The sequence below is a fragment of the Misgurnus anguillicaudatus genome, chromosome 17, assembly GCF_027580225.2.
Source record: "Misgurnus anguillicaudatus chromosome 17, ASM2758022v2, whole genome shotgun sequence".
Taxonomy (NCBI): Eukaryota; Metazoa; Chordata; class Actinopteri; order Cypriniformes; family Cobitidae; genus Misgurnus; species Misgurnus anguillicaudatus.
The window spans coordinates 29,066,701-29,123,439 of record NC_073353.2 but is presented as its reverse complement, the minus strand read 5'-3'; the positions used below and the strand labels follow the sequence as shown (position 1 = coordinate 29,123,439).

Sequence of the window (56,739 nt, the reverse complement as noted above, 5' to 3'; positions counted from 1 at the left end):
TGCAAATATGGTCTGTTCATTTGAATTAAATACATAAAATAATCACTTAAAAGAATTTAAGTGATAATGAACAGTACTCTGTGTTATTATGAAGAGGAAATGAGGAGCTCAGATGCAAATGCCTCCTCCTTCAAAACTGAGAATGATATTTACTGAATGTTCTCAATTATATGTTCATTAAACACATAGCTTGAAAAAGGGGTGGGAATAATCTATATGTAATATAGATTATTATTTATTATCATCCTTTCATCACTGACTATTTTTCTTCAGTGAGCCTGAATTTTGATTGTTTATATCTTCTGTTTTTATGCATGAAGTATATATATTTTGTGAGAATTATGAAAATTCTATAGCATAAAATATTTTAATAACATAAAAACCGTATAAATTTTTTTTTACCGTGATACATATTGTTATCATGAAAATGAATCCTATCGTGAAATTAAATTTTGGTCATATCGCCCACCCCAGCTTCAAATCTGCTTAAGAGATTAGTCCTTTAAAAAAAAAAAAAAAATCCAGATAATTTACTCACCACCATGTCATCCAAAATTATGATGTCTTTCTTTGTTCAGTCGAGAAGAAATTATGTTTTTTGATTTTTCTCATCTTAATGGACTTTAATGGACCCCAACACTTAATGCAGTTTAAAATTGCAGTTTCAAAGGACTTTAAGCGATCTCAAACGAGGCATAAGGGTTTCTAGCGAAACGATTTTCATTTTTGGCAAGAAAAATAAAAAAGATGCACTTTTAAACCACAACTTCTCACCTTCCTCCGGTCCTATGACGCGCCAGCGCATCCTCGCATAATACGTCATCACATCAAGAGGTCACGAATGACGTATGCGAAACTACGCCCAGTGTTGGACCGTTCTAATGTTGTTGTATGTCGAATGATACTAATTAATGTCTTTGTGTCAGTTTATTGTTTAAAATGGTCCGCAAATGTGCGCTTCATATATGTAACACGTGACCTTTCCACGTCATTACGCAATTACGTGAGGTCGCGCGGGAGTGTCACTGGACCGGAGGAAGATGAGAAGTTGTGGTTTAAAATTGCGTATTTTTATTTTTCTTGCCAAAAATGACAATTGTTTCGCTAGATAATACCCTTATGCATTGTTTGGGATCGTTTAGTCCTTTGAAACTGCAATTTTAAACTGCATTAAAACTGATAAGTGTTGGGGTCCATTAAAATGAAAAAAATTCTGGAATGTTTTCCTCAAAAAACATAATTTCTTCTCGACTGAACAAAAAAAGACATCAACATTTTGGATGACATGGTGGTAAGTAAATTATCTGGATTTTTTTTAAGAAAATTGACTAATCCTTTAAACCCGGCCTCATGCCATTAAGAAATGTTTCTGCTTTGTTGGCAGAATCCAATAAGCCATTTACATTTTTTAGCAAAGTCCTCTAAGTGCACAGAAGATGAATTGGATTAATGATGGCATGCGAAACGATTATGGATCACATTCAAACTTGTGTCCCTTGTGAGAACTTGGACCTTGATACAACCAAATGTGGGAGTGACATGGATCACAGCGCCTCCTAATGTGTGGTTCAGTTTCTTACTTTTTACTTGAAAAGTGTTGAAAAGAGTATTTTTTGCCAACACAGCTTAGAAGTACTTAAAGGGTTTTCCAGCGAAACATTCAAATTTGTTAAATACCAATGAAATGACTTAAGTGATATTTGTGAAAATAAGGCTTTTCAATTACTGACTTATACACTGACTAATAAAAACATCTGGGTTATGTTTAACCCATAATGAGTAAATATTTAACAAAACATACTGCGTGGTTAAAAATGACCCAATGTTGGGTTGTTGTTATGCAGCCATGAGTTATAATATCCCAACAGTTAGATTAAACAACCCAGCAGCGCGTTTTGTTCAATATTTACCGAACATGGCTTAAAAATAACCCATTCATTTTTGAGTATAACCTTTTCACTGCATTTAAAGTGAAATTACTGAACATAAACATGAGTTTACCAGATTTACAAGAAAACAGCACTTAAAGCATTTTACATCTGAACTCCTTGTTTGTCTACATTTCTGCGTTTAGTTTTTTAGTTCATCTGTTAGACAAATTGATTTATTTTAAACATCAAGAAAACATCATTTAAATACACTTACCTTACAAACTTAGTACTTTCTTATGCGTTACTGCAAAAAAGTGTGTCTTGGTCCTATTTGTCCTCCAGTAGCTAACCAAAAAGATACACTGAGAGTCTCTGAGGTCATGATTCCACCCCATTATGAATACAGAAATCTTATAAGGATCCCACCCACTCAAGATGTCAACAACTTTAATGAATACTCAAGGTCATACGTTAGTCTGCCACGGGATTGGTCAGATACTGTGCTAACCCTATTGTATCTTTTGCTGTATCATTCACATTTATGCATTTTGGCTTTTTTGGATTTGACACTTGTACAAATCGAAATGCATTTAATCTGTTAGCATGGAATCAAACACGTAATTTGCATTGCTAATATAATCCTTTACCAATTAAGCTACAGGAACACTTACATTCACAACAATATTAGCTAGAAGACGTCAAAATGCAATTATTGTGGAACTAAATTGTAAATGTGGTATTTAATTAAAAGTTGCTTTGTACTGAATGGTATTTTTATTTGAATAGTTTTGACTTTAAGTTAAGACGACATGTTGGTGAAAATAAGCGTGAGTCATTGAGCATCACACAGGGAACTGTACTGTAGCTATTTCTACTGCCCTTCAGTTTGACCTTGATGTTGAATAACTACACAAGAGGGAACAATGGTTTACATTGAGACCAGGCATTTGAAACTCACAGATTCAATTTCAAAAGAAATAAACAGAAATCACCTTGCGAAGTGCTCAGTTTGCGTCATTATTGCAATACCAGCACGATGGATGAATGCTGAGTCACCTTTTGAAAAAGCTAAATGCATAAAACTCAAGAGGTATGTGTGGGCTGAAAGCTAGAAAAGTTACACAGACTCGGACACAGTTTCTATCGAAACACAACAGCAAAAAGGACAAAAACGCAACTTTGTGAAGAAAAACTCCCACTTTAAATGTCATGAAATGCCTGTTTTTATTATCATTTTTGTATGACAGAACAAACACCCAAGCTATTGCCAAATCTGTAACATTTTCAAAACTAAGTTTAAAAATAAAAGCATATTTCATATATACATAACAAACAATTGAAGGCTTCGGAAATACATTACTAAGCTAATTTAATAACAAAAAATTGTGCTCTTTCTGGTAAATAGCGTAACAGTCCTCCATAAAGACTGAAAACTACGTTACAGTGTTATGGTCCTAAGTGATGAAATATCAGAAGTGCATGAAACTGAAAATCATGCCTAATGAAGCTTTAACCAGGTTAAGATGTCAGTCTTTTGAACATACAGTTAGTTTTGTTAAAGGAATCAAAACCCACTTATCCCCAAACAAATTGAAAATTAAAGCACAAAAAAAGGATAAATAAATGATCTAGCTGAATATATGATGTGACCCAGTTATACTACATTATTAAGTTATGCTTCTGTTATTTTGGAAAATGTTGAGGCACATAGTGGAACAAGATTTGAAACGTCACATGAAACACACCAGGACAACAATACAAACTCAAATTGTACAGTCAAGCATTTAGTCTCATTCAAGTTCCAGTATCTCACTCAAATACTGAGCAATGATCTTGCAGTGCTCATAGACGTTTATTTAAACATGAGCCTGTAAATGTCAAGCACCACTAAAGGCAACACAACTTAATCATAAAATCAGCACACACGCTGACTGGGACACAACATGCCTCTCAAGCTACAAAAAAAAAAAAAAAAAAATGAATACACTAAAGTAGACTCATGTTCTCAGTCACTAAGACACTCAGAGAATGAGTCATTTTACCAATGAAGTCATGCAATGAACCCCTTCCCTTGTCAGATGGTGGACGTTTCGTCCCTCTGAACAGGGCCGAGCTCTGTCTTAAGGCGTCCTCTGGTGGCGTCCGACTGCATGCCATGGTGCACCCCCCTCCCCCCGGAGGGCCCTTGTAACAGTAAAGTAAAAGTTATGGCACAATGACAGGATCCCGAAGCTCACTGCTTGACAGAAGACGTGTATTCGGGACGGCGGGTCTGGATGATTTTCGGACGAGCACGTCTGCCTTCCTCCACGTCCTTCTCGTTTTCAGAGCTGTCCTGGTCGTTCTCGCAAACGTGTACGACCACACTGGGCGTAGTGGGGGTCCCTGGTTGGAGTTCATACTTTTCGCCTGCAGCAGATCAAAAATTCAATCATAAACTTATTATGATTTAAAAGTTGAAGGGGTTTTCTTTGTGATAGGCCGCTATATTGCCAATATTTTATAATTTCAGTCAGCCAATAAATGTTTCCGTTCCTTAAATAATTTTTTCCTAATGAAAAGACACTCACATGTAAAGCCAAACTGTCTGACAGGCAGTAAAACAAGCAAACATTATTTACTTTTTAATGTGACGTTACAATATCGGTATTGGCATCGCCCACTTTAATTTATTTGAATAACTGCCAATTAGTATTGTGTGTTATGTGTGCTTTACCTGGCCCAAGTCTGGCGATGGCACACAGAAGCTCGTAGTTTATGACAGGTGTTGAGTCCTTGGCCTGCTCCCAACCCACAGGAGGTGATGGAGGAGGTGATAGGAGAAACTGCTTGTCTGGTTTAGGAGGTTCCAGGCGTGGACTGCCAATGTGCACAGACTAGAAACATGACAAGGAAAAAATACATCAAGAAGTTTATTCATTGATGCTTATGGATAGAAAATCTGATTAAAAGATTCATTTATTTTACTCAAAATAAATGAAGCTTAGTATCCTCAGAAAAAAATCTAACTCCACATAGCTGCATATTAAACAAACCATGGTGTGACGAGTTATAATTATTTTGATTACTTGTGGTGCCACACCTGGTTAGAACACTAAATGAATTAATAAGATATAATTTTTAGTTTATCTATTATTACCGTGACTCAAAGTGGCCACTTAAATGACTTACAGTAAAAAATGACACAGTCAGCTACTTTCTGAATGAAAAAATAACATTAAATATTATATCATTCATCAAGTAATATAAAGCGGGGTGATATGTTAACAAAAAAACTTTTTAATAGCGTAATAATTTACATTTGTTTACTCATCTAACAGACGCATTACGAGTTAGAGAGAGCATTGAACATTTTGTCAACAGGTCTGTGTATATACACTATAAAAATATTTGCTGCCTGAAAGTCACAATGAAACGGATGTCTTATTTTATCAGAGTAAAACGGCTTCTGAAATTCCAAATAAAGTACGGGACTTTAATCCATCCATCGAGAATTGATTGGATCATTACTAGAAGTTGGGTCATGTTGCTATTTGCTAATCACTGCAATCTTTTCGCAGGGCACCCAACCCACCTGTCATACCCATAGACTGTAAAAAAGATGGACGACACCCGTTCGCTCTCTTCCATTGGTGAAAAGTGAAGTCGCCAGTGTCCCGACCGAGGGGCAACCTTCCGATTTCTCTGATGAAGCCAATACAGAAGTGACTTAAACTGCAATTCATCGACTGGGCGCTAGAGACAGGCTCCAAAAGGCAGTCAATTCCCATAGACCCCCATGTTAAAATGGCCAACTTTACAGTAGAAAATAATATGTTTACAGCCTGGTACAAAAAGTGTTTTGCCCTTCATGACAAATGAGAGGGGGAGCATTTTAATTCACGTCCCGCCTATTTACCCAGTTTTGGATATCCGAGAGTGATGCCCGATGACACTCGGCCAATATGCCGACGGCAAAAATGATCTTCATAAACCTATGGGTGACGTCACGGACACTACGTTCATCTTTTTTTACAGTCTATGGTCCCGACACGGCGCTGACATCTTGGGTCTTGAGTCTGCGCAGTAGCGATTTCGGGACCAGTCCTGCGCAGTAGTGAGCAGGAAGTAAACAGGCGAAATCAAGGCTTCGCCCTCGCAGAATGCGCATATCACAGCTGTCAATCATGACGTGACAGCACCGTTTTTATAGGATTAACTAACTAACTCAAACAAACTTATTTTAAAAACAAACACTTGAATTTATATCAGCGTGATAAAAACTACAGAAAATGACAGAAACCAGCTTTGGAAAAAAGATAATTGAAGTGTAATTAAATTGTTTAGTTGGTCCCGTTGAATAACATAGGGGAGTCAGGGTTTATGACCTATACTAGGACCAGTCACTGGGGGGCGCAGAAGACATTTTGGCTTCACTTTTCAGGGCTTGTGCGGCACGCTTGGTCATACCCGAGGGGCAACCTATCGATCTCTCTGATGAAGCCATTACGGAAGTGATTTAAACTTAAGCTTCTAAAATGATCTTCAGAAACCTATGGATGACGTCACGGACACTACGTCCATCTTTTTTTACAGTCTATGGTCATACCCCATGAACGGAAGACAGATCATTTCGAGGAGGGGGGGGGGTTGCGTTTTTGAATAAAGATTTTGTGGGCATAAATTTGAAAAAATATGTAAAATAAATAATTTGTAAAAAATACTACACAAAAAAACCCTTAAATTTCAATTACGTTGTGCCGTAAGCCTCCAGGTTCACAGATAAGGATTAAGGCTAGTCCTAGACCAAAACCCATGTTTGAGCTGTCTCAAATAAGAATAACTTACTGACTAATCTTAAAATATGCCACTGATTTGTCTCAAGATACACACCAGTAAAGTCTTTTTCTAGGGGATGTTTATATACAATGCTTAAATATCTTAAGTTAACCATGTCCTAATCCTAGCTTTACCTAAGCATTATCTGTGAAACCGGGCCTAGATGTTTGAGTAGACCTTGGCGGTATATTGAGTTTTGGTAATATATAGGTATTTTATCCCAGCGGGATACGGGATGAGACAATAGCAAGTATATTGGAATGGTCTAATATGACCCTCGTTTGGAACAGATGCCAGAAATTTACACTGAGGTGGGACGAAAGCTTTCCAACCAGATCGCCTGTTGTGTGGCTTTATTTCAAAACAGGGAGGAAAACCTTATCTTTGAATTTTATTTCTATCATACACTGTTTTAATAGAGATGATCGTGACATCTCACATGTGGCCTTGACTTGCATGTAAACATTAATTTCTACTATGTAGAGAACACAAAGATAGTAATCATACATCGTCGTTCATCACAAAATATCCGATATATATGAATTTGGGTCAATATCGCCCAATCATGTTAATTGCTGTAATGTATAAAATTAAGTTGAAACTTCGCAACTTATTTTGATGAGTTTAAGTATTTAAAATGTGAATAGTTCAAATGATTTGAAGATTTGTAAAGACAAATAGATTGTAATAAAAAAATGAATGCAGTATTTGTATGCACAGTTTTATTAGATGACATACCTGGGCAAAACAAAGTCGCACTTCCCTCCCGTTGAAGTCACTTTTGTGAAGTTTAGCTCTGGCCTCCGCTGCTGCCAGAGCATTGCTAAAGTTAATCCTCACCCGTCGGAAACTCTTGAAGAACTGAAAGGTGACGTTTTGGTCAAAGGCACGGAACAGTTCCTCAAAACTGGTCTGCAAAAGACAAAAACATCTAAGGTTAATACATGTAGCCATGTATGTCTCCATGGAAAAAATTATACATTAAGCAGGTGACTCAAGCACACCAAGCAATGGAGCACACTAAATGGCACACTGTTCAAAAGATGCCCCCATACAGGAAACCTTTTTAACCACACTTAAGCTAAACCACATTTAAGCTAAAACCCACCAGGCTACCAGCAACCTGTGCCATTAAAAAATTGCTGTGCTGAATCCACTTAGCTTGCTATCCGGGATACGGGCAGATTGATATTCAGTAAACGTTTCTATAATAATCCGCACTGACGCACAAAGTGCTAATCTAATACACATCCTAAAAATGACCACGTCTGTCGCTGCACGGCAAGATTTCGGTTTCCAAGGTAACAGAGACTTGCTGCATGCTGCGAGCACGCAGACGGACATGACAAAGAGATTCTTGATGGACCATCTCAAGCCACACAGTTAAAATAAAAAGTATGAATCACAAATCTGGAGCTATTCCTGTTGCATAAGCACGTAAGAGGTTACATCAGATTCGAATATCAGTACCGTCCAACCATATTCATTATTTTGCCCACCCAAATTTATTTTTAACGCTACCCAGAATATGCATCAACCAACCTACTGAGTAGTTTTCTGGATGAGCAAATACACAAGTGGGTCATTTGGTTACACCACAAACCACATAAAAAACCTAAGGTCACATGCAAATGTTCGCCACACATCTTCATCAGGTGTCTGGTATGTTATTAGCATCTATACTGGTCATTTTTTCCGACCAACATTGAATCAAGGCACTATGTCAACAACGCCTTACCCTTTCCTCGGGTCTGTTAAACACATCCGAATCCTCTAAGGATGCGATAAGGCAGAAAGGGTTGCACTTCATGGTTTTCAGATGCATGACTGATACCCGTTGGCGGATCCTCCTGAGGTCTTGAGAGGTCAAAGAATGTAAAGGGCAGGAGGGGCTGAGACGCGTCCGATTTGCCTTCCCCAGTGTGAGGGCACAGATGATGCCTGCTTAAGAAAACAATTTTCGATTTTCTTCCTTCCTTTCTGTCAAAGCCGAGACTGCATTTGACGCAAGACACCGCCAGCAAAGATCTTTAAGCGTTGGGAGCCAAACAGGTCGATGCACAAATGTAACCCTCGAATGTAAAGCATCCACGTGAAGCTGCTTTGCAGAAATTGAATCTTTGGGAAAAGGCCAGACTGCTGAACGCACCACTCAAGCGTCTTTAAAGCTTCAAATGACTGCAACTCTTTCACCCTATGCCGTTTTATATCCAGTAGCACAACAACAGGCCCTGCCCACCATCTGGGAGGGGGAGCTTTGCTAGAAGGCTCCACCCCGCCTTTTCATTCGGCACAGAAACGGCCGCCTCTGCTGACTAATCATACACACAGACACACACACACACCCTGAGAGTGCAAGTCTTGGAAAATATGTGCCATTGCTTTCCACGCAGCCCAGATCAGGCTCGGCCAATCTCTGCTTAATTCTGACACGCCATGTGAAGCAGTAAAACAATGATCTGTATCATAGTATGTCTCTTTCATGCTGCCCCTCCCATCGTAATGGAAAATCTAAATCAGCTGAGCTTGGCAGAAGGACAGCTGTGTTATCAAGCGCACCCTGCAGCATACTTTCCATGGGTGCTAATTCCCTTAGTTTTCTCCTCTCTGACTCCAAAGGCAGTGGATTTGTCAGTGTATTATTCAAGAGGAGCATTTGTGATATGATTGCAGACCATTCCTGTTTTTGATTTGTACATTTTTGTTTTCAGGATAATAATGTTCCATATTGCTGGGTTATGCAGTTCTTGAAAATACATTTAAATGTTTGATTATACATTTGTGTCTGTGAAATACAGGCTAAAGGCTCGGAGATCAGGAGCATCAAAGTTTGATTTCAATCAATGATTTCGGTGACTTCTTTTATTGAGGGCGCTCGAGGCGAAGTTTGTCACAACATGTATGTAGCCCGTCATGTGTGTGGTTCGTAATTTCAAAATATATGTTTTGCGCGTCGAGTGATCCTATGTGCATCATGTGTCTAGTTGAAATAAATGCCTGCTGCAGGCACATCTAAAGGGTTTATGATAAAAAAGAAGCTTGCGTTTGCCAGATACTCGCATAATCTCATGCGTAATCAGAGTTTACTGTTACAGCAGGCACTTATTTTGTAGTGATGTCCAGTTCGTGAACGAATCGTTCTTTTGAACTGGTTCTTTTCAGTGAACGACTTGAATCAGTACACCTAATCAGACTGAATCGTTTAAAAAGTTTGTGTCTTGAGACAGCAATGATCCACAAGTTACTCACTTTCAGATGTGCTCGACAGTCATTCCGATTCTAATTAAGAGAGAGTAATCCGTATCTTAACTCGTAGAAGCTTTCCCCAACAGTATCACTGACTGAACCGAGACATGGTGAATTTTGTTGATACTGAGCATGTGCAACAAACATACTGTTATTCCAGAGTCACCGATAAAATGAATACCTGAATCAAGAACGGTTTCTTTCGGACGCGTCCGACTTGATGAGCCGTTAATACTGCACATGTGTTACTGAAAAGCACGATACAGCGACTCTCGAGTCAGGAACAGGTTGCTGCATTTATGGAGTCACCAGTTCACTGATTTGAGAACAGTTTCTATCGGACGCGTCCAAAGAACTAATCAAAGAACTGTGGATACTGAGCTAGCGTGAGCCAAACAGTACGGACATCAGTGAGTTGCTGTGCTAATACTATAGCCTACATGAACTAAGATGATTGACAGACATAAAGTAAGTTTATTTAATTTTACCATAAAACTTACGCGAAATATGCATGGAACAGCTAATTATATTAAACACCATTTGACTAAAATGTATTTGTTAGGTGTGTGTGTGTGCAGATTATATTTTAAGTTGTTATGAGCTTGATCATGATTTCTGTTTAAAGTTTTTAAATGTGCTTTAGTTGGAATTTTTTATATTTTTTATGTATTTTACCCTCCTGGATGATAGAATTAGATGCGAATGACGTCATTACGTAAAGTACGTTAAGGAACTGGTGAATCGTTTTTTTTTAACCAGTTCTTTGAAACGAACTGTCCGAAAGAACTGATTCACAAAAAAGAGTCGGACTTCCCATCACTATTATTTTGACAAAACACGTGATGCACATGGTTCACATGACACTCTGAACACATATTTTGAATTTGCGCCCCTCGGATGAGCAGTCACGAGCCGTCACTGACATTATGTAGGATGATTTAATGTAGAAAACAAAAAATTGCTGTTTTTTACAGTGCATTTAAAGAGACCCCAAAATGTCACTTTTTACTCACCCATGTTGTTACAAACCTTTTTGGGTGAACTATCCCTTTAAGCTATTTATTCATATAGACGGTTTCAACAGTAACAACACAAACAATCAGCTTTCGTGGAACTAACTTAACTTCCGGTAAACTCTGCAAAGAATAACAATAGAGTTCTTTTAGAGTAGTTATTTCTGGTAACAAGCAAAATAAACAACAAGTAGATTACTTTAGTTCAAATCAAAGCTTAAGGGTATCAAAAACTACACTGAGCTACGATATTGTGTAAAATGTGTGCTACATTGTAAAAAATTTGCTGTAATTATGCAGCTGGTTGCCAGTAACTTACTGTAGAAGATAAAGACTGAAAATGTTTCATGTTCATTTAACTTTGCCGGTAAATAACATAAATGTAAAATCTACAGTAAGTTACTGGCAGCTAGTTGCCAGTAATACCCAGTAATACTGTAAATTCTATCTAATCAATGATCTTGCCATCTCCCCTCGTCTTTAGGAAACCAAAGCATTTGTTATTTTTGATGAAGTATTTGTTCCAGAGTTCAGTTTAGCAACTGGTCACACCATTAAACAAACAAGAGACCGGAAGTTAAGTTCTGCCCAGATGCGTAACCGCAAAGCATGCACGCGTGTATCCGATGAAACCGTCTATATCAGAAATTGTACTTTGGGATTCGAACCCACAACCTTTGCACTGCTAATGCAATGATCTACCAGTTAAGCTACAGAACACAATTGTATCACACAATAAACCATTTGGTACTGTGTCGGGTTTCCACTTGCAAAATCTGGCATAAACATTGAAAAATACAATTTGATATTATCAACATGCAAATTTATTTTGGTAATATGTGACCCAGTTTGTGGAAACCCAGCTAAAGGTTTTTTTTTTATTTACCGTTTTCTACATAAAATCATCATACAAAATGTAAAGAACATTCTGTGAAACTGAAAATATAACCGTGATAATTTTTTTATTAAGCATGGCAAAGATTAAAATTAATAAAATCAAACTTAGATGCGTCAGATCTCATAAACAGTTTATGAGACTTTCACAGACAGGGTCATATATGTAGTTTGTTTAGACATTTAGCTAAACAGGGTTAACACATTAAACCACAATCTTTGAAATCCTCACAGCAAAACAGCTATTTTCCAGTTCACATTTCATCTACATGTGAATTTCTTCAAAGAATTATATCTCTCATTAAATTGTAAATATACCTTAGGGTGAATATATACTAGCTACTAATTCTTTCCATAGCTCTCACTTAAGTTTTCCCCTCTCTATCGGTTAAAAGCTTTCATGTGTGAGATAAGCACAGAGATGTGTGCTTTAGCTTCAAGCACCTGTCAGTCATGTGTGCAGATGTTTCAATCCAAAAGCTGTGTACATTGTTCCAGTGGAATCTTGCCTCTCATGAGAGAATGGAAAAGCAAGAAACATGAAACCAATTTAAAATAACAAGAAGGAATCCAGGGTGGAAAATAGTGACCATTGTTGTGTTGTACTTTTATAAGGGTGGAAAGTGACTAACAGGTGTTATTATGCATAAAACATAAACATGTTCAGTACAGTACAGTAAAATACAACAAAAACATCAAGTCAACTGCTTTAAATAGCTAGCCGAGGTTCTAGAAAAATATACAACGGTTTGTTTACACAAAATAAGAACAAATTAAGATGTCTTATAAACATGCCATAGAAAATATGTTACTGGTGTGCATTTCAAGACAAATCAAAGTTACTGGCATGCAAGTTATTTTCAATTGAGACACCTCAAACATGTGTCTAAAGCCCTGAATACACCACAATTTTTGCCATCCTATAAAATCATAACCTTCTCACACTGTGCGACATGGACTGTTTAAACTACTTGGATACAACAAGCATGTAGACTGTGGGATGATGACATTAATCCGGTTGTTAAGTCTGACATCGTGCGCTGCTTCCGGGTCCAACCGCTCACAAATGTCATAAAGAAATAACAAAAAATCACGGCTATAATACACTCGTATCATAATAAAAAAACTACCAAACACCTGATCCTAATTTTTATCTCCATAACAAAATCCGAGTTGACCAGACATGGATTTATGGACATGGAGTTTTTATAAATTATTAATATATTGCTGTCTTTGATTCTGGGAGCCTGAGACTGCAGTTTACATGTTTTTTTTTTTTTTTTTGCTTAAATGTTTGCTATGAATAAATAGTGCTCATAAATGGCTGTTTAAATGTGGTGGCTTGGAGCTGGAAACGGTATTCTTTACGTCATGACTTAACAAGCAAATAACATGAGCCTGGAGACTGCAGTGTACAGTGACAAATCGTCACAAAAATCGTGACGATTGTTTTACAATGGCAATCTTTCGTCTGGGACAGCCAAAAATCTTGCAGTGTATCCGGGGCTTTAGTCTAGGACTAGCCTTAAGCCTAGTCGAGTATGTTCGAGTATCAGACATAGTCAATCAATTTAAATCTAAACTTAAGACATTCTTCTTTAACAAAGCATTCACATAAAATGTCCAGTAAATGTACTTATCCCGCAATAGTTAGTTTGTCCAGAACAAAGTATTCACATAACTCATCTGGGTAATATACTTATGCCGCAATAGTTAGCCGGTCTGGAACCAAGCTAATTTAAACCACGATACTGTATGACACTTGCATTACATGTGAACGGCCCTTATGCTAATAAGATTCTTTATCTCTCTCCTTGTCTCGTCCTCGACCGCAAGGACAATGAGACAAACAGACCCAGATCCTGCTACTGTAAAAGTCATCACACCACTGATCTACTGACCGTCCTTCAACGTGATGCCCAGCCGATGCCTGACCAACGACCAGCGGTGGAACCTGTTTAATCTCCTTATTTGTTTACATACCCCGATAGTATTTATATAAATCAATATATATGTATCTCTCCCATGGGTTTTTCTCCTCCTAGGAGTTTTCCCCCTGGACTAGCTAGGAGGATTTTTCTCCTAGGATTTTTTTCATCCCCTGAAGAGTCCGCCACCATTGCCTTATCTTAAAACTTTACTGTATACGTTACATTATTACTACGCTCGCTTTTCTATGCTTTTCCTACATCTATTATTGTAAAGCTGCTTTGAAACAATTAACACTTGTGAAAAGCGCTATATATATTAGGGATGCACCGATATGGAGATTTTGGTCGATACCGATAACTCTTTAAATTTGGGGGCCGATAACCGATATCTATAGGCCGATAAATATTCATATTATTTTCACAATGAAAAACTCGCAGACCGCGGACATCTTGTCTTTGCGCTAGACTAGCATACTCTTCTTAAGCCCGCAACACGTGTCATCTTCGTGCTATGTCACAGAAAGCACCAATCAAAACTCCACATGGCCAGCAATGAGCAAGTGAAGTGGTTCAACAAACCAAAATAATCCATAATTTATCGGCTTTCATTTATCGGCCTAATTTTGCTATCAGACCGATAACCGATAATATTAAAAATAAGCAGTTATCGGCTGATAACGATATGTCGGCCGATATATCGTGCATCCCTAATATAAATAAAATTGAACTGAATCGTCTGTGAAAGATATTATATAACATCACTGCATTGAAATGGCAAATTAAGTTATTATTTACAGTCCAAGACACAGCAAATAAATGTACTTATTTTTTATCGTAAATACATAAATTAACATTTACAAGCAATGTAATGCAGTTCAGCCCAAAAGTTTCACACGTGCAAAAATATTGTTTTTTAATATTTTGTTGTCCAAAAATATTATGGCCACAACCAACCGCTGAGTTTGCTGTGTTGTTTTACCTACATGTTGGCTTGTAACATGAGATAACATGGTAAAACACTATATAAGATACTTTACTCAGCAACTGTTGATTGTTTCAACTCTAAATTTTGGGTTGTTTCAACCAATGGTTGGGTCAGTATGGACATTTTCTATGTTCATTAAACCTGACGTGTTCTCCATTTTTAGAGTGTTATAATAGACAAAACGGACAAAGGTGAAGAGCAGGACTTAGATTTAGCTTTAAGTAATCAAACTGGACTCAAACCACCCACTTGACCAATGAGTGCAAACAAAACACTTATCTAAATGTGCTGAAGCACCAATTCAGGAAGTGGGCTTCCAAGAAAATTTCTACATGAGTCAAAGTGTTTTGTTTTTAAGACCCTATTTGTGGTTATGATATCAGTACGGGTTTAAACAGGGAATGTAAATTTATCTGACTCGCAAAAGAACAGCTTATATTTTCCACTGACTATTTAGTAAAGGCAGTCACGCAGTTTAAGTGTCAAATATTATTTCAGACTTTCCAGTGAATGCAGAAACCAAAGTGAATTTTTTTATCATGAGACCATCAGCTGACCATGGAAAAAAACACAAGCACTTTGACACATTTACTGCCACACATTTAGAAACAAACAAATTAGACGAGCATGACTTGCATTTATGGGTGAACTATCCCTTTAAGACTTTAAAACTCCCACAATAATAAATCCTTATTACCTAAAAGGCTTTGGACTGACAACAGCCTAAACACACAAAAAGCTTCATGCTACAAGGAGATCACAATCTGCACGTAGAGCACTAGTTTGTTTACGGCTGTGCTACTGTAAATAATCCAATTCACAGAAGTGAGGGTGGAAGATTGCACTACAATGATAAGTGATGAATTTAATATTGTTTTTGCATGACGGAGTTTTAAAAAACTGGTACCGAAAATGCTGAAAATAGTAGTAGTTCTGTGAATATGCGACCTATTACAGCAGTAAGAAATAAGAGAATACTGTATTAAATTACTGGTGGTGGTAAACTGGTCTTTCATGAATGTTTGATTGTGTTTATGGGGTGCACTGTAACATACATTCATGCTTTTTCATTCATTTTACCGTTATTTCGCATTACTGTTTCCATTCACCTAAAAATAGGCAATTAAGTTCCTGGTTATATGAAGCCCCTTTCTTATAAATGCGCAATATGCTCAGATTGGTTAGCTGGCCCAGTGTGTTGAGATTTGCAAATTTATGTAATTAGATTACTGTACAAATTTCTCTGTCTAAAATGTATTTAATTGCTTATTATTACTTTATTAATTTCTATTTAGTAAATGATACAAAGATAAGCTTGAAACTGCCCAAATAAATCAGATCAATGTACATAAATTATTCTGGTCACACTTTTTAAGTTCCAATTCCCATTATTAACTACTTATGCGCCAATATAATTATATAATGCTTATTGAAACTTGGAAAGCAGTTGTTAAGTTTAAGTATTGGTAGAAATGGGGAGGGTTAAGGATGTAGAATAAGGTTTGGCAGAATAAGGCATTAATACGTGCTATTTAGGTTAATAAAAACAGTTAATTGGAAATTAGAGTGTTCCCATTATTCTTTTTAACTTACCAAAATATTTAAAGTGAAATGAATAAATAAAAAACATACATTTTAACATTAGGAGGGGTGGGTGACGACTGATCACCGTGAGTGAAACCCAAGCGCTAGCGCAGAGATGGGAAGGGCGCGGTTGACGTTCATTTTCGGTTAACATTTTCGGCTGGGTTTTTTATTTCGGCCCGAAACCGATAATGCAATTTTCGGCCGAAATTTTTGGTGACCGAAATTTCGGTGCACCCCTAAATGAAAGGATAATGTTTAATAAAGACATATTTAAGATTTTATTCATGTTCTTATATTTATATATCAAGCTCTGATGTTACAAGCACCAGGGTTGTTCCAGCGGACAAGGACTTCTATTCTCTTCTTTGTGTTTGTTTTTGACTTGATTGCTGGCGGTTTAAAAAAATAGTGCAACAGCGAGCGCGTCAACTATAACCCTACAGTCACATTAGCTACAAAAGTGAACGACAAGCGCGTGGACCAAAGCGCGAGTATAAACAAAGCTTTACTTTACTTTTTTAAAAGAAAAGAAATTAAATAACAGTAACTAATTACTTAGTAACTATTTACAACCAACACGGATCATGATGATACTTCATGTGCTCTTTTGCCCTGTCTTTATAAATTTTTTACTTTCAACTTTGGGAAAACCACACACCCATCCAATCAGAGTAGAGGAGGTGTAGGACAAACAGTTCATTCACCACCCATCATACTTGTACAACTCAACAATGGGAAAAGTTAATATTAATGAGTACTGCATTTTTATATTTAGTAATATCCTTCAAGTAACATGTAACCGACGTGGATATTCCAAATCACAGCAACAAATGTTTCTCCGTAATAATGCGCAGTTTTCCAAAGTGCTCTCAAGGTTAGAGCTATAGAGTACTATTTAAGCTTGTTTAAAATGCTTTGCAGATCTACAGTAATCACTACTGACTGTATTCACCTTATTTTTCACGACAACAAGTGCGGCGCCATTTCGCTCATTTTGTCAACGTTCTTCCGGCCGCATAGACGATGAGCAGCTGAGGCAGTGACTGAAGGCGACGCGTTAAAGCTTAAAAAGCTCACCCGAGCGCCTTTATGTTTCTTTCTTACCAATTTTAAGCCAACTGAGGAATACCCTTATCCCAAGGTTCGACTACGATGTTCCGGTAACTTTAAACCACGCCGGGTGTTGAAAAGGTGGACAGTTTCAGGTAAGCTATCTTAGCTAACTTTGTGCTCGTTCGCCTAAAGTTAGATTTGTGAAGTCCGTTCTACAAATACACTTAAGATCAGTAACGTTAGTTTATAAAATGCAACTATTTGACTGGTTTTAATTGTCCACCTATATTTTTATATTTACGATAGTACAACGAGATATTATAGTACATTACATTCTTACAGTAGCCCACGTGATTCCTACAAGTTACTGAGATTTCAGATGCTAGAATGTCAGTTCATTTCTCATTCAGATATTGATAATGACCTATTAAACGACATATTATTTAACACTGAAGTTAAAGGTTGTGTGTATGATGTTACTGTCTCTTTTTAATGCATCTCTCTCTTACACATTGTTCTGTTTAAGTATGGGTGCCATTTATATATTAATTCTCATGATGCAAGTTTATTTTAAATACTAACATAAAAATGTTTATGGTTATATTGTTTTACAGATGCATTGATGTGTAGTGATGCAGTGGACAACTGTGAGGATGATACAATCAACATGTTCCTAAACTGTGATGCAGAAACACAATGGGAGGATCCATCCGTCTCTGACCACAACTACACTTTAAAATCACAACTCAACCTGAAGCAACCTACATCTGATATGAGAAAACAATGGTGCAGTTTCCCTGACAGGGCTTATCCTGGTCCCAAGCTAAAATGCATATTTGAGCTACAATAATTTAAAAACACCTTTTACTGACATACCTCAACATATATGAGTGCCATTGTTTTGTCACAAGATGCGCACCAGTCTTGTTTTTTTGTAGGGTTTGTTTGTAAAAACTAAAATGTCCTAATATAATTAAATCCTAATCCTGTAAACCCTGTCCGAGAAACTGCTTCAATGTGTTGAGCTGGCACAAATGTACAAATCTCTACTGAGAAACAACCATCTTTGGTTCAGCTTTACACAGGGTTGATATTGCATCCATTACACAGTCACCAAGCACTTTACCAGTACATACACCAACAGCTTCCAGATAAACACTTGGGATCAGCTCCTGATGACTCCGATAAAGCTGTGTCTTAATTTATTGCAGGGTGGTCTTGCTTTACCTGTTGTAAAGTTACATTAAACCTTCATATGTGATCAGATGTCATGCAGTGATATTAAACATTTACAGTGTGATCAGATGTTGTGCATTTATATTAAACCTTTACAATGTGATCAGATGTTGTGCATTTATATTAAACCTTTACAATGTGATCAGATGTTGTGCAATTATATTAAACCTTTACAATGTGATCAGATGTTGTGCATTTATATTAAACCTTTACAGTGTGATCAGATGTTGTGCAATTATATTAAACCTTTACAATGTGATCAGATGTTGTGCATTTATATTAAATCTTTACAATGTGATCAGCTGTTACATGTCATGCAGTTATATTAAACATTTACTATGTGATCAGATGTAACCTCCCATGCAGTTATATAAACCTTTACAGTGTGATCAGATATTATCTGTAAGGAATTTCTTAAACCATATGTGAGCTTTGTAGATTCCACTTAAAAGGATTTAAGTGTCCTGATTTGAAGGAATAAGTGTTGGCAAGTTTGCAAATGAATTCTATCATGGTACCACATAAAAACGAAATAGTTATTGGACTGGCTAAGGTGCACATTTGCTATAAAAAAAAGACGAAATCACTGTGTAAATATTGATAGACATACTTTTAATAATTTTCAATGTTGCTCCATCAACTCCTGACAGGACGAGGTAATTAAATATGCCAGGTTACTTGCCGCGGCCGCTTCATATCGTCTAACCACGAGACGATTGATGGGACAATATAAGACTATCCGAGCGTCATATGAAGTTTTAACCGTGCTCCTAATTTAAAACATTTACAGCAGTAGCGATATTTGACATTTCGCTAAAGTTATAGTGAACTACAAACAATCTTCTAACCACCAAACTAACCACCGAATGCACTGTGCCATATTAGCAGCGGAAGTCGGTTGACAAAATGCGGAAGAGCGAAGAATTAAAAAGGGGCGTGGCGGAATAAGGTGAATAGCACTTTTAGTTTTTTCTTTATTAAATGAGTGTAGCCAAATATCTGTCGCCAGAACTATGAGCCCATTACACAAAACCACGTTTAACGTGCCTGTAGCTATATTAGCGTGTAAGTAAAGTAAACACTATATAAAAGTGCTAATCAATGAATAATTTACACTGACCGTACAAAGGCCAACAAACAGCAACATTCGAAGTTTGCAACTGGGATAAAAAAAAAGAAGTTTGCAGGTGTTCGTAGGCGTTTGTCAGATAAGTGTAAATAAGCATTTAGCGAACTTGCTAACGGAGACAAACCTTGTTGCCCTTTGTTTACATCCTTGCTACAACAAAAAAAGCAGTCCAGCATGGCAGGGGCAGGGTTTGTGTACATTTTGGGGTTCATGATGTCACTAACCCAGGAAGAAGCCACTTCGTTTGTAGTTTCTGAAAAGCGATTTCTGTTAAATATATTGTCCATTTGCAATATAACCGGACTATGTTCTCTTGCCAAGTCCGAACGACGAAGACGCAAGTCAGAACTTGGCATTCTTGGTATCGAGAAATGTCCAAAATCTCCCTCTGCATTAAACTTTAAGCATTGTAACTTTGCAAATGTTGTTTATGTTTAAACAGCAACATTACACACAAACTGATGTTAAAAAAGTGAAATTATAATAAGGACCCCTTAAAAAAATAGGGCTGCATAATGTTTACGGAAAATGCGAAATGTGGTAACTTGCTACATGATGCGGTATAATAATGTTTTAGGGTGATAAAATAATTTTGAATTTTATAACAAAGTATATTTAAAAACTGAAATGTTACTGTATATATTCAACATCCGTTTCACATTCTTTGCGAGAAAAGAAAGTATCACTCTCTTTGTCTAGCTACTCTATTATGGTGCTATTATATAGTTTCATACATCTAATAAACAATTGCTCATGTATCATCAGATAAAAGCAGTTTATTGTCTAGACTAGACAATCTTCTCACCAACAAAAACCTGTATTGTGCATCACTGTGGTGAATCAATACCTAGGTTACACTGTATAATATACCAGGATGCTGCTCTACACTGTAATAACAATGTCTACAGCTTGACTTAAGGCTGTCTGATGGATTTGTGTAACAGCTCGACCAAAGTGACGTCAAGTGGAAAATTTCCTCGGCCACGACAAACACACCTATTCACCATTCTGCAATGTCATAATCATCCTGCAGGAAAATCTCAAACAAATGAATGTAAATTGACGTATTATTGCAATGTTTATTCAAGAATCGTAAAGACGGCAAAAAACGAAACCCAAAGGAAGCAGATGAATATAACAAATCTCTATTATCCATAAAAAGCACAGCTTACTACTTCAATACAAAAGCTGTCATTGTTAAAGAGATTATTGGGAAACAATGTAAGTCTACACTTCCAGACAGCTAAATGGTTTTAGAGTTCCAGAATAAAACCCTGGATTGAGCAAATACTTTCACAATAGGAAAATTATTTCTCCAAGTTCCTGTTTTTTTTTTTTTTACAATAATCTGACAAGAGAACTCAAACCATACACTGATGTCTAAATATAAAATCCCCATCTTACCCATGTTAGAGAACATGAAGTTCACAATATTTTTAAAGGGAAAGTTTACCCAAAAATGAAAATTCTGTCATCATTGACTCACCCTCATGTTGATTTTAGACTAGGGATGGGACGGTATGAAAAATTCATATCATGATTATAGTGAGTTATCACGGTTATCAATATTATCATGGTTTTGTTAAAATGAGATGGAAATGTTCAAAAAGAAGTGATACACACACTGAAATTTTTTTAAAGTTTTTTTTATAAATTACAATTGAATATTTCATGTCTCTGAAAATATTTCTGTGATAAATAATAAGTTTACAGTTAATGAATACAATACATTATCCCTTAAATGCCTTCTTGTGCAAAAAACTATGTTGCATATGCGTGCCTGTGTTAAACTGATTCTGGCTGGACATGATTTACAGCAAGTTTTTATAATCACACTAATCTAATCAAACCGGGCATCGTCCCATCCATATTTTAGACCTGTATGAATTTATTTTTTTCTGACAAACACTAAAGAAGAAATTTGGATAATTGACGATAAGCTCACAGCTGGTGGAAACCATTTGCATAGTAGGATAAATGCATACTATTGAAGTATTGTGATAAATGATGATGTTCCCATTTAATTCCATAGGATTTATCAATATTTATCAAAATGTATTTTAGTGTTCATCACATTTTTTTTTATAAAGGCCTAGACAACACGAGGGTGAGTAATCTATAGGGCTGGGTATCGATTCAGATGTTCCAGGTCGATTCGATTTCGATTCACAGGGTATCAAATCATTCCGGTTTTCGATTCTCGACTCAATTTTTATACACGATTCTCGATTCAACTCAATGAATAAAGATTATATAAAATATTGTATTATATGACAGGCTTGCCCCTCACTCCTTGGTAACATCGCGCAAGGCAAAAAAAGGGTGACATAGTGGAGAAGACTAGTAATAAGATTAACGTTAATCTTTGCGGAAATAAAATTGAGTTTTTTTTAATTTGTGGCCTGTGAGAATCGATTTTGAATCAACCACAGAAAAAAAACGATTAATCAAAAAAATCCATTTTTTTGCCCAGACCTTGTAAATTAAGAAGGTGAGTTTTCATTTTTGCGGGAACTATCCCTTTAAAAACACATTTATACAACAACCCATGTGGTCTCTACATAATCCAGTCTCAGCTAACCATATTTTGCTTACATAATTATCAAAACAACTTACATCATGTCATTAAAAAGGAGTTATTTACATCTCAAGCATATGGCTCATTAAATAAGATTAGCTGTGAAAGTTACATAAGAAGAGTTATCTAGTGAATCATAAGGCTGAGGCGCAGACCTGGTACCTATTGTTAATACATATACAGGCATTAAGTGCTTATATTTAATAATGTCATACAGTTATTATAATAAATTATAACAGTATCATAAGAAATTTGATACAATGGAATATTTCTTCGTTTGTATTTTAGAAATGAGCTTTTTTGTTAAAAGATACCACGCACTTTAGCTGACATGTGTTGGTTTGCTTGTGCAATAACTGGACATGAATGCTATCTCAGCATAATATGAGAATGTTTCAAAGAGCATCTTGTGTTTGCTTCACTAGACACAAGGAAATCTGACCTTTTGTGACAAACGTCTGCTTATGTTTAATGAACAGAACCATAAAGCATCTCTTCTTGCTAAACTAAATGGAAAAGATAACATAGGACAATCTAATTAAATGACTTCTTTGGGAATCTATCTGTAACCATAAATCTTGTCATTTTAATCTAGTATAAACATCTCTGTCATTTTTGCTGCACTGTGCAGATGGTGGGGCAGATTTGAGTCATAAATGAGTCCGTCACTTTGTTATATAATAACGCAAAGACATTCATTTTCAGTCTAACGTAAATACTAGTGGACCGGCTGTACACATAGTGAATATATCTATATGATCATGTGTTGAACATCTGGTATTTATAAGTAATGTTACTCACTCTTAAAGGGCTGTCAGTGATAAAAATTTCCACAGGAACTTTCCAGGCCAGCAGTGAATCAAGCAGGTCGGTAAAGTGAACGTCCACTGTGGCTTCAGTGTCCTCATTTACTGACTGCTGCATGATGGAAAACACTTTCCAACTCCCAAACGTAAAGTAAATTATACTTAGTTAATATGTTAAATTGAAGAGTATATAATCTGTAGATTATATATTACAAACTGCGCTGACTAACTTGTTATCCTGTAACTTAGAAATATTTCCCCGTCATTAAACAACTCGCGCTCATTTTGGGAACAGATTAATATGTCAACATGGACATGTTTCGTTGTTGTCTTGTAAATGTAAGCTAAAGAACGTGTTGGTTTGTTTATCGCCGGCTGTTGTAAAAAAATAAATAAACTCTCGAGTCTACTTGTGACTTTGCGGAAACAACACCAGCTGCATTTGGCCGGACTTCCCGTTTCCTCTAGCGGCATACTTGCTTGTTACCGCAGGGGGCGCTAATACCCCTCATCCCCGTATACACAAATGTAGATTTCTCAGTTTCTTCTCGTTTTGTGGCATTTGAAAATTACTTTTTTTTTATTTCAAACCTTTAAGCATATAAAAACAAGAGTAAATTATTAGCTGTATATATGGACTAATCCCCTATGGTTTCTTTTGTTCTTTTTCAATTCTTGTGATGCTGCTTGAATATGTATCATAATGTGTTAAAGTGAATGGCTATTGTTTTTTTGTCAAGGTATTAATAAAAAAGTACACTACACAGGAAGGTGCAATAGATCGTGCCCAAAATCTGTTTTATTCAATACCTTAATCGCCAAATGTGTTTAATACAGCCACAACATAAGAAATTGTCCCTTTTCTATATATATATTTAAAAAAATACTGGCTATTCAACATTATTTCCTATTTAACCCCATCATCCAGACCAATTTAACATCCTGACCTAAACCCCATCCATGCAAGTGCCCAACTGTGTATATTCCCACTCTGCCTGCTTATTTCACCAATATCTCCCAGCAAAGTTAGTGAAGAGGTGCTAACATGTTCTCATCAACTCATCAGATGTGAAATAACACACAAAAACAGTTTTTTGTTTAAGTAATTTAAATCGTTTGCTTTAATATTTGAGGATTCACTATATACAAAGTGTTTGCCATGTTATTCAATGTGATGGAAAGGATAAAAAGTCCTTGTAAAAACAGAATGCTTCATATGTTATGCTAGGAATGTGGTGCTTAGGTTTCTACCTTAAATGCCAAAGAATATTTTTAAACATTTTCAGCCTCAAAGGAACCTTATTAAACATTGCCAGCATAGTTACTTAATTTTTTTATAATAACATCAAAATGAAACTCAATGCAAGAGGCTAAAAAGAAACAAACCTGCTTCACTTCCCAGTAACTTTCACTTTACCCTGACCAGTACATTATAGAAAGTGAACATCAATGTGGTGAAGCAGCTAACTGTGGAAAATAATTTAGTGCCAAATCTTAAGATAATTTAGTGTGCACACCCCTTATGTTAAACTGTATATCCCTACCACATCCATAATCTTGAATAGATTAGTAGGGGCCATGTTTTCACATTTCCTTCTAGATACACTGGGAAGATTACATCCACAGTAGCAAGGCAAACAGCTGAGGGGAGAAGTAAAAAGGACAGGCAAAATGCCCATCTACACACGAAAACAGTTTCAATTACAGTATGTGTCACAAAAAACAAAGCGATTCATACAAATATGTATTTTACATCATCCCTCTCGATAGAATGCTGTTGGGTAACTTTTTACTACTGTAAATACAGCATCATATTTCAATCTTTTCAAATGACAAGATAAATCATCACTGTATACCACACAACTTCATCAAGGTTGTTTAAGTAGTGAGTACAATGGTGCATTTTATGATTCTCAGTCACTCCTCTGTGATATTTCAATAATGGTCACAATGTCAATCACCAGCAAGCAACAAAGCAAGTTTTACCAAATGTATTTAAAAGAAAACCGGTGGTCAGAAACCCTACAACGCACATCAATGGAAACATAATTCATTAGGTATAGCACTCAAGTACAACCACAATTCTGAACCTCAATATATTTTTTTAATCGCTTAAAAAGTTCACAAGCACTAATAGGGAACAAATAACAATTCTCTTTGCCATCAATGTACTTAAACAAGTGATTAACATTTAATGACTCTTAAAAGACAGAGAAAACAATACTACTAAAACGGTCACATCTCTACATGTTAAAGGAAAGATCTGAAAAATTTGTTGGACCAGCAGATCTGACCTATGACCATAGTTGCACCCCATAACTATCTTTTAGAGATGCAGTTTTAAATCTATTAGAAATCATTCTTTATGGCATCAAGAGGCACCACGCATAGTGAAGGTAAAAACCTGAAATCAAAATATTTCCCTGAAAAGGGAACATGTCCGTTTTTACACTGAAACCCCTTTGATCCACCATTAGACTAATCTGGTCAAATCTGGTAGTTCAGGTCCTACAGTAAAAAAAGGCTCTTGTAGTTGTAGGACAATTTTAAAGATAATTTGGGGAAAAAACACATAAATGAACTTGACTTTCCAGATGCTTAACGGTCCAACTCCTCTGTTAGCAAACAAAACTTCATTTATGTGACAAAAAGCCACTGGAAGTTCACCCTTTAATTCTCAATGCGATCCACAGGTGTCCATTACCAGGATTACAGATGAGATACAGCAGGAGGACTGTGGGTTACTGCAACAAAAACCAAACCATAAGAGGTAAGTGAAAGCAAGCAAGAGAAAATGTCGGGTCTTGATGCTTTTGTACATGTAAGACTTTAAAATTTTAAAGAAAAACAAACTCACCCGTTTCTCGTCGTCATCATCATCGTCATCAGAAACGTGTGGCCGCGCAATACTCATTTCCTCCTTACTTTCTGCGATCTGTTTACACTTCTAAAAAACAGACGATTGAAAACACTTAAGCTTTTGCTTTAACGTGCACTCCTAAAAACCATTAGACTTTACAAAGAAACTCACCTCTGTGAACTCCTTGATACTCATACTGTTAGCCTGTTGAGTAACTTTCCTCTTCACCTCCTCAATCCCGGCCAGATTAGGTGTGGGTGCTGGAGGGGGCTTGTTTGTAATGGTGGGAAGGGGAGGCATTGTGGGCATAGCTGCCAAGGCACCCATGTTAGAAAGGGCGGCGGTCATGGTTGCCGCAGTCATACTTGCCATGGCAGCATTCATCGTCATGTTCGGCATCGACGGCATGCCCGGTATACCCATGGGTAGATTCATGGGTAAATTGGGCACGGGCAATGGCAGAGGCAAAGACAAGGGGGTTGGAGACGGGGTTGGCAAGGGTAACTGGAGAATTGCCTTTGGCCTGAGGCTTTCAGGTATGGGCATTCCAGCTTTAGCACACATGGCAGCGGCATTAGCCTTTGCGATCTCCAACAGCTGATCTTTATCTGAGAGGTAAAGGTAATAAAAGAAAAATGTAAGATATAGACAGATATTTCTAGATTGAATAATTTAAATCATGCTACCACCAATCATACACTTGAGCAAGAAGGAGCCCAGCATATTTATCCAAGTCTGTGAGGCGTGGTGGCGTCTTGCTGGAACTTCGTCTGGATCTTGAGGTGGACCTTCTTTTACGAAGAATCAAAATGGGGGAGTGGCTTGGCTCACGTTTCCATCTATCTCGCCTATCAAACGACTTTCCTCGAAACACAGGTCTCCTTCGACGTGACATAGAACGAGATCTTCTGGTTCGTGTCTGTCGAGCTCTGGATCGTGATCTAGATCTCCTCTTTCTAGGAGACCGTGATTTAGATCTCCTTTTTCGGGCTGGCGATCTAGACTTTGATCGCTTCCTCCTTGGGGATTTTGATTTGGAGCGCTTGGTCCTTGTGTGAGATTTAGACCTTGACTTTGCTCTTCGATCGACTGATCTTGATCGAGATCTCCTTTTCCGTACAGGCGATCGCGATTTTGTCCTCCTCTTACGACTATGTGAGGGGGACCTGGATTTGCGTTTTTTTACGGGAGACCTTGACCTCCTCTTCGCGCTCACAGATTTAGATTTTGATCGCCTCTGGGTGGATGAAACGGATCTGGAACGCTTTCTCCGAACAGGTGACAGCTTCTTGGACTTGGATTCTTTTTTAACTTTTCTTGGAGAAGGTGATTGCGAACTTACTGAACGGTCATCTTGACCAGACCCTGCAGAACCATGCTGAGACCCAGACTCTGATGAAGATCTGGATCGATTTGGTTTCTTTTTACATATGGAAACTTCTGCAGAATCTTCCTTGATTTTTTTATCTTGTGTCTCACATTCTGATGACGTTAAATCTTCATTGGAAGTCTTTTGTGGAGATGCACATTCAGTAGAAACTGGTCTCCATCCACTTCCCTCTGTTGTTTCTTCTACTTCTACAATTTCCTCTTTAATTCCCCAAACATCTATTTTAGTGTCAAATGAATCTTTTGAATTACCAGTCTCTTCTAAGGATACCTCTTCTTTTTTGGGAGACTTGGAGTGCGCTCTCTTGGTAGGGGACAAACTTTTATCTGACGACTTGGATCTTGATCTTGATGTGTCTCTCTGTGAAACCGATCTTGACCGCTTATCTTTTTGCTTTTTAGTTTTTAACTTTGGAGATTCAGACTTTGAATTATGCGAAGATGATCGTGATCTAGATTTCTTACGCCGCTGTGGAGATACTGACTCTGACTTAGTGCTGTGAGGGCTTCTAGACTTTGATCTCTTACGACGGACTGCAGGTGAACTTGACCGGGAGGGTCTGGAGCGTCGGGGTGACCGAGATTTACTTCGACGTTTTGGGGTTCTTGAATTAGATCTCTTTCTATTTGCAGATCTAGATCTTTTGTTTCTCCTTAAGCGCGATCTAGATCGCTTAAGAATCACAATGGATCTTGAACGCGTTCGCCTTGATCGCTTGGTAGATCTAGACCTGGACCGCCTTGTCCGAGATACAGGTGTCCTCCTTTTAGAACGAGACCTTGAGCGCCCTCCTCGCCGTACAGATCTAGATCGTGATCTCGAACGCCGATTCCTTCGTCGAGAAACTGAACGTCTGGATCTTCCAGTTGACCTAGATCTTGAACGATGACCACGCCGGGGAGACCTCGTCCTAGATCTTTTAACCTTTGTGCGAGACCTTGAGACAGATCGACGCCCTCTCCTTCCAGAGGGTGACTTTGACCTGCGCCCAGGCCTTTTTGATACTTTAGATGGTGACCTTTCAGGAGATCTTGAAATTCTTCTTTTTGCTCGATCTTTACCACCAGAGACAGACACAGACCTCTCTCTTGAAGATGACCTGTCATTAACACGTCCTGATTTACCAGAGAACTGCTTTGGAGTTCTGGAGCGACTATGTTTGGATTTTGTGCCTTTAGCCCCTGAAAGTGAACGAGACCTTGACCGGGAAAGGGACGGTTTCTTCTCTCTCTTATTTTCTTCCTTGGAAATGTCCTTCTGCTCAGCTTGTTCTTTGTGCACATTCTCCAGTTTAGGGATAATATCAGGAAGTTCCTGAGCTTTACTAAAGGTTTCATGCTTGACAAGAGCTTCAACTTCTAAGTCCCTCTCACCGTCTATCACATTTTCTGCCATCATAGCATCATGTGCAGCCTCAGAAGATGCATTTCTTTTCTCCTCTGGTTTTAGACTTTCAACTTCAATGTGATCAGAAGTGATCTCTTTCTTTTTATCTTCTAGTTGAGGTGGGCTCTCTTTAAATTTGTCTTTTAAAATCTTAGCTGCAGTAACGGGAGACTTCCTGTCCAGCTTTAGGGACTCCACTTGCAGTTTTTGTGATTGTTTGGATTTGGATTCAGGTTCTGATTCTGACCCTGAAGCTGAGGTACTTTCTGATCTTGAGCGAGATGAAGATTTTTTCCCGTGCTTCTCCTCCTCTTTCCGCCTTCTTTTCTTCTTCTTTTTCCCTGTACGATGCTTTTGTTTTTTAACCTTGGCATCGCCATCCCCATCACTAAGGTCTGTAAAGACATAAAATTGTGGTTGTCAATAAATAACATGCACAACAAATCCATTTTTTCTTGTTTATGCAAGTATAACTATTAGCTTGAAGAGATGTGGTCTGACAGGCTTTGAACTAGGGAACATACCTTCTGTACATTTTACTGTGGCGTTTGCATGATCGTCAGTGTTAGAAGAGCCATCTTTTTTTATGCTGTAAAAAGAAAATGTAAACATTTTGTAAAAAACCAGCATCAACAGAAATATAAAGCAGCTATAAAATTTGAGAATATTATTGTGAACAAACTCTCACCTTGTTCTTGTTCTGGATTCTCCTTCCGACTCTACTCCAGATTCAGAGCTGCTCTCTTTTTCCTCTTTACGCTTCTTTCGTTTCTTCTTACTTTTGTGTTTCTTATGTTTCTTGTTTTTCTTTCTTGGGGTCTCACTTCCGTCTTTACCCGTAATGACTTCATATGGAACAGTAGTATCAGTTGGTTCATCATCTGATGGGACACAAAGTTTACAAACTCGCATAGATCTGAATAAACACTTTCTTCAGTGCAGTCCAACACGATAACATACGGCTGTTGTCATGAACTTTCAATGACACCTAGAGGTGTAGATTAACAACCAAACAAGCGCAATACGTTTCATCAGCACCAATAGCCTCATGATTAGTGCGCCAACATATAGCAACTCGAGTTCGATTCCTGTCTCTGAGGTCCTTTGACGATCCCGCTCCCCTATATCCACCCAACACCTTCCTGTCTACTCTCTACTATTCAATTTAAATAAAAGCACAAAAAGCCCAAGGGCCACTGTCCTGCAGAGTTCAGCTGCAACTTGCCTCAAACACACCTGCTAGGATGTTATTTTCCAGTATGCCTAATAAGACCTTGACTTGTTGGTTTAGGTGTGTTTGATCAGGGTTGGAGCTGAACTCTGCAGGACACTGGTCCTCCAGGAGCAGGTCTACATTGCAGGAATTTATAGGTTTGTAGTTATTGATTTGTATTTTAACTCCGATTCAATAAATTAATAAAACAAAAAGTTTAGAATTAATAAAATTGTACTTTTTTAAAGTTTTTTTTGGTTTTCGACCAAGTGCATCCAGAATGTTCATTTTTGTGCATCATTAAGGAAACAATATGGTGCGAGAGGCTGTGTTGTATTCTGAATAGGGGTGTCACGATTCTCCAAATCCTCTATTCGATTACATTTTCGATTCTAAGGTCACGTTTCGGGTCTTACTTTTTTTTTTTAAAGAACAGGTTGCTATGTCATTTTTAGACTATACTTTTATGAAATATAATATCTGACCTTGAACCCGGAGATGCCCTGCCATGTTAGTCGTGCTGCCAGTGGAAAATATGTTACACGCACATACCTTATAAACAAAACTTCCTGTCAGATGAACATCTGTCAGTACTTTGCATCTTAAAAACGCGCTTTTATTACCGTCAGACGAGATTGTGAGACTATACCCCAAAGTCATGTTTAAATGCTGTTTTCATAACCCTCTTTCATAACTGGGGGCTGGCAGCATCGATGATTCCATTTATTAATTCGAAGTTCGAGGTTGTGACTTAATTTCGATTTAAAATCGAAATCGTGACAACCTTAATTCTGAATATTGTTTTGCATGACACAAAGTGACTGCAACCCCTTCAGTGACTTATTAACAAGCCTTGAGTACCTTATTGCTTCAATAAAACTGTTACTTTTTACACAATAAAAATATTCAAGCAAAAAATGTATGACAGCAACAGAATGTTTCATGTGTTTACGATGCTAAAGATCTTTACACACTGTATCCGATGGGTATTATTTCAACGCTGGCGAATATTATTTCATATTCCTAACTTTTTTTGTCATACTATGGGCTGTGACTGTGAGACAATGTGGATCAACTTGTCACATGCTATTCTTGATTTTGCCGTTTGCTTGTACGGTGGCTCTGATGTCAAAACACCTCTCAAAATGCCATAGATATGTACACTAGATGTCGCCTTGGCTACGGCAGTTCGTTGGACCGAATGCGTCAACTAGAGCCGCCATCTTGAAACAGGGGAATCCCGCATCAGCATCATTGTAGGCAATGGAGTAACCGAAATAAAATCACCATAAATCGTCATGAACGCGATTTTCTTGGTTTTCTTTTGGTTCGTTTCAACAGTCAGACATGTATTTAGCATTTAGTACAGGAAAAAATAAAAGTTTTGATTTTATGAAAATTTACCTTTTCTAACTATAATGCATAGTACTAGTAGTAGCCCTAACATCCATACACAGCACAAAAGTCCAGCATCGTTCATGAATTCGAAGTACAGGCGGAGATAGCAGCTTTACCTAGATACTTCCTATGACAAGACCCCTGTTCTAAGATGGCGGCGGTTTTGACCCATGCTCAGAGCCCCAAGGCGACATCTAGTGTATATATCTATGTCAAAATGCTTGCTAAGAATGCAATGTTTGTGACACAACATGAGGTTGTATTTATTTTTTTAACGGCCGAAAATTTCAGATGAGCATTTCGGACCCAGCAAAGATTTTAAGGGGGCTGTGCAGTGATACACAGAATCGTTGGGTACAGCAGTCAATCATTTCGGCGTTTTATCATAAATAAATAACAGTTATTTGACCAATCAGAAGCAAGGACTGAAACAAACCATTTTATAACTTAAAGTACTACTCTTCTAAACATATGTGTGGGAAAACAGCACTAATGCACAGAACATCTGAAAAACTTTCTATACAAAGAAAACATTACACAATAACTCATCAGCACTGGCGATAATGGCACACTCCATTTTAGAAACTGGTGTAACTGATTCTTAGTCTTTTGTTGTTGTTGTTCTTGTTGACACACCACAATGATTGTGACCCTCCGTTTTCACTCTGTAATCAAAAACCAAAGAACAATTTACCTTACTAATACAATTTCAATAGAATATATATAATTACTGTTCAGCCTACAAAACACAAATTCAACCCATAAATCATGAAACTGGTCAAAATTGTTTTAAATCCCAGTGGCACTGTCATAAGCCATCACTTTACTCTTGAGGCAAGTTGAAGAGACTGTTGAAGTGTAAATAAATACTGCTCAAAGCTGCCAAAGTTATATAAATGGAACAAAACATAGCAGAAACGGGAAAAATTAATGTGGAACAAATGTGAATTTCATGAGCATGTTATATAATATATGACCCACTTGGCGCTCACTTCAGCAGAGCTGTTGTATAATACAAGCAGCCTGTCAAATCACTTTTGATTCTCATAGGAATTAAACTGTAGCACAATCAGTGATCATGTTTTTAATGATTTATGAGCAGTAAAGTCTGCTGAAACTGTATTATGTTTAGAACTGACTAAGGTGGATTACACCACAGGTCAGTAATTTTCATCACAATATGCCGCAATAAAAAAAATATCCGGTTGCCGATGATTGAATTAAGTTTTCTTAAAATGAAATTCATTTTAATTAATGTTAATTTCATCTTTATGAAAACCTAATTTAATCATGTGCAACCAATGTCCATACGTTTTTTTTCCAGTGGGTGTACAATAAAAACTGTATGGATAATAGCATTTCTAAATTTGTGCACTGTCCAAGCATAAATGACTGGATTTTTACAGAAACATTATGGTAAAAGGTGATGACTTTTGTTTCTGTAATTGCAGATGCAATATCATATTCTCATCAGATTCTTAATAAATTCTGCCAACAAACACGGAATTTCTGAAAAGGCCTGAGGCAATTATGGGCATTTTATTAAGAAGTTAACAAGTATAAACAGCATCCAAGTAGAAGTGGGTTAAATGTAAATTCATTGTAGAGGTCAGGTGGTGCAATCTGAAAGTCAACGGGTACAACTGCTATGAATACCCTAAGGCAGGGATGGGCAACTTCGGTCCTGGAGGGCCGGTGTCCTGCAGAGTTTAGTTCCAACCATAATTAAACACACCTGAAGCAGCCAATTAAGGTCTTAATATGGCTGCGTCCGAAAACTCTAAATTGCTGCCTTCTGAGGCAGCTTTCTGAGGCAGCTTTCCAAGGCAGGAAGGCATCAAGGCATGTCCGAATTCAATGTTAGGTTTACTTCCTGTCTCCTGAGATACCTATGCGTGTGCGCACATGGGGAATGTTGATTGGTCAAGCCTGGTCGAGTTCGAAAAAATAAAATGGCGGCCAAGGAAGCGACTGGAGCACACATTTAGTGTAAATAAAGGTAGATTTTCACTTTTTACACTTTTTAATTGCATTTCTAGCGAGAAATTAGTATTGTAGTTTTCAAATATGTGATTAGTTATCACAAAGACGCTCTCTGTTTATATTTCAAGCAGGCTGCCTTTGAAGTGTGTCCAAAGTCTTTCTCTGAGCTGCCTTCATGCCTCCGGAGTCATTTCCTCATGAGGCAGCGAGGCAACGAGTCACTGCCTTGAGTTTTCGGACGCAGCCTATGCATACTAGAAACCTTTAGGCAGGTGTGCTGAGGCAAGTTGCTCATCCCTTCCCTTAGAAATGAAAAACATCATGTTAAATCATTTTAATTAAGAGGGGGTGCAGGGCTCGACATTAAGGCTTATCCGCTTGTCCGGGACAAGTGATTTTTTTGTAGGACAAGTGTAAGAGAAAATTAGTTGTCCGACTGGACAAGTTAAATTTCAATCAATGTTACTTCACGTTATGTGCCGTTAACGACAGAGCAGAACGCGCAGCGCAAACACAGAGCGGAATATTGAACAGAGAGCGCGGCACGCCGACACACACGTTTACATGTACTGTTATTGTTACTAAACAAGCTGTGCGCGCATTAAACCTGATCGCAGAACACGGAGGGGCGGGAGTCGCGGAGAGTGATGTTTCTTCAGGCTCCGGCGTGCATATAAATGACTTCACAGTGTGTCAAAAAAGCCGATTTAAGTCCGTATTTTTTCTCTTCTAACGTTCGGTAAAACACATAATAGGCTTAAAATCTTGTTTAAGAGTCTGTTTTATAACGAGAATCTCTCTTTCAGCGCGCCTATATGTATGTGTGGTGCGCGACAGCTGATTTGAATCTGACAGAGTTCGTCACTGTACATTATAAATCCCACAGTACAGCATAAATGCTAGGTTTAAGATTGATTTGATATGTAACAGATAATCTAGATACATTTATTCTAATACGTTTTTTAAAACATGGTAATGTTTTGCTTTAGTGTTTTAATGTCAGACAATCATTGAAAAATCTTCTATTATTTTGCTTTAATTGCTAGTCCGGGTTTGGTTGAAGGCTACAGTTTGTCCGGTTAGAACAAGTATGTCTCACTCAAAGTATTCAAATCGTTGACTTATTAAATGTGCATAGATGTGTGGTTAGTATAATGCACGCACACGCACAGTCCACAAAACCTCCTTTGATTTGAATCAATCCTGCTTATTTAAACTATAACTACACTATTCAGCCGATCTCCTTTCCCGTTATCATTTACCTGCTCTATTCTCCGACACTGCGCAGACTCTCTAGCGGTAAGATTTGGAACAGTCCATTTCACACTTAATAACAGGGGTGACCGGATTAGTCCATTTATTAAAGGTGACACTTTTCTACAATCATTGAAATGTGGGAAAAATAAAGAGAAAGGCAGCAGATATAGCATCATTCTTCAGAAAGTGTAGCAAGAAGCAGCCAAATGATTTGATTAAATTATTTGATTATGATTATTTGATTAAATAGTTTAAAAAAACATGAGGTTGAATTATGACTATAAATTGTATGTTAATCTCAATTCATTTTAATTAAAATGAAAGTATTGTAGCAATTGTATGTTATACATTATTCTTATTAACACACCTATTATACTTAAAAGTATTTTAAGTTTGGATGATAGAGATTTTATGTGCCACCCCAGAGTAACTGCTGGCCCCTGCCTGGCCACCCCTATGAGAAATCCCTTGCTCCGCCACTGATTAGCAAAACACAAAAAATACATTATATTATAAATCTTTATCCGGACAAGTGACTTTTGTGCATGGACAAGTGAAACACAAATTTACTTGTCCGAAGGATAAGTTGCTCAAAAAGTTAATGTCAAGCCCTGGGGTGGTCGAAATCTTTTATTCAAGACATTAATCTTGATAAAATACATACATAAAAGTAATTCAGAAGAGAAAATTATAGTGCTGTTATTGGACTGTAAAACAGGGTTGGGGAGTAACGGATTACATGTAACTTTACATAATGTTTGTTACATAATCAGGATACAAACAGTAACTAATTTGTTACAGTAACTAGGGGTGTAACGATTAACTGTGCAAATGCGCGGTTTCTCAATGAATTAATTTTAATGAATTACGGTGACATCCCGGCACATCCAAAAGCCAGGTGGCGCTCTCATGCAGAAACACCCTTTGTGCAACAAAAGTAGCAGCATTACAAAACGCTATTCCAGCAAATGTATATAGGACTACTTATATCGCTGTTCTTCAAATTGTAGGTATTTTCATGATAATAAATAATATTTTGAATTATTTAGTTTACAGAGTGTTGCTTTTTAAAATGCACATTATAAACGACTCTGACTCATAATGATTTTAGATTGATAAGGACTTTCTACTGACCAAATGCTGTAGTACACGCACGCACAAGCTGTGCATGAAACAGAGAATTGCAGCCTTCCGATTCAGAAACGATTACAGACAGGCATTTTTAATGGGACACACGATTAATCGTTACAGCCCTAACAAGTACATAAAAAAAACAAAGTAATCAGAATGACATTTAGTAAAAAAGAGAATACTTTTCGGATTACAATCTTCTAATTTAAAAACTAAATAAATCCATATTTTGGCATAACACTTATTTTTAAGCGCTGCTTGACTGTACAGTAGTTCCTGTTGCCAATGATGACTCATGTGAGCCACCTGCTGATGCATGCACAAATAACACACGTCAACAATCTCCTCAGATGCAGATTGAATCACAATTAAAGGCGGAGTCCACGATGTTTGAAAAACGCGTTGGAAAAGGAGACGGCCCGACTACAAAAACACACTTATAGCCAATCAAATCAAATCAAATGCCGGGTTGCGTATGTGTGGGGCGGGTCTATCAACAGAAGGTCCAGATTCTATTGGGGTAGGGGCGTGTTTGTTTAGGTGATTTCAAATATCAACATTGGCTTTCAAACATCATGGACTCCGCCTTTAAAGATGCTGCCCGTGGGGAATTTGTTTTCAATTCATGGAAATTTCACAGCTATTTTGTTTTCAAAAAAGATATGGTTGTGCAAGAACTCGCCACCCAACCTAAATAAATATATGCAGGTAATACTAGCACAGAAATCATGTTAGCTAAAATTTTGTTAATGCTTTTAAATTTTCTACACAAGAGTTGTCTACTCACAATGTCCCTTCACAATCTTTTCTCACAGAGTAGGTAACTTAGGGTAACTACAACCACCAGTGTCCCAAGTTCATTCAGTCAAATTAAGAGACCACGGCTTCAGTCAGCACGTATATTAAAATAAACTAATATGTACATGTAGATTGTTAAGACATTTTAAATGTTTTGTATAAACTATAATAACTTTTCCCTTAAAATAAATATTTGGTGTCCCCAAAGTGCATATGTGAAGTTCTAGCTCAAAATACCATATAGATAATTTATTATAGCATACAAATGAGCTGATATCTGCCCTAAATGGAGGTGCTGTGGTTGGATAGTGCAGATTAAGGGGCGTATTATTATAATAAAGTCCCCTTCTGACATCAGAAAGGGAGCAAAATTCAATTACCTATTTTTTCATATGCTTGCAGAGAATGGTTTACCAAAACTTAGTTACTGGGTTGTTGTTTTTCACATTTTCCAGGTTAATAGAAGTTCTGGGGACCCAATTATAGCACTTAAACATGGATAATGTCAGATTTCCATGATATGTCCACTTTAAATAAACCATAAAATAATATATGAAGGAATACAAAAGTAATCAGATTGATAACTTTTATATTGTGGTGCTTGAATCAAGCTACGTATTTTATTATGTTTTTTATTAATTAATAAAATTAATTTCTAAGTTAACTGTAAACATACAACCGCATAAAATAATCAGCCGTTCAGAGCTTAACTACCACAATCCGTGCAATGTTTCACAAACGCCTATTTACACATAAACATAAGCATTAATTATTAAACCATGTAAATGCTGCGCTAGTTTATGTTAAATGGTGGCTATGTACAGTAAACTGAGATAGCAAAAACCGACTAGCAGATAGAAGAGCGCGCTCGCGCGACACATGTCGCATGACTAGAGTCAATTATAACCTAAATAAAACGTATCCTATAAACACATAAATGCTTCTTCAACTCACGATGTTGCACTTTTGTCTGACAGTCCGACCCAAGTACGTGTGATATATTCTATTCAGCTTACGTAACTGTTACGTGCCATTCAAGAGACCACAGACTCGCCTTGTGCGCGGCTAACCCCAGCACGCGCATCCTGCAAATGCTAACAGCAAATATGCTGCAAAATTACCACATATTTGTAACCCATGCAATCTGTTGGTTTGCACTATAATAGATACTGTGTAAAAATACGACCGTTTAATCTGTATCCATAAGAATACCATGGTTGGTGAATATTTCGCGAGTCACGCGGACAAAGACTCGTTAGCTTAGCATCACAATTGCAACAGGCTTTAACACACACACAAACCCCGCGTCTGTAATAACAACCTCTGTCGTACTCTTACGCAAAGCCACTATTATTCTGGACATGTATTTCGTGAACAAACTGACCTGTATCCGTGACTACTTGATCTGTACCAGTTACGAAACCTCGGGAAAGTTGCTCGCTGTTGGTCGCCATGACACTCCGATCACAGTCAGTCCGCCAGTATCCCAGCAACACACGCGACCTTCTGATTTCTTCGCTTTCTCTTACAATAACTACAATCCTCACAGCGACATCCAGTGTTACTTTTTTAAATTCACACCCGCAGATTTCATAGGATTGGATTACATGGCTACTTTAAATAGAAGCGTGAATATCTCACACTTTTTGGATATTTTATGTATTTTCATCTGGCTCACTTTGAAAATGGAGGTAGTATTTATTAATGTGTGTTAACATATTACACGTTACTGATATAATGGTAATAAAAACATATTACACGTGTTTTTATTGTTAAGAAGGATTCAGATGTATTGATGGAGGGTGTGCGTGTGCAGCTGTTTCCTGAAGAGGGCAGTCTAAGACCAGACATAAGTCAATGATAATGCTATACTTCAAAATGAAAAATTAGGTATGGACAACTGGATTAACTTGCATGTTAAAATGCATGTTATGTGTTAGGTTAAAATCTTTTCAAAACGAGCTTAACGCTAAATTCTGTGTTTTTTTTTTCTTTTTCTTTTGAGCTTCAATGAAGAGCACATATACTCAGAATGAAAGTTTGAGAAATGTAGTGGGCATCCCAACAGCATCATTTGAAGATAAATAATTTATTTACCACATTGTTTTATAAACAGAAGTCCATCCTTAGGCTATCCTAAGGAGGTAAGGATCTTTGGCACATAAAACAGAAATGACTTGTGAATTGTTAAAGCTAATAGGATTATTTTACAAATTAAATGTACTTGGAATAAAAGTACAGTCTCCATAGAGAATCGAATTTGTGTATGGAGTATTGCTGATGTATAATAATGTCTCAAAATAATTATCTATTAGGAAAACAGCCTTATTTGTTCAATGTCCAATGATATTTAGTTTCAATCAAGGGAGCTGTTGCATGATGCAACAGTTTATGAGCTCAAATGAGACAATTAAAACTAGCATTAAAATTAGCATTTTATTTCAGATACTAGTACAGCAATGAGCAAGAGACATTGTGTAAATAGTAACATGCAAGGGTTATGATGTTAAAGTGTCTTTCTCTGAATTAGTAAAGGTGACTGAGAGGTTGTTAACTTATCTCTAAATATTGCAGCAGTTGCCTTGGTAACCGTCAAGTTTCCCGGCAAATGTTATAAAAGTCTCAGAGGTGAAAAAGGTGGGATGCCCTTCACAACCTGTTGCAATGCACAATTTCAAATGTAAAAGAGAGCATGACTTTTCATTGGCTCATTTGCCGAGAACATTTGTGTCTGTGGGTATCGATATATCACATGTTTAGTGTCACAAACAACACATATACAAAAGGGCTTTCTGACTCATTTTGCACTTTATTTAGAACTTTACTTTGTCTTTTCACAATCTTGCTTTAGAAAAGAAAGATCTGATGCTTGTATTCGAAGTTGATTCAAGTTTCAATGTACAACAAGCAACATGAAATACCATTGCTAACTATTATCAGACTAAAAATGAGACAAACCATGTCATGATGTTCTTAAAAGTGACCAGCAGAGACTTTTTGTGATAAATTGTCTGAAATCTAAAAGCAACACAGACTATGAACTGCCTCACTTAGCTTTTAAAGGCTTGTCTAGGCTGGTCTTTTGTGTCTCATCAAAACTGCAATTTCAATAAATACCATCATACATTAGATGTCCCTGAAAACCTAAGAGATCAACAGTTATGTCTCCTCAAACCATCTCAGTTATAGATATAGGAATGTGAATGGGTTTTGAACAAATGACTAATTCTGGGAAACATTAACTGATGTAATTTCAGGAGAGGACATCTTTTTTCCACTAAGTTGCTTTTACAGCATGCACATTATAAAAGCTCCCAAGAGCTAAATCAGATTCCATTTAGAATTTTCCTGTTGTTTTCCGCTCAAATAACACATTAATGACTTGCTTTTAGGGCTTCGACACAACACGGAGTCATTTAGACTTAAAACACACACTGTTTTCACTACTCTGAGTCATATATTCTCCACACAGGGGTTTAATCCAAGGGTACTGCAGGGGATTGTCATTTCTTGCATTGTTCTTGCATTGCAACCTCTTGGAATGAATAACCTGTCAAAAATTTGAGAAGAACCTAGAACTATATAGAAAAAACATCATTGCATTAATTTCAGTTCAATTTTGCTTTTGAAAGGCATACTGCATATGATGTTGAGAAATACCCATCCCTATGGTTTATTAAATCTCTTGAACTTTACACCCGAGCAATTTATGTCAGTGTGAATTATCAATGTAACTCAGACTAAATACAGACACACGGTTTCATTATTTACTTGTAGAAAATTCATATTACTCGAGCAGTGCCACTTATTAGTACTTTAAAGGGTGCTTTAAACCACCTCGTATTAACCTGCCAACACTAATAATGTACCGCTCTCATCTACCAAACAGGGAGGAGAGATAATAGCTTTGGGTGCACTGTTCTGAAGACAGTACACCTTGTTGCCTGAGGGAACAGGTACACAGGGTAGGCAATTAAAGTTTGAATTACACGCTCGCGTCATACCACAGGAGTCCGCGCTCAAAGAGTCACACTCACTTTCATTATCAGTCATCACTGCCTGCTAAGATCTTGCATCAATTTTCAGAGGCTTCACAGCAAGACTGTAAAAATGGAAAAAAGTGTTCATTTGTCAAGGAAACTTAAATTAATGTTATCAGCATCTCTTGCTTTACTTTTCTATTCTATTCTATTTCTAGATCCAGTAATGTGCAAAACAACTCAGTGAGGAAGGATACAGTACAAATATATGTTTTCCATAATATGGGTATGTTATTGTCACTAGCTTACAATCAGGGGTTTGCACACACTTACTCATTACATAGGATTGTTATTTCATTTGGATTTTTTATCATGTATCTTTTGTTGTCATTTCCCACATGTAGAATAACATACATTTACTTGAATGCATTTGGCAGATGCTTTTATCTAAAGCGACTTACACTTTAAAAAGATTTGTTGGTTTAACTTAAAAAAGGTAGGGCCCGGTTTCACAAGCAAGGCTTAGCCAAAGCCAGGACTAGGCCTTGGTAAAATTAAGACGTTAAGCATTTTATTATAAACATGCCTTAGAAAAACATGTTACTGGTTTGCATCTTCAGACAAATCAATGGCACATTTTATGATCTGTACGTGGCGGCTCGTGACTGCTCTTCCGAGTGGCACAAATTCAAAATATGTGTTCGGAGTGTCATGTGTGTTGCTCGTGTTTTCAAAATATGTGTTTGTCGCGTCATGTGAACCATGTGTATCACGTGCTTATCAAAATACGTGCCTGCTGCACACGCGTCAAAGCCGTTTATGATAGAGGAGACGCTCACGTTCACAAAATACACGCAACACACTCACTTAACAGTAAACTCTGATTATGCATGAGATTATGCGAGTATCTTGCAAACGCGAGCGTCTCTTTTATCATAAACCCTTTAGACGCGTCTGCAGCAGGCGCCGAAGACATATTTTTGAAAATGCGAACCACACACATGATGGGCTACATACATGCTGTGACAAACTTCGCATCGTGCGCCCTCGAAAAAAGTCACTGGCCGCCACTGTGGTGCAAGTTATTTTCAGTTGAGACCTCAAACATGTGTTTTAGTATAGAACTAGCTTTAAGACTTGTCTGTGAAACCCCCGGTTTTTGAGTTAATTTAATTTAACATAAGACATATAAGTTGATTCTACATTTTTACTAAATTAACAAATATTTTTAAGTTGAATTAACTCAAAATTTTAAGGCAGCACAAACACTTTTTTAAACACTTTTTTTACAGTGTACAGTGTACAAGTTTTGACCTTTTTCGCTGCTTACACAATGCTCTTGCCACTGAGCTATACAGGTGCATAACACAAATTAAATATGTAATATTTGCGGGCAGTTTCTTGTACAGGGTTTAGATTAATCCAGGACTAGGCCTTAGTTATATTAAGACTTTAAGTCGTTTTTACAAACAAACCTTACAAAAAACAATACTGGTATGCATCCTGAAAACAATGGCAATGATATACTGTATGTTTTGATATGTCAGTACAAGGTGTTTTTAAATTAAGTCAGCTCAAACATTCATTTTAGTCTGAGACAAGGATAAGCCCTGTCCAGGAAACCCATAGTGTATAGTAAACAGGGACTAAACAAATCAAAATATATTTTATCTTCTTGAAGAAGAGTTTATCTTTTTTTCAAAATAGCCTGCCAAGATACCACATCTGCACACTTAGATCTCTGGCCATTCTCTCAAAAAGTACCTGGGTTGTTGTTATAAACAAACTAAACCCGGTCAGCAAACAAATTTGGCCCAGACTTGGCATGTGTCTGGCACAGCCGGCATTCATCTGGAACTGGCATACAGTATGTGGGCCAAACATGGCCCAGGTTAGGCAGAGATGGGACTGGGTTAAAGACGGCACCCAAGACATGGGCCAGATGTCAAATTAAGTATTTGGCCCAGATGTCAAATATAGATATGTAGGCCATATATGTAGAGCTGGGCCACAGAATAATTGGATCAGGCTCAGGTGTGGTTGTTTTTGGGCTTTCTGGTTAAAAACTGGTGTTGATGTGGTTTATTTAAGGTTATGTTTTGGTTCCAATGTTACATTTTGATCTGGCCCTGTAATTGCAATTACTGTAACTAGGGTTGGGTGATGTCCCCTAAATTGGCAGTTGACGATGGTTATGTTAATCCATGTGGGGAGGTATTTTAATTTTCCGTTATTATTCATTATTATATAATTATTATTTGTTATTTTACTTTATTACTTCCACTTAAGAAGAGTTGTGCACTTTTTATTTTAATATATATTTGTACATAAATACTATCTTGTACTTAAAAGCTATACTTTTGTTATTTTAATAACCCAACTAATGACTCTTTCCTATTGCACATATGGTGAAAATTAGCTTTTTTCCACTTAAGAAGAATTGTGCACTTTTTAGCACTTTAAAAAAAATCTCTTTACATTTTTTTTCTATTTAAAAGCTATAATTTTATTATTTTACTAATCCAATGACTCCTCCGCGCTTTCCAATAGGTTGCACGTAAATATCTGTGCATGTGCCACCAGTACTTAATTACTTCCTGTTACAATACATTCTAAAAGTATAAAGTATACACATTTAAAGACAAGATTCTAGCAATGTCAAGATCAAATGCCTGACAGGATATTTTCATAGACTAACACACGTCACGTCTCAGGCATAGACTACAGTATTTAAAATAGCATATATGCATAAGTTATATTTTCAATTTAATTTATAGACCAATTCCCGCAAAGATTTTAGGTTAACTATAGTCTATAGAAGAGAGTTAGGGTATGTCGACTCGCAGCAGTGGGGGCGTGGCATCACAATGGTGTCTCTCTATCTTGATGTCAGTCAACCATCACGATGGACGATGATATCGTTCATTGGCACAACCCTAACTGTAACTTGGCTGAGACTTGGGCCAGTTATGGCCCATGTGTGGCTCTTGTCTGGAATACAGATGTGGTCCACAACAGGACTTTCATTCATTGCAGTATGTGGCCCAAGCAGAAGCTAGTTGTGTGGGCCGGAGCTGGGCCGGAGGAAGTGGGAAGGTGTCATGTGACTTTACCTTTCGTATTAAGTCTAAATTCATAAAAATACAGCAGAATTGAAGATCTGTAAAGACATCTGTATGTAGGCACAATTTATTTTGTAACTAATTTCAAGGTTCATGATTCTTATACAAAAAGCATAAATTCAGTCAACTGTGTGTTGACTGGAACTGTAATAGTTTATGAGAATGAAATGAAGACAGTTTGACTGTAGTTGCTTCTGCAATGGTTATTAAAAGCAACTGTAAAATCTTTCAAAGCACCTTTTATGAGACAACGACAACCACAGGTGGAGGAAAATAATAATGACAATATTTTAATCATTTTGACACCCAGTTCATTGTTTGCTCTGTAAAACTCTGTACGATTTGTCATTTAATAGACGGTTATACTGATTAACAAGTGGCAGTAATTCATTTTAGCTGGACAGAATTTATAATGGAATACGGGATCAGTTTTCATTGAACATTTTTGTAATTATTTTGTCACTTTGCTGTTACCTTTTACTATGACTGAAGTATACATTACATCACTGAAAGTATCACCGGCTGAGACCGAACACACCGATCTGTAACACTAGAGTAATCCGTGGTCACTAAACATGGATTGTGATAAACTGCTGCAGTTTGATGGACATTTAATCCAGATGGGTCCAGTGTGATAATATGACGTTGTATTGAATTACTCACATCCTCAGTGGGCAAGATGCAATTAAGCTATGTAAAAAGAGAGAGCTTGTGTGGTCTGAGGCGGAAGGTCAAGAGGGTTAGTGGCGTATCATTTCTAATCACTCCAATGGTGACACCATTTCAAGCAACCCCAGCTCCGATTAGATTTGACAAATCAGCCATTATCATAACAGCACCCATTACCGCCGCCTTCTTTATATATGAAGCAGTTAGTGTTTGGTTGCAAAGCTTTTCTGTATTTTAAGAGTCCCTAACATGTACACGGTATAGTGCACTGGATGGAAAGTTTTATAATGGCTCATATTGCAACATCTCAACTTGGTTGTGTGATAATGCATTTTTACAATAAATAAGAAGATACATAACTTCTGTACACTTTAAAATGCTAGGTTATTTTCAACCCAACATTGGGTCAAAATGGGACAAACCAAGCCTGTTGCTGAGTTGTTTTAACTAAAAATGTATGTTGGGTCAAATATAAAAATGTTCTGGTTCATTTTAACCCAATGGCTGGGTTCATTTCTTTTTGACCAAACATTGGGTTGAAAATTACTTAGCATTTTTAGAGCGTACACTATATATGTGATGTTAGAGGTGAAAATTGAGAGCAGTAAGGACACAATGACCTTGAACAGCAGACTGCTCTTTCTGTTTCCCATGAAAAAGAAAAGCATTATCTGTTATAAAAACAAAATGATTTTATTATTAAACTTTGAGCCCTTGTATGGAGCAACCATTAAGAGGAAAATGAAAAACACGAAGTGGATCTGGAGCAGAATGATTACAAAACATTTTTTTTTTCAATTTTTTTCCTCTTCCTGCTTGCTCCAAGAACCAAAACTGAAAGTTTTAAAATAAAATAATTTTATTTTTATAATAGATAATGATTTTCTTTTTGTGGAAAACAGAAAGAACGGCCTGTTGTTCAAGGTCACTGTGTCCTTACTGCTCTCAATTTTCACCTCAAACACCAGACTGAAGTTTACGAGACAGTAATTTAGTGTGCAACAAAGCATTTCTACCATTTAATAACAGAGAGCTTTTTGTTGGAGGGCTCCTGGACAACTGAAAGCACAACAAGCCTTGAAACTGTAGCCTCTGGTTCTTTAAATGCTGCCATTCGTACCACACATAGATAAAAAAATGTCAGCCTTTGTAGATGAAGAATTCAATGTTCAGACCCAATAATATTTACAAGTATGCATATTGAGCGAGGAATGCAGGATATTTAAATTCACAGCTGTTCTCACGAAAATCAAACAAGGCATCTCATCTGTATGTTTTATAACTCAAAGTTTAAACAGGTTCCCTACGGAGGTCCACATACGATAAGCACCTGCCAAGTTTCTCCCTCCACCTGCAGGTTATGTCTCTCACACTTGTTTATATGCTGCCCTGTAGGGTGGGTATGAAGTCATAAACCTGCCCTCCTCTCTGCTGCTGAGATCAATGGCAAAAGCAGATGGGCCTTTGTTTATAGCTTCATAAAAACATGTCTACTGAGCACTGACTCTCCTGATGCTGTCATAGGTGCCTGTGTGATGCGCTCATGTGCCTCATATAGCACTGGTGATAGTGGACAGAAATAGAAATTGAAATGAAGACACACACAAATTGCGAAAGAACGTTTCTCTCCTTTAAGAAATTTGATTTACTTGTACAGTACATAGTCCAACTAGAATGAATATTACTCTCATAAACATTTCGTTTTTTTTAACACAATTTGAGGAGTGATGTTTCTGGTGCGGTAAATGTTATGTAAATGGGTCAATTATTTATTCATGCTGTAAGAAAATATCTACGATCTCACCCGTGACCCTTGAGGGTTTATGGAACATTAGGATCCATTTCGGGGCTGAAAAATGGAGAATAATAAACACGGATAGCTAACTACATGAATACATAATACAAAAAAACATTGTGGTCCAGTTTTGAAACCCAGAGGCAATTAACTCATAGTGACAGGGAGGGCAGTTCATTTTGTTTATCAGTGTAAACCATAACTCCTCAGAGACTGCAAAATACTGCTGTGGGCTTATCAGATGTTGAGACTTTAATTCTTTTGGTCTATATACAGACTGTTGTGTGTGTGTGTGTGTGTGTGTGTGTGTGTGTTTGTGTGCGCGCGCATGTGTGTGTGTGTGTACGAGTTTACAGGCTTAGCCATACTTTTGAGGGCCACATTTTTTAAGTATCCTCACAAATATATAGTGCCAAAAACTGTCATAAGGTGTGATGAACTGCAATTTTTTGTTATAATGTTATTATAATGTTCTCTGAGGTGATGTTCACTTATAATTAATAATTTAGATGTAATAGTTTTTTTTCTGCATAACTCTATGATGTCAAAATCTAACATGAAGCATTGTTTAGTTTTAAATAAAAGGTGTTTCTGGACTAAAAATGAAGTTTTGAGTTCTAAAAGGATCCTTACAATGCAAAAACCTCTTGTCAAAATGTCAAAAAAACTTTAAACTCAGAATATTTTAAATGGTCTTAGTAAAAAATATACAATATGCCAAATTGTGTCCAATTTGTACTACAATTTGGTGTCTCTTAATCAAGGCTTTGAACTGGTTCACGGAATGAAAACGAAAACCAGAAACTTTTGATGTTTTGCAAGGAACAAAAACGAAACCAGAAACTTTCGGAAAATATATGTTCCGGAACAGAACCGTTTATTGAAAATGATGGAATCCGGTTAATACCGTTATTTTTCCGTTCTTTGATTTCTGTGCAAAATGACTCGATGAAGTTCACTTCAGGTTGTTGTTGACTCATCGGAGAAATGAGAAGCTTGCCACCAGCAAGTAGCCTACTCAAGCCCAAGTCTCTAATGCTTAATCATAAGAGGTAAATATTGTAAGCTTCCAAGTATCTCAAGATGTTTTTTTTTTTTAATACTAATTAGCAGTGATGGGAATAACGGCGTTATAAGTAATCAGCGTTACTAACAGCGTTTTTTTTTCAGTAACGAGTAATCAAATAAATTACTGTTTCCCCCGTTATAACGCCGTTATCGTTACTGACATTAAAGGTGCAGTGTGTAAATTTTAGCGACATCTAGTGGTGAGGTTGTGAATGGCAACCAACAGCTCAGTCCACTGCTCATGTCTTGCTTTTGAAACACATAGAGAAGCTACGGTAGCCGCCACCGGACAAACATGTCATCGTTGGAGACAACTTAGTAAAAAAGTTTGTCCGTTAAGGGCTTCTGTAGAAACATGGCTGCACAAAATGGCGGTTTCCATGTAAGGGGACCCTCTGTGTATGTAGATAAAACGTCTCATTCTAAGGCAATAAACACATAACGGTTCATTATGAAAGGTCTTTATGCACCCCTGATAATTTAGTTTTGTATATTATTTTGCATTTCGGTCAAGAGATCCTTCTAAAAATTACACACTGCACCTTTAAAATGCTGCGCGTTACTGAAATGTATCTCACTGAAGTGATTTTCAACCGTGTAGGCTCGCTCTCTCAGCCAGACACTGTTTTTCATCTGTGTGTGTGTGTTGGGAGAAACATAACTGATGATGATTGGTGTGTGTATGTTAGAGGGGGTGGGACAACCACATAGCTGATGATAATTGGCTTAATTTCCATCGTTAGCCAACCAGAGGCAGAGCTCACACACAAGCACACACAGTCTGACTCAGAGCGGTGTAAAAAATTCACTTTTTCGCTAGATTTAGCAACTTTCTATCACTTTAGCGACTTTATTTCAAAAAAGCAACTAGGACAAATCTAGCAATCTTTTCTGGCGTGGTTGGAGACTTTTGTAGACTGATATGAAAACACTTGTCGTTCTCTCTTCTCAACGAGCAGCGGGTGCTGCTCTGCTGCTGTGCCCGATCTCAAAGCACTGACAGGCAGCCCGGTCATCTCTCGCAGTAATCACTCCGAACACACCGGTGACAGGGCGAATGCAAGTACAACGAGCATAAAAGTAGCGGTCGCAAACACGAAGTTTAATAAGCACTACTTTTCCATTGTTGAGGTGAAAGGCAAGAATGTTTGTGTAATGTGCAACTTATGTCCAGGAAAAAAAGTCTCTCCACGTCTGTGGCAATTAAGTAGTTAATTCTGATCTAATAAAGCACCTCACATCGTCACATGCTGCCACAAAATTTGTGTTTTCTCTTTAGTATCCATTTTAGTCATTTAACATATTTAATATTTGGGGCATCCAAGTCATTTGAATATTTTTTTTTTAAGTAACGCAATTATTATTTCCCCTGGTAATTAGTTACTTTTATAATAATGTAACGCAGTTACTAACTCAGTTACTATTTGTGAGAAGTAATTAGTAACTATAACTAATTACTTTTTTAAAGTAACGTTCCCAACACTGCTAATTAATGGTGTAACGGATCGCAGTTGATCCGTAATCCATACAGATCACGACCCATGCATGCGATTCGTGGATTAATATGCAAATTTAAATAGGGTGAAAGTTTATCATTTGCACGTGTTTCAAAGGCTTGCAAATGTTAACACTGAATTGATTATAAACAATTTAATGACAAAAAGGGGATAAAGTAAACAATTTTCTGTACGTGCAGACACATATGTGGTTGAATATGTCCGGTCCATCTCCAATCAAACGTGATTATCCCTATGCCCTTCAAAGATTAGAACCCTTGATGTATAAACTTGAGAGAGAGTTGCACTACTGTGTCTCATATTGTAGTCCATTAAAATACATTTGGCGAATAAAGCCTTGAAAAACTACGGAATTTTCCCTTTTGTGAAGTGACTGTTATGCTGCATCTCCTTCCCGAAGCGCCGTTTGGAATTTGTCCTCTGTCTGTGTGTGTGCACATGTTTAAGTGGACTCAACATATGTAGGCATGTCAGAATTACAGTTATGCCGCTTACATAATGTAGCCTTTTTTAATGTTTGATGACAAGATAAAGACTTAAGGAAAAATAATTTAAGTTTAATGTCCTAATGATCAGCCTACTTATTTAGTCCCACAGCTGACATGGAACGTTATTAACCGTTTCGGGAACTTAATTTTTTTGTTCTTATCGGTTCAGGAACGTCAATTTTAGGGTTGAACCGAAAACAGGAAACGTTAAAATACTGTTTCTGTTTGGAACGAACCAATTGGGAAAAAATTCTGCTTCAAAGCCATGCTCTTAATAAAATTAATAATAAATTATAACAAATTTTTGCATCATTATATTGCTACTATCTGCTTTTTTGATGTTCATAGGCCTAACTGATATATATCATTCTTAACTCCTAGTAACATCTGTATTGTTATCTCTCTGACTCATACCTTATTGAACTGTGATGAGGAAACAATTGGGAATAAAATGAATGAGTATCCAATGATCTATATTTTTTGCTTGTTAAATGATAAATTACAGTACTCAACCTTATTATTATTATATTATTATTATTATTATTATTATTATTATTATTTAAAGGGCGCATATTATGCAAAATCCACTTTTACAAGGTATTTAGACATAAATGTGTGTGAACATAACAACCCTACAATAAAAAAAAACATCCCTTCTTTTTAACAACCCATTAAACCAAAGCAGCCTCATTAGACATGCTGTTTTGATTATCTTGTTAATGTGACATCACTAAAACAAAGCCCTGCCCACAGCAACTGACTGACTGGTTTATTTTACCCAAAAGTTTGATAGTCCGTTGTAGCTCTAATGCGGCTAAAGATACTGTTGTTTTAGACTGTATTCACAAAAATCAGATATATTTTTAACCAAATGTGCTCACTGTCTGCTGTAGCTTATTTGCATTTAAATGTAAACACATGAAAACAATGGACATGCTATAACATATGATCTGTGGGGTATTTTGAACTGAAACTTCACAGACACATTCCAGGCACACCTAAAACTTATATTACATCTTGTAAAAATGGGCATAATATGTGTCCTTTAAAGAGGACATATCACAAAAATCTGACTTTTTTCATGTTTAAGTGCTATAATTTGGTCACCAGTGCTTCTATCAAGCTAGAAAGTGTGTAAAACCATTCTCTGCAAGCATATGAAAAAATAAGTCATTGAAATTTGGCTCTCCTTGTGATGTCAGAAGGGGATAATACGCCCCTAAATCTGCAATATCCAACCACATCACTGCCATTTAGTGCGGAGATCAACTCATTTGCATTTAAAAGGACACACCCAAAATGTCACATTTTGCTTACGCTCACAAAGTGGCAATGCTAACATGCTATAATAAATTAGCTATATAATATTTTGAGCTAAAACATCAAATATGTACTCTGGGAACACCAGAGATTTATTTGACATCCTAAAAAAGTCTTGTGAATTTTTTCAAGATTCATTTTGAATGTAAGTTTTCCACATAAATTACATATACAGTAACAGTATGAATTTAATTTCAAATTCCACAAAACTTGTTGATGTAGCACTTATCTGACGTCATTGCTGATGCTTGTACATTGTTGAACCAATATAGACCATTGACGTTGTTTGGCAATTACATCCTTAAGTTCACATCCTCACACAATAGTGATTAAGTTAAAGAACAGGCACTCGAGTAAAGCACTTACCACATGAGTTTGTGGCAACCTTACAAAATAGCACAAAGAAGAGTAAACAGACAGAATTTTCACTTTTAGGTGGTCTGTAAATGGGTCTCTTTGGCATTTAGGAAAACAGCCTTAAACTTATAAAAGACATGTATAGCTTGAAGTCACCTTGGATAAAACCATCTGCCAAATGCATTAATGTAAATGATGTTTGGGACACACAATCCAAAATATTAGCTCAAACAATCTTACATCTGTTTAACAAGCACTTTGGTCTTTTAACTTACTGTTCATTTTCACTTAAAAGGTTTAAACCTTCCTCTGATTCTATCAGAACAGAATCAGACTCATTTTACAGGAGCTTAATCCTCTCTGAAGTCCACAGCAACCCCATAAAGACTGCTGAAGTTTACACAGTAAGCCTTACTCCACATCTCCTTCAAAAGAGAAGGTCGATTCAGTAAAAGCATTAGCTGATAAAGTAAAATCTTTGCATATATTGACTCAACAAAGATATTTGTCCTGCATGGTGCTATTTCGTAATCTGTTTCTTACATTTGGCCCAAAATTAGAGATCTAAATCTTTTCAAAAGGATTTGCTTTATCCATTTTCCTTTTAAAATGTCAGTGTTTGTTATCGATGCAATTAAACGTGATGTAAGACGTCCGGAATGTTCAACATTTTTTATTTTAGTGAGCCATTGCATGCTTACGAGCAGAACGTGATTGTTTTTAAGTAATTCAGAAGTAAATCAGTCGTCTGGTTATAACACCGCTCAAAGCTGATGATATAAGCAACAAAAATATTGAATTAAAATTCAAGATAGAATGAAGCCTTCAAAAATGAATCTGTTTGTTTACGCCGTTTTCATCACGGCTGTTGACAGCAGCATATATATTGGAACCAACCACCACATTTTTAATCTTCAAAAGTCTGCTTTTATTCTGAAGCGAACTGAACTTCGAATATTAAGTGAATAAAGTGCACATTTCAGACAGTTTGGCAACAAGTTAAGCTAAATGAAATTGAAGCTGAGCTTTGAAAAAGAAAAAGTTTGGGCATGAGGTATGAGGTGAATGGTAATGACATATTTGGTGCAGAGAATCATTAGTTAATGAGGGTCTAATTGTATAACGATTGAATGACTGTTACAAATGTGCAGGGTCGCACACATACGCACACATGCAGACACGAACCAGAGACAAAGTGAATCTGTAATCATAAATAATTACGCTAATTCAGCGTATGAAACTGAAATTTGGCATGCCACAGATACCACACACAATGAACTAATCGTTCACTGCTGTATTAGTTTTTAATTAAAAGAATGCAGAGGATGATAAAATATGGCCGTGTGTGTGCATGAATGTCTGGCATTCTGGACAAGTCTAATAATTCAAAGGATTCATTTATTTTCCCGTATTGACTAAAGTGTACTAATGATTGTGTCTCTCTCCAGGCACTAGATGCGTTCCAAATCCTATGTCTTTAAAAATGAAGATTCTAAAAGTGTTCAAAGCAATGCCATTGAACCATTTTTGCTTCTCCAAAAACTTTATAGGCAGTGACGGCTCATGACTGCTCTTCGAGGTGCGCAAATATGTGTTTGGAGTGTCATGTGGGTTGCTCATGCTTTCAAAATATGTGTTTGTTGCGTCATGTTAACCATGTGCATCACGTGTTTTGTCAAAATAAGTGCCTGCTGCACACGTGTCAAAACCGTTTATGATAAAAGAGACGCTCACTTTCAAAAAATACACGCAAGACACTCCCTTAAAGCAACACTAAAGAGTTTTTGCTCTTTGCTCCCCCTACAGGTTAGAAGCGGAAATGTCCATTACCACTGTCGTAAATAATTTAGCCTACTGCAGCAAAGCTGGCTCTGATTGGATTGTAGATCTGCCGTAAATCTGAGGTAAAACTCTTTAGTGTTGCTTTAACAGTAAACTCTGATTACGCATGAGATTATGCGAGTATCTGGCAAACGCGAGCATCTCTTTTATCATAAACCCTTTAGACGTGCCTGAAGCAGACACTTATTTTGACAAGATACGTGATGCACATACGTTCACTCGATGTGCCAAACACTTATTTCGAAATTAAAACCACACACATGACGGGCTACATACATGTTGTGATGAACTTCTCATCGTGCGCCCTAGAAAAAAGAAGTCATCGGCCGCCACTGTTTATAGGTCAAAGGTTCTTAAAATAACCATTTCATTCTTACCTTTTGTTAGTAAAAAGTAGGGATGTACCGATACAAAATGTCTGTATGACATCTACAGATAGATACAGATAGTTTTGCTTCTTACTCAAATTATATATCATGTTGTGAAATCCTAGAAGTACCGGTATCCTAGTTACACTCAAAATGCAGGATTATTTTCAACCTAGCGTTTCAACAGGCTGGGTTAAATTAACCCCAAAAATGTTTATATTCAACCGAATAATGGGTTAAAATAACCCATCATTTTAGGGTTGAACCATGCAGCATAGGTTAAATTACAACCCAACGAGCTGGACTCGTCCCTTTTCATAACCCAGCATTTTTAGAGAAATATTGCTTTTATCTTCCGATACCACTCTAAACATTGTGCTAATAGCACTAAAGTGGTTCACTGGCATGTAATCATAGGGGTACCATTTTAAGTGCTATATAGGACCTATGAAGCACCTGTGTAGAACCATATGGCGCGTTTCCATTGCATAGTACCCCACGGTTTGGTTTGGTTTAGTTTGGGTCGGGTCAGCTTACTTTTTGGAGCTTTTCCATTGGGTGCAGTACGTAGTACCTAATACTTTTTTCGTACCACCCAGCAGCAACCTGGTTTTCCCAGGTGGTCTCTCATCCAAGTATTGACCAGGCTCATCCATGCTTAACTTCAGTGGGCAAGCTGTCTTGGGCTACAGGGTCATATGGCTGCTGGCTATAAAGTCATGCAAAATGTAATTAATTTATTTGTGTCCATGGCACGAAATTCAGCTTTTATTCATGCATGAATGTCTATAAATAGTTAATAATTAGTTTAGTTTAGTTAATAGTTATAATTTCTATAAATAGTTTTTTGTGTCTGTGGTATGACTTTCTTTTTCGTGTCATTGTATTGTTTTTTCTATTTTCCCCCTGTTTTTGTAGCCTCTTATGGAACGGCTGAAATTCCACATGGGGGCGTATTTGTTCCTCAGACGTTGCACAATAAACGTGACATCCGAATATATTCATTATAAATCGTGAATGAAAAGTGAGATTCGAACGAATGTCCGTTAGTGAACTAATTGTATACACTATTTATATCGTAATTCGGTCAGAAACGTCAAGATAGTGAAATGAACAAATCGTTTTGGATTAAAAGGCTTGGATATTCAATTTCCTTGGACTTTTGGGGATTTATGAACAATTAGCTTTGGACAATTTCACAGAAGCGGATAAAGGGAAGATTTTGAAGGTAAGTAAATATCCTAAATCGGCGCCGCCCGGTTCAGGTAACTAACAACTAGATTAGAGTTTTATGACCGCTAAAAATCATATTATGCTTTGTGTGTGCACTTAATGGAATCCCTAAAGTCTAAGCTTTCCAACAATGTGCCGCATGACCGTATATTTTGAAGATTTAATGCTTCAAAGTTACAATGATGTAATGCAGGAGGGGGTGTAGAGTGTACGGCACAGTGTTCCTTATCAGGTTAAATCATTGTCGCTTGGTGTTGGGATTAGAGTTGGGGTTTGGGTAAGGATGTCTAAAAATGTAACAGAAAGTGATTCTAACTGCAACCCCAAGCGACGATGGTAAGAAAATAGGGAAAAATTGAGAAAACAATACATAAAATGAAACAAAAAAGAAAGTCATGCAACGGACACATAAAACTATTTATAGAAATTCGTGCGAGTGACACAAAAAAGACATTCGTGCTTAAGTCTTAAAAAAGCTGCATTTCGTGCCATGGACAGAAATAAATGAATCAAATTTTGCGTGACTATAACAAGACTTTCCGTGAGATCAGTCTAGTCTCCGAACACATACTTTGACATGACGAGCCACACACATGACAGGCTAAATACATGTTTTGATGGGCTTCGCATCGTGTGCCCTTGAAAAGAAGTCACTGACCGCCAATGACCATAAGTGGTGTTATAGTGGTGCTATATCACCACTTCTGGTTCTTCATAGGTATTATATATGTGCTATATATCCCTAAAAACGGTTCCCCTATGATTACAAGCTTTTAGTGCTAAGACCATTTTTTTTCTCATTGCAGATGGGGAATTTATATGAATGTAAATTCCCATTAGACTGGAGATGCCTATGTTGGTAGTACCAAAAGCAACATGAAGTCTGTTCCTAAAGTGTCTGGACAAAAAATAAGGCAGCATGCAATGTGTGACACAGACTCATCTGACTATACCTCACCATGCTTTTCAATTGACACTACAGCAATTTAATACTTTTTGTACATCTTCAACTTTAAACTGGCCTTCCAAACTCGGCCTTGAACTGATACCTTTTATAAACACGTACGTTTTTCAAGATGCATTTGATGTCTCGTATTCCTCCCACATCTGAGATTACAAACTTGAATTCGCTATTGAAATTACGACTGTACCCTCTGGCCTTTCTCTGTTCATTCTTTTTATCCTACACTCCCAATAAGCAAGTATTGATTGTGCAGCCCCAGTCATTTTATAAATACGAGTCATCACATTTAATGTAGCTTTAGGCTGGTTAAGGTCGTACATTTTTTTTTACTTCTGCATCCGTGCTATCTTATGCTTTCCTCTTCACCCTTGTTAGAGACGAAGAGATTTTTCTCTCCGTCGCTGATGTTTACCTCCCACCACTGACTTTCAGCAATACTGGAGGGCATTTATATCTTCTGTTTGTATGTGTGTGAAAGCTTTATGATGAGCCTGAGGCATGAGCACAGTCCCATTTAGCTGATCTCATTACCTGTCCAGCCCCCATCACAAACAATCCCATCAGGACAAATCTTGTGACATCTCTAAACCAGCAGTCTGACTTGACATCACATCACATCTTGCACAAGTTTTCCTATTTCTTAAGCTCACGCCCAACTCCCCTTACATAGACAAACGGTAGAAAAGGTTTCCCCCCTTTGCATTAGATCATGAAAGATGGAAACAGAGAAGAACGGACCGTTCTGTCTTTCATCCGGTGTTCGAAGCATCCATTAGATAAAGCAGTCCGAGCCCTCATATTGAGCTCAGAGCTATTCTTTCTCTCTTTCTCTTTCTTTCTGTCTTCCTCTATTGATCTCTGTTCTCCCATGGGCTCGTGAAAAGGCTCTCAGCTTCTAGGCTGCCTGGTTTAGGAAGATACTGTGAAGACTCCCTGCTGTACAGTTCTAGAAATCAAGACCATCTGAACACTGTGGTAAAACCTTTGTGAAGAAAACGGACGTGAGGGAACACTGCGCTGTGACCCTGAAATCATTATGCCTCGACTAATAAGATTACAGAGTACGGCACATTTTTATAGCTGAAAAACTGAGGGGGGATCATTAAAGGAAAAGTTCACCCGAAAGTAAAAATGTAGTTATCTTATACCCGCCCTCATGTTGTTCCAAATCCGCTGTACTCTCTTTCTTCAGTTTTAATGAATGATCGGATTCAGTAGGAGTTCATTGTGATTCACTTTACTGCTTCATATTCGAGTTTCACAGGGAAACACATACTGATTAAGAAAATGTTATACCTTGTAATGCACTGCAAGTCGCTTTGGATAAAAGTGCCAAATGCATAAATTTAAAAAAGAGTTTTTGTCCTGCACTGTATTTACACTATTGGTTAAGTCAGTGTTGCTGTCTTGCTCACCAGAACCACATTATGTAGTCTGAAATGGATGTTTTCTT

At 37.2% G+C, this 56,739-nt stretch overlaps 2 protein-coding genes and 1 long non-coding RNA gene across 4 annotated transcripts; 1 reads left to right on the top strand and 2 right to left on the bottom strand.

Moving 5' to 3' along the window:
- Window positions 1–3,070: 3,070 nt before the first annotated feature.
- rcan1a (regulator of calcineurin 1a) lies at window positions 3,071–23,601 on the bottom strand. 2 transcript variants are annotated; one of them, XM_055214677.2, is made up of 4 exons: window positions 23,143–23,601; window positions 7,428–7,601; window positions 4,588–4,747; window positions 3,071–4,280 (listed from the first exon to the last, which is right to left on the bottom strand). In XM_055214677.2, exons 1-4 carry the CDS (start codon window positions 23,263–23,265, stop codon window positions 4,105–4,107), a joined length of 633 nt encoding a protein of 210 aa, XP_055070652.1. In that variant the 5' UTR covers window positions 23,266–23,601; the 3' UTR covers window positions 3,071–4,104. The 2 variants fall into 2 exon arrangements, with proteins under 2 accessions (XP_055070652.1, XP_055070654.1); XM_055214679.2 differs by lacking the exon at window positions 23,143–23,601 and adding an exon at window positions 8,428–8,880.
- Window positions 17,292–19,027, top strand: LOC141350279 (uncharacterized). Its single transcript, XR_012358375.1, has 2 exons — window positions 17,292–17,550; window positions 18,013–19,027. It is a non-coding gene; the product is annotated as an uncharacterized lncRNA (long non-coding RNA).
- Window positions 23,602–25,124: 1,523 nt separating the features above from the next.
- sona (SON DNA and RNA binding protein a) lies at window positions 25,125–38,107 on the bottom strand. Its single transcript, XM_073855299.1, has 8 exons — window positions 37,948–38,107; window positions 31,945–32,059; window positions 29,472–29,665; window positions 29,308–29,372; window positions 26,708–29,178; window positions 26,179–26,604; window positions 26,005–26,094; window positions 25,125–25,891 (listed from the first exon to the last, which is right to left on the bottom strand). Exons 2-8 carry the CDS (start codon window positions 31,969–31,971, stop codon window positions 25,889–25,891), a joined length of 3,276 nt encoding a protein of 1,091 aa, XP_073711400.1. The 5' UTR covers window positions 31,972–32,059; window positions 37,948–38,107; the 3' UTR covers window positions 25,125–25,888.
- Between the last annotated feature and the right edge of the window lie 18,632 nt (window positions 38,108–56,739).

Excerpts from the sequence above, each read along its gene's own strand:
- sona (XM_073855299.1), bottom strand. The coding sequence starts at position 31,971 with ATGGAGTGTGCCATTATCGCCAGTGCT. Across the intron at positions 29,666-31,944 it reads GTGCCATTATCGCCAGTGCT|GATGATGAACCAACTGATAC; the intron begins GATGAGTTATTG and ends TGTGTCCCATCA. Across the intron at positions 29,179-29,307 it reads CACAGTAAAATGTACAGAAG|ACCTTAGTGATGGGGATGGC; the intron begins GTATGTTCCCTA and ends ATGTCTTTACAG.
- rcan1a (XM_055214677.2), bottom strand. The coding sequence starts at position 23,265 with ATGCAGCAGTCAGTAAATGAGGACACTGAAGCCACAGTGGACGTTCAC. Across the intron at positions 7,602-23,142 it reads TCACTGACAGCCCTTTAAGA|ACCAGTTTTGAGGAACTGTT; the intron begins GTGAGTAACATT and ends TGTCTTTTGCAG. Across the intron at positions 4,748-7,427 it reads TGCGACTTTGTTTTGCCCAG|TCTGTGCACATTGGCAGTCC; the intron begins GTATGTCATCTA and ends TCATGTTTCTAG.